Here is a 71,283-nt window from a genome sequence, read left to right as displayed (position 1 = left end):
GCATCGGTCCTTGGCCCCAGAAGCCTCCGGAACTCCTGGCTCCGTTAGGATTAGCGTATGATGTATGCTGGGTGTTTTCCCAGACATATCTCCCAAAATATCATGATACAATTATTTACTAGAAGAGAAAAAATTCTAGGGAAATTAAACTGCCTGGCTAGGAATGCTGATTGTTTTTCTTTCCTCTCATCTGTTTCTTAGGCAAAATAATCCATTCCTAAACCCCAAGCAGCTATGTTTCTAAATAAGCACATCCAGTACAATAAGCCTGATAAATGATAGTATTAACTCTGACTAGCTAGGGTCAGGCAAAGTGCCAGGCTCAAGCATCAGAGAATTTCTCTCAGGACCTCTTGAATCGAGACATCTGCTGTTACCTCTAGGGTAACTCAGCGCTTCGATCAGGCTCTAAACAATCAATCCCTTCCACGCCATGCTGGAGGCAGCTGGCAAAGTGTGGGCCAGGCACGGTATGATTTTTATTTCAGATGGAACGAACGTCTAATTGAATGCTTGCACAATTGCATTCCAGCCTGGAAAATCTACCTGCTGGTTTCACCACCAGCTGGGAGTTCTCAGAAGCAGGTGACACTCTCCACAAGAGCAGTGGCGATTTCATGAAGTTGAAAGTGAACACGAAGGTGGCTCCTGACTTGACTCCCGCTTCAGCATCACTTGCTCATAACGCCAGTGACGGAGGACAGACCGCTGTTGCCTTCCACACCACCTGCAGCTTAGTCACCCCAAGTGATGTACACACGCATAACCAGCCTCATCTCGAAATAAGGGAGGTAATCAGAAATGTAGTGAGGGGGTGTCTGCTTGCCGCTGCACCCCTTCTGCTTCCTTTTTCTTTCAGTCTATTGAGCTATTGTTAATCCTTTTCCTCCCACACAAAAATGATCACACTCATGTTCCTTTCATGGTTTCCAGTAGAAACCGTACTTATTTTCCAGAACATTTCTCCATTTTTTCTTTGCCCTAAAGCACGAGCATTAAGTCAGAAGTGGTTCCAGATTCATAAACAAAGGTTTGTGACTTTCATAAGACATCAATGACTAAGTTCTTCACTAAATCGGAATGAGATTCTGAGTCATAGTTTTAATTTTGCTTGTTGAACTATTGGTGTTACTGCTCTAAGAGTTTTTACATCAATTAAAACAAAAGTAACCAGAAAAGGATGTCCATATAGGGGAGAGGTTAAGTAAACTAGAGAATGATCCATACCAAACAGCCAAGAACACTGAATAGCTATGAAAAAGTGTAGCCATGAAAATTGTTAAATTTTTAAAAAATCAAATTACGTAACCTGATCTCACTTTTGTAGGAACAGAAGTACGTGTGTATGTGTAGGTGCTCAAAATGCACAGAAAGGAGCCTGGGGAACTGCACAGGGAGCACTTACTGTGGGCGGCACACCACTAGGGAGCGGGAGTGGGGAGTTAGGGGGAGCTATGTTTCCTGGGTTACTGCTATGTCACCGGATCTACAACAAGAAGAGTATATCACGTCTGTAATATATACGTGTACACGTATATACATACATGCATGAGTAAGTATGTATGTACATAAAAGAGAACAGTAACTTCAAACTTTATGTCACTTCCATAATGTTCATATAGTAGTATTACCACTCTTGGAGGCTGGAAATTGTTCCTCCTCTTTAGATGATGGACTTTGGGAGCCTTTGTCTCTCCTTTACTGCAATGACTCCCAACTCTGAATGCAGATTAGTATCACTCAGGAGCCCAGGCCACATTCTGGGCCAGTTAAGTCAGGATCTCTTCGAGTGAGACCGGCTCCAGCATTTTACAAAGCTCCCGGGGCAACTTCAGGGCGAGACCAAAGTTGAGAACCACTGCCTTACTCTGTAAACCCCTCAAGGGTAGGGTCTGTGTCTGGTTTGTCTTTTTGTCCTCAAAGCACCTAAGTTAGTGACTTACATTGATATAATGAAGAGATCTGGACCCTCCAATATTCTCAGAGGGAGAAAAAAATCATAACAACCAGGAACTGACTAACATGTTAGAACCGTCTAAAGCACACAGATTCACAGTAACCAACAAAGAGCATCACACTTCTACGGATGCCCTCAGGGTCAGCTGACGTCTTGGATATGCATCTTTTTGTGTATACATGCGCGCGTGTGCATACACACACACACACACACACACACACACACACACACACACACACACACACACACACACACACACACACACACACACACACACACACACACACACACACCTGTGCTGGGTTTCTAGCCCGTCCCTGAATTTGGTGCAGCGCTTCTTTGGCCAGGTCATAGCCCAGGAGGGGAAAGTGAAAGCTCTCAACCAGCTGTGCCCTCTGTCGATGTCAGCAAGAAGACTGTAAAATGAATTTCTAATCTCCGCTGAGCAGAAGCCCACCTTGGAAGGACCCTCGTCCTCCACATGACTGCGTCCCATTTTTCCTGAGACATTTCCTAATCGTGCCCGGCTTTTCCTGGGAACTCATTAACACATACTCATGAAAAGAGAACTTTGAAAATTTGAAGTTCTTCTGAAATATTTTGGGTTTTGTCTTGCATGTGGTGCCAAAGGCCTCTTCTTCCCCCAGCACAGCTGGTGTTGCTGGCTTTGGCAGCCACATCTAAAACTCTGTAGCTTTAAATGTTATTGATCCTTGGCCCACCAGGCCTGTTAAAAGGAGTTAACATGAGGGCAGAGGGTCCATTTTTATTGGGTAGCACACCTGGAATTACACCTGTACTTGATACAGTGCTCTGAGCAGCCACGTGGTTACATTAATGGTCTGTCAGTCTCCTGACGACAAGATTTCAGGGGCAGAATGTCTGGTGTACAAGTGGATTATAATTCCGTTATAAATATCCCTGCTAATATATTCATGAGGCACTTTTAAAAATAATTTATATAACACTCTGAAGTTACCTTGTGTCTTTATTTAATTGGTACTCGATGCTTGCTCCATTTTCAAATCTTCTTAGGGTTCCATTGCTTTTTTTTTTTAATAGTTATTTATTTATTTGGCTGCGCCGGGTCTTAGTCGTCACGTGCGGGATCTTTAGTTGCAGCATCTTTAGTTGCGGCATGCGGAATCCTTAGTTGTGGCATGAGGACTCTTAGTTGTGGCATGTGGGATGCAGTTCCCCAACCAGGGATCGAACCCGGGCCCCTGCACTGGGAGCTCGGAGTCTTAGCCACTGGACCACCAGGGAAGTCCCTTAGGGTGCTACTGCTTTTTTAAAAATCCCATCAGGCCACAGTATCACAACAGATTTTGTGAAATCATATCACTTGCTGAACCTCTAAAATGTATGAGCTTATGTGTTTTAAAATCAAGAAACTCCCTAATTATTTGGAACGGTATCTGCCTTTTACATCATTTAGGAGCACGTATATTTTTATGAGCTTACAATTCCAAACATAGGAAAAATAGTGGTCTTAAATCTCAGTATTCTGGAGGAAAACTACATTAAATCAGCCATGTGGAGTATTTCCTCTATAACAGCAGGAAAGCTGCAAACTTTTCCTCAAGATGGAAACTAAAATTGAGAGAAAACCACAGTTCCCTTGGCACATCTCCTCTTAGGATGACATTTTCTGAGCCACCTCCACCAGCTGGCGTCCCCTCACCCAGCCACACAAGCGTGTTTGTTCGTATCAACTCCTGCACATGATTTGCATCATTTAATACATATATTTCCTGCTTTTTTCATTCATTTGATACTTTATTCATGGTTGGAGTGGTTTCTTGCATAGTAACTGCTTATGGAAACTTGTGCTAAAACACAAGTCTTCCCTTTTCCTCCTGGTTCTCTCAGAGGCTCTGCCTTTCTAGAAGCCACTGTCCATCAGCATCCAGCCCACCCCTCCCTTCCCAACCTGCACTGGTTTCCGTTTCTGGCTTCAGATATCCTGGGAGAGGCTGGACGGGAATCAGCATCAGTGTCCCAGGAGAAATCCCCACACCCAAGGACGGGTCAGGACCATGGCAGCAACACACATGTGGTGGCACCCTTCTCTTCTTAGAATAAAGACATCACTCAACAAGCACCAGATAAGTAAAGGAAGGAAGAGTAAGCCAACAGCGAATCATGACTTTGCCTTTGTGGCCACAATTTTAAGTGTCTGAACAGCCCCACTTCTCTGTTGGTTCTGAAGCTCAGGCAGCTCCTCTTTTGTGGCCCTACTTCTCCTTCAAGGGAAACGAAAGGATCCAAGATGATCATTTGCTCACCTGGGCCAGACATTTCACTTATGGCACCTGCGTTCATTCTCAGCACTGCTCTACCTCCACAGGGAAGCAGTAAGGCAGAGAGAGGTCAAATGCTTTCCTACAGCCACCCAGCAAGTACGTGGCAGAGCCAGGATTCAGCCCAGATGCATTTGATTCCAAAGTCCACATCCCTCCCCTCTATCAGCTCAAGTCACTAAAGGGGGAAATGCAGTGAGTGTGCCAGCCTTAAACCTGCATGTTAAATGAAGGTTTAAATAACAGGCAGCCTAATAAGAGTTACCAGTACAATTCACAATGCTCTGCATTAAACCATCTTTAATGCTTGTATTACATAGGCAAAAATAAAATTAAATCAGAGTTTTAGTTGTTCAGTATTTTACTTTCAATTATGGTTTGTTTGTTTTCTTTCCTTTTTCAATGCTCAAATTTTCCCTAATTGTAACTAAGGGTAAAGGAATCAGAATTTACTCTGCCTTTTTAGGAGCTGAAGTTCCTCCCCAGTTCATGAAAGAAAGTTCTTCTTTACCAAAGAATACCAGATAACAAAAGTAGAAGAAATGATAGAATTAGGAAATCATCATTTTGCAACTCCCTATGAAATAACTCATTCAGGCAAGAACCATCAATGAATGCTACAACCATTGGGTAAAGTTGTGGGGAGATACGAATCTTTGGTCATGACCAAAGTACCACCCCATACCTGACCTGCCAATTTTTACTTGTACCTAGAAAAGCCCTTGTGCTCAACAGCTCAACCAAGGGAGCAAACTTGGCATCCCTAACAATGGTACACCTGGCACTGAGCCTCTTGATATGATGCAACAGGAAGTACTCCATATCACCTATGGAGTATATTCTCCACCTACAGAGTGTTTAACCTGCACTTAAAGAAGTCTTTAGTCCTAATTTCAATGCACAGAAAATTCAATAGCTAGGGCATCAAGGTAATGACATGACAAGGAGGCAATTAGGCACGTGGGACATTCTACAAGACAAGAAAATCCATATGATAGTGGAAAGCAGATCAATGGTTGCCTGGGACCAGGGGCAGAAGGGGAATGACTGCAGCGGGGCACAAAGGAGTTTTTCGGGATGATAGAAATCTGTATCTTGATTGGGGTGCTGATTGCACTGATGCATCTGTCAAAATGTATGAACAGTATACTTGAAATGACTGCAATTTACTAAATTTAAATTATACCTCAATACAGTTGATTTTAAAAACAAAAGCAAAATATCAGTGTCACACAAAAAAGTGAGACAACTGGTCCATATTTAAATAGACTAAAGAGCCATTTTAACTAGATACAATAAGAGAAACTTGGTAAATCTGGGCTTGAAAAAAAAGAAAAAGAAAAACCAAGGAAGACACTTTGGGAATAACTAGGGGAATTTAAACATGCACTGGCTACTAGATCATATTGAAGACTTTTGAAAATTTCTTATGGTTGTGTAGGACAATATTCTCATGATTAGAAGATGATTGTTGAAATACATAGAAGTGTCCTGCCTGTAACTTAATTTCTATACTCAAAGATATATGTGAATATGTAGAAAGATAAATCAAATATAGCAAAAAGTTATCAATGGTTGAATTTGGTAGTGGAGGTTCATTGATAGTCATTGTACTAGTCTTTCAACGATTCTGTACTTTTGAAATTTTTAATCACGAAAATGTGAGAAATGGCAAATGCCATTTGAGTGGTGATGGCCCCTGTGGTTTGCAGTCAGTCTTCAGAAATTCTGGCTGCTTGGTGAGATGTTTTTCATATCAAGAAGTCACCCCCTTTCCATTGCTTCTCCTGAAGGCTCCCCAGGGAGCCTTTTATGGAGGATTCTGTGACCTGGAAGGACTTGGGTCTCCTCCTACTGGGTCACATTATTGTTGGGAAAATATGGGTGAATGGTTATGTTATTATTTAAATAAATATTTCAATAAGACTAAAAAGAAAAGATAAATTCACTCTTGGAGTTTCTTCATGAGAGAGGAAAGGATAGAAAAACATAGGTTAAGGAGTTTTTAGTACTTATTTAAAGTTGAATGGGAATATATGTAATATGTAATTGAAGATGTGACTTCTTCTAAAACTTCAACTAAACTGATGTGATTACTAGGTTTCTACCTGTTTACGATGGTGATGTCTATGATGTTACTTTGGCTAAGGAAAGTGATCACTATCTAAATTCTCCTCCTCCCAGAAAGTCTAACTCAAATTGTTTCTCCTGCACGAAGTCTTTCTAAACTAACGCAACCTATGCCGATTGTTCCCTCTCCCAGATTTCCACCTGCTCTTGTCCTCTGTTTCACCCTGTGAATCCTTAGTCACCTACTAGATTATTTAAATAGCTTGCACTTTTGCATCCTCTTCCCCCAAAGCCAGATTGGGTTTGATTGGGATGCCCAGCCCTGATTCTCCCAGCATATCTGTTCCTACCTCACATATCCATCCATACTGTGAGTGCTTTGAGGGCAGAGGCCATGGCTAAGCACCTTAGTATTTCCAGTGCCCTGCATAGGGCCTGGTCCATAAATATTTGACAAGTGAGCAATCACTTTCTTCCCATCCCTACTATGGTCCAGCGCACAAGGCAAGGCATGGAAGAGTTTCCCCTTTAAAGTTTCCTTGTTGAATGGATCAAGTTACCTGGAATCAGGAGATTTGAGTGATAAAATCTCTCTCTCTGTCTCTGCCTCTTCTCATTTTCTCTTCACCCTTGGCACTGAGCCATCATATTGGCAAGAATCTCAGGCCACACAGAGAGGCCACAAGTACAGTCTCCGGCAGATGGCCGTAGCCAAAACGCCAGTCAACAGCCAGTATCAACCACCAGACGTGTGCATAAGTGAGCCTTCAGACGATCCAGCCTTTGTCTTTCGGCTGAGACCCCAGACATGCCCACTATTCCCTGTCCAAACTCCTGACCCACAGAATCTGTGAGCATAATAAATAGTTGTTTTATGGCACCACTTTCTGGGGAAATAGGATACACAGCCACACTAAATGGAACATTTTCTTTGCTTCTCATCCTTCTCTGCTTCTCTACTTCTCATCCTTCTCTACTTCATCTAAAAATAGGAGTACCTCAGGTAGGATTACCAGATAAGTTACAGGATGTCCAATAAAATCTGAATTTCAGATAAACAGCAAATGATTTTTTAAATTATAAGTATGTCCCAAATTTTTCATGGAACATACCCTAAAAAAAAGTATTTATTGTTTATCTGAAATTCAAATTTAACTGGGCATCTTCTATTTTATTTGCTAAATCTAGTAACCCTAACCTCAAGTCTCCACCTTAGATCCTTCTCTATCTACACCCACTACTTAAGTGAGTTTATCCAGTCCAGTCCACATCCTGACAACTCTCAAATTTATATTTCCTATTCACAACTCTGCACTAACCTCACACTGAGACATCTAGCTGCCTACTTGATAATTCCGCTTTCATAAGCTCATAGTCATCTCAACCTAAACAGAATTGTTGATTGCAACCTCTACCCGCCCGCCCAGTCTTCAGCCACTCTATCTTCCTCATCTCAGTGAAAGACACCGATACCAACCCAGGTGTTCAAGCCCTGAGCTGAGAGTCAGCCTTGATTCCTCCCTGTCGTGGACTCTGTACCCAATCAACCAACATATTTCCAACCTGCCCGTGTCTCCATATGTCCACTACATCCCCTCTGGATCAAGCCCCTCTGGATCCCCTCTGGATCAAGCCATACTCTTCTCTCTCTTGAATAACTTTCCTGGCTACTAAGTGACCTTCCTGCTCCCCTCTTGCTTCTCTGTAACTCTCCAGAATGCAATCTGTACACAGTAGCCAGAAAGATCTTTTAAAAGACAGATCATGTAACTCGCCTACTAGAAACTCTCCAATTGACCCTCACTGCACTAAAAATAAAATGCAAATATCCTCCAAGACCCTTCCTGATGTAGTTTGTATATCACTCTTTCAGCAGTTCACTGACCTTTCTGCTCCTCAAACATGCTAAGCTTCTTCCTCCCTTAAGACCCTTGGAATGTTCTGCCTAAAGGTCTGCACATGGCCACTCACCCTTGTTATTTGTACCTCAGATCTCACATCACTTCCTCATTAGGCCTCCTCCCCCGCCTCCCCTGACCCACTCCCCTCTGGTGGCCGTCTGCCTGGGGTATTTCCACCCCGATGCAACCCCTCCTATGCCCCCTTTCTGTTTTGCCTGAACATCCTTTACTGTCTTTTCACTTTTGACCTTTCTTCTTTGAAAATAGCACAGAGCCAGATTCTGTTAATTTCTCATTAGTATTAATTTGTTAATCTGCTCATTAGTATATAATTTAATATATGGTTTAACTGCCCGCATTTATTGCGATAGCTCATTACAGGGAGTTATTTCTACCAGATAAATCTTAGTTTTCTATCTATCATGCATTTTTCATGTTTCTTTTTGCTCATTTCCTACCTGCTGTATATTTTTTTATTCTCTTAGTTTCTTCTTTTAGTTTGAAAATTATACACTTTATTATCTTAGAGGTTACCATTAAAACTCTAAACTGTGCGTACTCAACAAAAACCTGGAGTTAATATATTACTCTTCCCAGAGAACAAAGCAAGACTCTCATAATCCTTGCATGCTATACACCACCAGTCATGCTAATAATGTGGTTTTTTTTTTTTTTTTTTTTTTGGCTGCATTAGGTCTTTGTTGCTGCGTGTGGGCTTTCTCTAGTTGCGGCGAGCGGGGGCTACTCTTCGTTGCAATGCGCGGGCTTCTCATTGCGGTGGCCTCTCTTGTTGCGGAGCACGGGCTCTAGGCGTGCGGGCTTCAGTAGTTGTGGCACGCAGGCTCCGTAGTTGTGGCTTGTGGGCTCTAGAACACAGGCTCAGCAGTTGTGGCACATGGGCTTAGTTGCTCCACGGCATGTGGGATCTTCCTGGACCAGGGCTCCAACCCATGTCCCCTGCATTGGCAGGCGGATTCGTAACCGCTGGGCCACCAGGGAAGCCCATGATGTGTATTATTTAATTCCAACTTATTAAAATCCTTTGAATTTGCTTTCTTGTGTTTTACAGCTAGTGCTACTTTGGATTTTCCAACATGCTGACTAGTTTCTTTGCCTGTCTTCACTTTTTGTCTCCAACTCATTCCTTCTGGTCCTGTTTTCTTCTGCTGAAAAATATCCTTCAGTGGCTCTTCCAGTGAGGTTTTGTGAGAGGTAAGCTCTCTTGGTCTCTATGACTAAAATGTTTTTATTGCACCTTAGATCTTGGGTATAATTTGTGGGTAAGGAATTCTTTTCCCTCAGCAGTTTGGAGGTGTCATTCAGGTAGCTGCTGTCATCTGTTACTGCCAAGTCCACTGTCAGTCAAAGTATCATTGCTTTTTAGGCACATGACTTTCTAGTGGTTTTGAAGATTTTCTGTAGGCTGCTGATGTTCTGTCGTTCTATTCTGCTGTGTCTGTGTGAGGACATATTTGTATCTATTCTGCTTAAGACTTGGTGTGTCCCTTCAATCTAAATGCTCATCTTTTGTTTTTCTTTTTATTACTGTGACTCTATCCTACATTCAAAGGAGTGCACGGACTGTACATGTACAGATGTAAGCGCAGTAAAATAAACACCTGTGAATCCACCAAGGAACTTAGGAGACAGAGCTTCACCAATGCCTCAGAAGTCCTTGTGTGCCCTCCCCTGACCACACTCCCTTCCTCCCTCCAAGAGGCGCCTGTACACCTAACTTTTATATCAATAATTCCCTTGTTTTTCTTGAAGGGTCTACCACAATTGTATGAGTTTCTACCCAACATGTTGTTTAATTTTGCCTATTATTCCACTCTATATTACTAGAATCATATATTCTCTGTACTTCTGTGACTTACTGTTGTCATTCAGCATTATGCTTTTTGAGATACAGTCTTGTTAATACATGCAGCTGTAGTTCACTTATTTTAAATTACTGTACAGTATTCCATTATATAAATATACCAGGAAATAAATATTTATGGAGTGAACAGATATGTGAATAAATAAATTTACCATTACACACAGCCCCATTCTGACGACTGAATTTTGCTCTGAACATCAATTTTTGAAGGAGGCAAAGATTTCTTAAACAAAATACAAAAACTTTGATAATAAAGGAAAAAAATGAGTTGAGCTGGAAAATAGTAAAATGAAGACACCTACTCATCAAAAGACATTATTAGCAGAGTAAAAATAGAACCTGCATATTGGAAGAAGCATTTGCAATACATGCTCAACAAAGGACTCACATTTTGAATAGGGAAAAAAAAAAAAAAAACTCCTTCAAATTGATAAGAAAAAGAATACTCAGTAGAAATAATGAACAAGAGACTTGAATGGAACTTGACAAAAGGGGGTATCCAAATGGCCAATAAACATCTGAAAAGTACTCAACTTCATTAGTCACCAGAGAAATGCAAACTAAAATGATAATGTGATGCCATAATACACCTACCAAAACAGCTAAAACGAAAAACACTAAATATTGCAAGGATATAGCGCAACTCAGACTCCCACATACTTCTGGTGGGGCTGTAAATTTGCAAAACCATTTTGGAAAACTGAACATAAACTGAATGAAAGCTTAACATATGTTTACTCTACAATCCAGCGATTCTACTACTAGGTAGAGACTCAACAAAAATGTAAACTTATTACTTTCAATGCAATCTTAATCAAAGTGCCAGAAGGTTATTTTGTGGTATCAACAAACCAATTCTAAAGTTTATATAGAGAGGCAAAAGACCTAGAATAGCCGACACGATGTTTAAGGAGAACAACAAAATTGGAGGATTGACACTATCCAGCTTTAAGACTTACTATAAAGCTACAGTAATCAAAATACTGTGCTATTGGTGAAAGCATAGACAAATAGATCAATGGAACAAAATGGAGAGCCCAGAGACCCAAACAACTATAGTCAACTGACCTTTGAAAAAGGAGCAAAGGCAATTCAATGGAGAAAAGACAGTCTTTTCAACAAATGGTGCTGGAACAACTGGACATCCACATGTAAAACAAACAAACAAACAAAGAATCTAAACCCAGACCTTATACCCTTCACAAAAATTATCTCAAAATGGATCATATACCTAAATGTAAAATGCAAAACTATGAAACTTCTAGAAGATAGCAAAGGAGAGAATCTAGATGACCTTGGGTTTGGCAGTGACTTATAATAGATACAACACCAAAGGCATAATCCATGAAAGAAAAGAAGCGGTAAATTGAACTTCATTAAAATTTAAAACTTCTGCTCTATGAAAGATGAGAGGATAAGCCATAAACTTGGAGGAAATAATTGCAAAACACATGTTTAATAAAGAACTGATATCCAAAGTATGCAAAGAACTCTTAAAACTAAATGATAAGAAAACAAAAGACCTGAATTTAAATTGAGCAAAAGGGAATTCCCTGGAGGTCCAGTGATTAGCACTTGGCACTTTTGCTGCCAGGGGCCCGGTTTTGATCCCTGGTGGGGGAACTATCCCACAAGCCACGCGGCTGGCCAAAAAAAAATTGAGCAAAAGATCTGCACTGACACCTCACCAAAGAAGATATATAGATGGCAAATAAACATACCAAAATACGATCAACATCACAGTCATTAGGGACTTGCAAATTAAAACAACAATGAAATATCACTGCATACTATTAGAATGCCTAAAACCTAAACCACTGACAACACCAAATGCTGGTGAGGATGTGGAGCAACAGGAACTCTCACTCATTGCCAATGAGAATGCAAAATGGTAACGGCAACTTTGGAAGACAGTTTGGCGATTTCCTATAAAACTAAACATACTCTACTACAAGATCCAGCGATTTCACTCTTTGGTATTTACTCAAAGGAGTTGAAAACTACGTCCACACAAAAACCTGCACACAGATGCTTATAGCAGCTTTATTCATAATTGCCAAAACTTGGAAGCAACCAAGATGCCCCTCAGTAGGTGAATGAATAAACTGTGGTCCATCCAGACATTTATTCAGCAATAAAAAGAAATGAGCTATCAGCCATGAAAAGATATGGAGGAACCTTAAATGCATATTGTTAAGTAAAAGAAGCCAATCCAAAAGGCTACATACTGTATGAGTCCAACTATGTGATACTCTGGAAAAGGCAAACTCTAGAGACAGTGTTGCCAGGGGTTAGGAGGGAGTGAGGGACAAACAAGCAGAGCATGGAGATTTTTAAAGCAGTGAAACTATTCTGTATGATGCTATAATGATGGATATGTGTCATTATACTTTCTTAAAATACCCATAGAATGTACAACACCAAGAGTGAACCCTAATGTAATGGGCTTTGGCTGATAACAGGGACATGTAACATCATCATCATCATAACAAATGCACCACTCAGTGCAAGACGTGATCCTGGGGAGGCTCTGTGCGCTGGGGGTGGAGGCAGGAAGCACATGGGAACTCTCTGTACTTTCTGCTCAACTTTGCTGTGAACCTATAACTGCTCTAAAAATAAACGTTACAGTATATGAGCCTGTAAAACTGTTCAAGTAGATGAGCCTGTAAAAACTGTTCAAGTATATGAGTCTGTAAAACTTCATTTGTTTAAACCATCCACGATGGTTTATCCTTATCCCAAGATTGACCTGGAAAATTGCCTTAAATTGGTGTTACCCTCTTGTAAACCTCCAAAAAGACACTATAAAAAAAAAACAAAACAAAACAAAAAGACACTATAGACTACAGCTTTTTGTGAGTGATAAATGGGAAAAGGCAGACCTTCCTGCCCAGCCTGTGTTTAAGATGAACAATGAATGATAAAAAATGATAACGTGGAGTGATAAAAAGGGAAATCATTTTGTTAAGGAAGATCTTGGGTGCAGTGGCAGATCTGACAGCTAGAACTATTGCTATGCAATTCAGTTCTCATTCGTTTCTAAATTTCTTTCCCTTCTTTTTTTCTCTCTCTCTCTCTGCAGGATGTTTAAAAGCATTCCAATAGCAACAAAAAAGGCTTTTAAATAATTCAAGCGTAATGCTACTTGTGCCTCTTTGAGAGTCATCCCATTGTCATCTGTGTCTGTCTTCGTTACCTCTGGAAAGACAAACATCATTCAGGGACCAGACCCAGGCTCAGTAAGCTCCAAAGAGGAACAGCCACATGCCTGAAGTTAGCAGAGAAAGAAAATGCAGAGAGGGGGCCTAACACTGGCCACCAGTGTATAGATTTGAGATTTGAATCTACTACTCACTTCCCTGGCATTTCCCCAAGCTGGCCCTTTGACTAAATGCTAACTAAGTCCAGATAAATGTCAGCTAACGTGTTACCCATGCCCGATGGCCACATGAGATTCAGTAAGCACTGTTAACCAGGAGACAAAAGAGAAGCATCCTTTCTATCCAAAATCACTTTTTAAAACAATTATAATCTTGTCATCAACCTGTCAAGCATTGATACTTTTGATATGTCTTTTAAAGTTATTTAGGATTTAGAGCTAATTGTAACGAAAATCTCACAAATACTTGGATAATAAATTCCAAAAATCATCTGTATTTTCTTTGCCTAAACCTGGTTTTCCCCTGATGAATGAATAGAACACATCTTTCTGACTCACCTACGACCCCGCAGGGGCCAAAGCTTGCCCCAGCTCTGGTTAATATCCTGACTCAGTGATCACACTGCAGCCAAAATGACTGGAAATGCACAAATGATCTAAAAAAACACTTTAGTGGCCTCCCATTTTGTGCTCTCACAGCAGCGCCCTTGTAAGCCCTGCAAGAAGGAGGTTGAAATGGGTGTTTGGTAGCCAACAACGGCATCTGCCCCATGAGGGATGCAACAGGACAGACGGCAGAGACTTCCTACAAGTCTCTTGGCTTAGTATTGCAGAAGCCCAGGCCCTTAAAGGCTTCTAGAGGATTCCATAGACAGACATAATGCCGTCGTCAGAAGCATGCATGTTGTATCTTTATAATGAGGAGAGGATTTGGGGTGTGCAAAAGATCTTTTGCAGAAGTTGGGAAGTGGTGAAAATCGGGCTTTCCTTTATTCCTAGGTCAGAGCTAGAGTCTCCAGGGCTGGAAGAGGGTAGAGGGGAGCCCGGGTGCAGACCCGGAGGGGAAAGGCCAGGCCATCTTCGGGAAGTGCGCTCTCCAGCCTGGCCAGACGCTCCAGAGGCCTGGCCGGCCAGGCTGTCCACAATGATGACCATCTCAGCAGTAACCAGCAAGGACGGGTCATTGGTGATCAGGTGACCCCAGCCCTCAACTCCCTTTTATCTTCCCGTCCCTGTCGGCAAACCCACACAATGCCTGACACACAGCTAATATTCAGAGATATGTTTTGAATGAATAAAGAAAAAGAAACACTCTGCCGCCACAGTGAGTTTTTATAATGGACACTTTTCTACCAAATTACCTTAAACTTCTTTGTCTCATCTGATACACAAACACAAATCTCTACTAATAAATACAAACTGGCCCACTTAGTAATTTCCTCTGTTCTCCTACAGTTTTCAGATCCAGCACTGTAGCTAAAACCATTTTCTAAGAGGCTCTGGCCCTATCCTGTTAAGTAATGTTATATTTAAGCAGATGTATTATATAATGGTTTTAAAACCAAGTGTTTTCTGCGCACACGAAGAGAAAAAGACATTCGACCTTAATTATCGGGGCTCCGGGTCCCAGGGTCTGGTCAGCAGAGGAGGATGGAGCAGAGAAAACCCCCCTCCACCCCCGCCCCACAACACGTGGCTGGAGTGTCAGCGGGTCCCCCGCGACCACCCCGGCTCCGACACTGGCAGCTCGCGGTGGGCAGTTACGGGGTTTTAGCCCCGTTAACAGGCTGGAGGAAAGATGCATCACGCCCGTCACAGGTCTGCTCTGACCCAGTGTCTCCACAGATGACTGCCCTGCTCTCTTCCCCGTCACAGCCTCGCCTGCCGCTCTGCCCTCCGGTGCTGCGCGGTCATTTAAGGCGATTAGCAGGGCATCTGACGCACCCGGAAGATCACAGCGAGTATTGTCAGCCAGAAGCCCCATCAGCGCTGCCAGCAGCTCCCGCTCTACTGGGAGGGCTTGTGATTCATTAGGGAGGATGCCCAGCCTGCCTTAAGGAACTGGGAGTTCGTGTGTTTGCTCCGCTTCCCGTTGCACAGAAAACAGGGGCCGTGGCCTGCTGCCCTAGCCCCCAGACCCCGCCTGGCACACAGGCAGGCCTTCCCTTCCCTAGAAGAGGAGGCCCAGTGCTTCACCACTGCACTCGTGTTACTACCCGAGTCATCGTTTGGTCCATCACGCTTCTCCCTCCAATATGAGAGCAGAAAAAGTGATGTCAGCCTGCAGCCCAGTGAGCCTTCCTCGGAAGGGGCAAGGGGTGGGCAGTGTTCCTTCCCAGCCCCTCCCAGTCAAGCAGTCCTCACACTCCTCCCCATCAGTCACAGAGTCCTTCTGGAATTCCTCCAGGCTGGGGCAAGACCCAGCAGTGTCCCCCAAGCAGGGTTGCTGAGAAACTACAGGGCTTCTTTAAAAGGCCAAACCCTAAGCTCCCAAGAGTGGCTGTGCCTTCCTGGGACTTCCTCGGCGGTCCAGTGGTTAGGACTCCATGCTTCCACTGCAGGGGGCATAGGTTCGATCCCTGGTTGGGGAACTAAGATCCCATGTGCTTCGAGGTGCAGGAAAAAAAAAAAAAAAGGTTGTGCCTTCCTGAGGTAGAGACAGCTAGCTGCCACCCAATACCCCTTCTATTTTTCCTTAGTGACAGAAGTACAGTATCACGAGGGGTGCCAAAGACACCCAGAGAAAAGACTACATTTCCCAGCTTCCCTTCTAGCTATGAGTGTCCATGTGACTAGTGAGATACAAATACAAGTACTGGGTAGGACTCTGGGAAGATTAATAAATGAAAGCTAGGTCATCTGGGATGCTGCTTCCTGCTGCCTGTAACTTAGATAGCTGGTGCTCCAGCAGTCATCCCGGACCACAAGGAGGACCCTGAGGATGAGAGCTACACACTAGCTAGAAGGGCAGAGAGATGACAGGTTCCTCGGTCTCAGACGGCCATGGAACTACCATTCCAGCCCAACGTAGCCTACCCTGGACTTTTTTTTTTAATTAACAGACTTTGTTTTTGAACAGTTGTACATTTACAGAAAAACTGAGAGGAAAGTTCAGAGAGCCACACCCCCAATGGTTTCTTTTACTGCTAACATCTTGCATTGGTGTGGTATATTTGTCGCCATCAATGAACTGATACTGATAACATTATTATTAACTAAAGTCCACAGTTTACATCAGGATTCATTCTTTATGTTGTATATAAGTTTTGACAAATGATAATGACAGGTATCCATCATTACAGCATCATACACAATGGTTTCACCACCCTAAAAATTCCCTGTGCTCTACCTATTTATCCCTCCCTCCCCCACCCCCTGGTATCCATGACAACCACTGATCTTTTTACTGTCTCCATAGTTTTGCCTTTTCCAGAATGCCATATGCTTAGTATCATACAGTATGGAGCCTTTTCAGACTGGCTTCTTTCACTTAGCAATATGTGTATGAGTTTCCTCTGTGCCTTTTTATGTGGTTTGAAAGCTCATTTCTTTTTATTGCTGAATAACATTCCATTGTCTGGATGTACCACAGTTTATTTATCCATTTACCTACTTGAAGATATTGGGTTGCTTCCAAGTTTGGGGATTTCTTTAATATGAGAGGAAACTTCTTTTTTATTTAAGCCACTGTCATTTTGGAGTTTCTATTACCTGTAGCCGAAAGTACTCCTAACTGACATGCTTCCCTTCAAGAAAGACTGTCAACAAGGCCAACTGAGCCTCTATCTACCGTCTCAGCTGGGTCCTCCCCCTGGTGTGCTGTGTCTTCTGCTGCCCCAGCTCTGCCTGGGGGAGGAGGGAGGAAATAGATAAACTCAGAATCCCAGGTCAATAGAAACTTATAGGGAGGGAGTTTTGTGGGGAGGGGACTTCGCAAAAATCCCGTGATGAAACAGCAGGTTCTGCTCACCTCTCCTGGGGCAAGGGCTTCACTAAATCACAACCAGGACAAAAAATGACTGATTTTCGGGCTTCCCTGGTGGCGCAGTGGTTAAGAACCTGCCTGCCAACGCAGGGGACACGGGTTCGAACCCTGGTCCAGGAAGATCCCACATGCCACGGAGCAGCTAAGCCCGTGCACCACAACTACTGAGCCCGCATGCCACAACTACTGAGCCCACATGCCACAACTACTGAGCCCACGTGCCACAACTACTGAAGCCCATGCGCCTAGAGTCTGTGCTCCGCAACAAGAGAAGCCACCGCAGTGAGAAGCCCGCGCACTGCAACGAAGAGTAGCCCCCGCTCGCCACAACTAGAGAAAGTCCGTGTGCAGCAACGAAGACCCAATGCAGCCAAAAATAAATAAATAAAATAAATAAATCTATAAAAAAAAAAAAAAGATGCTCTCTCTGTCTTTATCCTCTCTCAGGTCAGCCTGCATAGGTTCAGCTCATCAGCCTCCAGGGTGGGGTCTGTCCATACCCCTGCTGTCTGCAGTGGGAGACAGCGGCAGATGAGGTAGGAGAGCACACACGTGCGTGCGCACACACACACACACTCACACGCTTTGGAGTTCCTGCTTCTGTGCTGTGCTGATGCCTCGGTGTCCATCAGCTGCTTTTGCTGCCCTTCAACATGGTTTTCAACTCTGCTGCAATCCACAGCCTTCACTGGACCTCAGCGCCAATTACAATTCATTTTCAGCTATGTTCGTGGGTACATTTTGTGTAATACTTCCCTTTGTGTGACATGTTTTGCTGCTATTTTTCCCAGACACTTTTAGCACTGTTGAAATTCCTCCTTTGTGAAACTAAATAGCCAAAATTAAATTACTTGAGGTGCTCCTCCCACAGGCACTGATCTGGGGCTGAAGAAGATGTTTTGCCCGTGTATCACTGTGTGTCTTGTCAGTTTGCACTGGAACAGTGACACCCTGACCCAAACCAGCTGGGAGCCCGTACACAACATTTTGTTTCATGCACTTTACTGAATCCTAACATGGGCCACTAAATGCCCCTTGGCAATCCAATGGGAAGACTGTCTACTGGGTCAAAGTCCTCAAGGGACTGAGTCAAGAGGTATGACTATTCCTTGGGTGAATTTAGTTTGTTCAAAAGGCTGTTTGAACATTGCTAACACTTGAACATTTTGGAACTGCTTACCCAGCAGAGTAAAAAGAAGAACCCAATTCTATAACTGTACAAAAAATACTACCCACAGGGCTTACAATAAGATCTTTGGTTTGAATTCAAAGTCAAAATTTAGCCTCAATAGCTGTGTTTTTCTTGCTAAACTACTTGACATTGTCAAATGAATCCATACTCCAGGGGGAAAAGACTCAAATCAAGCTTGGTCTGAATGAAACATATTTGAAATAACTGGAAAGTAGTGCAAGGGGTTAGTTACCTTTGGGTGTAGAGGGGATGCAAACTAGGTGAAAAGGGACCGAACGAAGTGAAGATTTTCACTTTATGCCTTTTTATAGTTTAAAAAAAATTCTGAACCTTAGGAAAATATACCTATTCCAAAAAATAAAAACTGGAAAACTCTGCTACCTCAGGTATACTGGCTCTATCCATCCATGCAGAAAGTTCTGTAAAGGGTCCCAGTGAGGGAGGGAGAGTAAGACCCCAAAGCTGGCTTGTGGACCTGGGAAGAGGTGTCCCTGAGGTGCAAATGGCAGAAACCAGCACCTGCTGTGATGTGAGGTCAGCAAAACCATGCCCTGTGTTCTTAGATGGCAGTCATGCCTGTTAAAGTGTTCATGTGTTTCAACTTTGTTTAATGTTGAAACCTGCCATCATATAAAGGAGACTCTCCTGGAAAAGGAATCCGAATGAATGATGCTTGTGAACATTAGGAAGTGGCTCAGCTACTACCTCAGTCGTTCATTCGTTTTCACGTGTGTCCATCTTCTCATTCTGCAAAGGGACTACAAACTAGGGTGGTCCTCAAGAACATGAAGAGGAGCCTGGTGGCAGTTCCCAGTGGAGAAAGGAACATACTGCTTCAAACTACCAACCCTACTCTACATTGAAAATAATACAAAACTTGCAATATTTAAAAGAGTATGTGGAGAATGATACAAAAATCAAAAAAACTAGAATTTGGGTTTTTGTGTGTGTGTGTTCATGGGACTTGAACACAATTGCATCAGGGAGGTGAACTGGTGCATTTGTTGACAATTCTGCTTTTCAAAAAAAGTAACGGGAGATAATATCTCTGGAACGATACATAAGGAATGGGTAAAAGAGGGTTGGCTTCAGGGGAGTGGCTAGAGACTCAGAGCCAGGAGAGAGATTTACCTTTCACCTTGTATCCAAGGGAAACCTGATACAACTTGATTTCAAAAGAAACAGGGGGAGGAAGTAAGTCAGCTAGCAAAACAAAAACAACCGATGCTAAAGAAGAGCCGAACTGTGGCTGCCAGGTGCTGCTGTTGACACCCCGCCTGCCCTGGCACTCTAGCCGTCCTTGACTTCCAGGACAGTGCACTCCTCCGGCTCCCCCTAAGCCTCTGATGTTCCTCCTCGGCCCTGCCATGGGCTGCTCCTCTTCACCCACCCCTGGTTCCCCCAGCTCTGCCACCGACCCTGAAGCCATCCTCGGTTACCCTCCCTCTGGTCCTCCCAATGCACACCTCATTATGGACAAACGCATTCACTCCCAAATCTCTTCCCAAGCTTCAAAAGGTGCATCCAAGTGCCCCAGTATATCAGCTCATACACCCTGCAGGCCTCTCAGTTTCAACGTTCACACCTCCCAACGCATCTAAAAGCCAAGGGAAGACTCCGGGGGCCTCACGGAGGAAGCCCTCTGTGGGGGGCTGTGCTGGGTTGGATCAAGGCAGGAACCTGTGCCCTCTTCCATCCTGTACCTCCAGCAGCTTGTACCTGGTCACCATCCCCACAACCAGTGGTCCAGGAACGCTACTGCCCGGGGTCCACGGCTGGCGAGGACGCACAGCATGGAACGTGCCTGCTTAACTCTACATCCAAGCTGCTTTTCACACTGCAGGTCCCCAGCCACACGGAGACCTGTCCCCTCCGGTGAGGGCCAATCTGTGCGGAGGACATCAGAGAACCATCGGCACCTGTTCCCGCGAGCTTGACAAAACCTCTTCAACGCACCGACAGTGTCTGACACACAAAAAGAAGGAGCGGGCGGAACGTTAAGAGGCACTTGGCCTGTTCTGAACCTCGAGGAAATCGGCCTGAATCACCGTCCTCGTCAGCTGGGCCTTCCAGCAGCATCGGAAGAGTCTGTCCTCAGCCCAGGGCCAGACTTCCAGGGAGCCAGAGGAAGCTGGCAGCTCGGGCCACCGCGTCCACTGTGCTGGGGACGAGGGACCCAGGAGCCCGATGCCGGCGGGAAGGCCGGCAGCCCAGGAGCTCCGGCCAGCGCCCGAGTCCGGACACGGAGCCCTTGCTGCTTCCCCGGGGCCCCCGCGCTCTCCCCTCCCACAAGCGGGCAGGGCGGCAAGCAGCCGGCCTCCCAGCCTGCGTGCTCCCACCACAGACACGGCTCACGAGGGCCGGCGCGGCTTCGCGGCTAAGACAGTCCGGTCTGCAGCCCGACAGCCTAGGCCTGAACTCCGAGCCGGCCTCTTAGCAGCCAGGCAAACCGGGGCAAGCTACTGAACTAACCTGTGCCTCAGTCTTCTCATCTGTAAAGTGGGGGTGATGAGCACAGGATTTACCTCAGAAGGGTGTGAGGTGTTAATGTCACCGGCAAAGCCCGTTCACAATTCCGGAGAAATAGAGACAGAATCTGGGTAACAAAATAAAGTCTAACCTTTTTTCTTCTTTTCCTCTGTGCTGAGTCTAGCGTCACTGCCTCACAGGTGGGCCACGTGCAGAGGCCTCGCACCGGCCCTGCAGTCCAGAGTTCCCGATGCGTAATGGCTACACCGACGGCTCAGCTCCGGGCTGCGCGCAGACACCTCACGTGACACACAATCCAAGATGGCGGCGGCGGGCCGTGTGCAGAGAGGCTGCAAGGGCTCTGGAGCGGGAGCGGCACAGCTGCGCCTGCGCCCGAGAAGAACCCCGCCCCCTTCCCCGCTGCCAGACCCTATAAAGCAGCCCCGCCCATCGCCGTTAGGGGAGAGCGGGGAGAGCGGGGAGAGCGTGTGCTCTAGAGTGGGGCTCGCAACTCCCTGTTCTTTAATCAAAGAACAAAGTTTTCCTTTGCTTCTGCCCTAAAGTCAGTCTTGTTCTATTGGCACAAGTGACACCAAGCAGGGGGACCCTTGCCGGGACCTGACTTGAAAGGGTTGGTAACAGTGCACATAAAGCGTTACTGAAAACCGTGCCTAGTTCTATACAGCATATATATATACATATAAATATACTGCATATGCTATACTATTTTTTTTTAATTATTTATTTATTTTCATTTATTTATTTATGGCTGTGCTGGGTCTTCGTTTCTGTGCGAGGGCTTTCTCTAGTTGCGGCAAGTGGGGACCACTCTTCATCGCGGTGCGCGGGCCTCTCACTATCGCGGCCTCTCTTGTTGCGGAGCACAGGCTCCAGGCGCGCAGGCTCAGTAATTGTGGCTCACGGGCCCAGCTGCTCCACGGCATGTGGGATCCTCCCAGACCAGGGCTCGAACTCGTGTCCCCTGCATTGGCAGGCAGCCTCTCAACCACTGCGCCACCAGGGAAGCCCTATTGTCATCATATTATATCACCAGATAAGCCAACTGAATGCTGGTGACGGGACAGCTGATGGCACGAAGCTCTTAACGTTTGCACAAGCTAGCATGTGGAGGAGAGAGAGCGCAGGAGCAGTGAGTAAAACAAGGCTCCTGTCCCCGTGCTACCACATCCAAGTTATGTAGGCAAAGCACGTAGTCTCTCTGAGCCTCAGTTTCCTCCTAAAAGTGGAAGTAACAGCTTCACTGCCTAATTCACAGGGCTCCTTTGATGGCTGAATGAGATAGCATCCGTGAAAAATGTGCAAAGGCTCCAGAAAGCTACGCCAAAGCAAAGGGCAATTACCAATACAAAATTCCTTTGCTTCTAGGGATCTACCGTGTGGGCGGCGGGTCGATGACCCAGGAGCCCAGCCCCGTCAGTCTTGAGGCTCCTGCTCCCTTCATCTCCCGACCCGGGGTCAACATGGGAGGGATGGAACAAGCCAACCAAGACCTCAGCCAAGCCTCATCCGAGATCCATGGATGGCAGAGAACATTCAACCACCCGAGAAGTGTAGGGGGGGGAGGTGGAGGCAGGAGGTGGCCCGGCTCCTGTGACATGGACCACGCAGGGTAGGGTCTCACAGGATCTGAGAAGCTCGGTTTTGCCTCTGCCACAATCATGTGACACTTGGGCTCTCAACAGTCTTCGGGAAGAACGTAACAAACAACCTTCACCCTTAATGCTTCCATTTAAAGGACTATTTACAAACATCAGACTTCCGGTTCCCGAATAAACTCAGCATCAGCAAGATCGCATCCTCATCAGGACCAAGTGGTCTCGTGAAGCCATATCCATATACCTCCTCCCAGCACAAACAGAATAAGAACACGTAAAATTCAAATTAACTTAATCTGATCTCTGACAACCATCAGCTGTCCTGTGACCTGGATGTCCCCCCAGCCCACTTGTGCTGTAATATTCTGTGACTCTAAGCAGTGTCACTAAGAGCAACAGAGGCAATGAACAGTTCATTCTTTCCTTCATTTACTCACTCACTTAACAGTATCCATCAAGCACCTACTATGCGCTCGGCGCCCAGGGTGGAGGCGTGAAGATGTCAGAGGAGGCTCCATGGAGGAAGTGACATTTGCGTTTGCTCTTGCAGACAGGCTAAGAGCTTGATGGGCAGGAGTTCCAGGTGCAAGGAACACACGAATGCGGGCCAGGAAACAGGACAGACCGACCATGTTTAGGGTCGATGAGTAGATAAGGTCTTCTAGGAATCGAGAGAGGATCGTGTCCAGGAAACTCGGGCTGCCAGTCTAGATAGGTAGGTAAGACTCGACCATGCCTGACGGGGGAGGACCCCACCTCGCCACCTGCCCCTCACCTCCAACAGGCTTGAAGTCAGCCTGCAGAGATCAAGGAGGACGCAGAAGGACCGGAGGAAGGCATAGCATCCTTCCTTCCGGGAAAGGATGGAGGGAGGGAGGAAACAGTGACCCTGACAGGCTGCTTTGATGAGAGTTAGCACAAGTGTTCCTCCACTTGGAATGTTCTGTAGCCCTGGATCCTTACCGTCATTCTAGTGGGTGTTCAGATTTGCATGTCAGTGTGAGAAAAGTGATGTGACTGCTTATTTTTGAGCATCTAAATCTGTAACCACTTGAATGACTTTACTTGTAAACCATTCACCGGATGAGTATTATTACTCACACAGATACTTCTTCTCAAAGCTGGGATGGCTGGGAGCCAAGAGAAGCTGACCCTGGGGCCCGTGATGGGCCTCTGAGACCCAAGTGAGTGTCTATGGCAAAAGACCCCGCGTCCCACCCCCAAGTGCTCCTAAAACAGAATCACAAGTGAGCATGTTGGCTTCCTAAAGTGCACTGGGGATGGGGACGATGAAGAGAGGGGACTATGGCTGCGGAACTGTCGCCTCCATGGGGAGTTGTGAGGACCGATGGGGTTCTAACTGTCCTAAGTCCTAACCGTTCAATGCAGCTGGATCATTCAAGCGACCAGGGCCTTTCTGTCTAAAACTGTCAGTCAGGCGCCTCCTTCTTGCTTGTTCACGGGACTCAGTGTTTTCAGTGCACCCAAGAAACAGTAAAGGGAATCTTGTGAAGTGTTCATTTTTTTTTTACCTTCTGGAGCATGAAATTGAGAAAAAAGAGTGCTCTGCTTTGTGCCAAAGTAATGATGAGGCACCACCTCCTCAGAAAGATCCAGCGAAGCTGTTCAGGTAGGTTGTGTTGAGAATTTGAAATGCTACTTGAAGTATATTATTTTCTAAAAGTTCCTTTGCCAATAAATGCTGGGCTTTGGATGGAAGAATCTAAAAATATTAGAGCTGGATTAAAGGAGACGGACAAGACATGATAGTTGAATAACATTATGTGACTGGATCTTCTGCCAGAGGGAAAACATGCCATAAAGAACGTGACTGGACTCTACCCGGTGCTCTGTGGTGACCTAAATGGGAAGGAAATCCAAAAAAGAGGGGTTGTATGTATACGTATAGCTGATTCACTTTGCTGTACAGTAGAAACTAACACAGTTGTAAAGCAACTATACTCCAATAAAAATTAATGTAAAAAAATAATAAATAAAAAAACAGAAATGATAAAAATAAATAAATAAGGTTTCTGACTCTAAAAACTCCACTGTTATAACTTAGATAAATCTAATACTTCCTTTTCCTGAAGAAGACAGTAACTGGGTGAGAAAAGGGGAAATGAAACTCCGTAAACAGGTCTCGAATGCCATCCACCACACTCTGAGAAGGGCCTGGGATTGGGAATAGTGATCAAGAGGAACTTTAGTTATATCTGTACCGGTTGAAGTTTTGTAATGAGAACATCTTTTTGTATTACATGTATGAATAAAAATAAATTAAAAAAAAAAAGAACATGACTGGATACTAACTAGACCCTGGTCAAAATCATGATGAGATACCTCTGCACTGCTGGTTCACAAAACTCCTCGGAGCTTCCCAGGTGAAATCAGAAGAGGCAGACCACCGCAGATTGGCAGGTAGCAAGTTCAATAAGCAAGGGGACTGACTTACGTGGCTTGTCTTGGGCGGCTGCAAGATGAGTCGATCTCCACCCCGCCCTCTGGAATCTTAAAAGTTTATCCAGAGGCCTTAACTGGGCTCAGTCACATACACAGTCCAGATGGTCTCAACACCACGTCACTGTCTCAAGGCTGCATCCTGGGGCAGCTCCTGGGGGGCGGGGAGGGCAAGCTGAGGGCACATTCTGAGGACAGGGGACAGGGTGAAGGACCTCAAGCTGCCCGAGTCCAGCTGTCGGGGCAAACCAGAGGTCACATCTTCTTGGCGACCTCCTCCAACACTCTACCCCTGGTGACCGGCTCTCACAAGCTCACACGCCCCCCTCTTCCACAACATGATCTGTGTGGTCAGCTAGGGGTCTCACTAGCAGGCAGGTGGTCTCTTTGGAGGTGATCTGGTTGCACTGGAGGAGATGTCACAGCATCAGTACAGACACGTGCAAGAGAAAGCAGGGATTAAGACAGTCATTCCCCACGTCAGTGACAGCGCTTTCCACAGAGATCCTCGTGATCTGAGCCATTGATTTACTAAGTCTCCTCTGCCGGGGGGCGTGGGTCACTTGGGGCATCACTTGTGTGCTCGTGTGATTTAATAGAGATGCTACATTAGCGGGCTCAGGGGGTAGGAACACACAGCCTTCTCTTTGGACAACGGCACAGGTATCTCTTTGTGTCCAAGGCCATTCTATTTTTGAGGGCAGCTTTTCTCATCAGAGACATTCCATGTTCAGTAAGGATGGGCTTTGACAGCTGTCATTCAAGGCTTTCACGTCTGCTAAACCCATATCCTAATTCAAGAATTGAATACAAGCACTTCCCTGGTGGCGCTGTAGTTAAGAATCCACCTGCCATTGCAGGGGACATGAGTTCAAGCCCTGGTCCGGGAAGATCCCACATGCCGCGGAGCAACTAAGCCCATGCGCCACAACTACTGAACCTGTGCTCTAGAGCCTGCGAGCCACAACTACTGAGCCCATGTGCCACAACTACTGAAGCCCGCGTGCCTAGAGCTCGTGACTGGCAACAAGAGAAGCCGCCGCAATGAGAAGCCCACGCACCAGAATGAAGAGTCGCCCCCGCTCACTGCAACTGGAGAAAGCCCACACACAGCAACAAAGACCCAATGCAGCCAAAAATAAATAAATAAAATGAATAAATTTATATATAAAAAAAAAGAATGGAATACAGAGTCATAGTTCCTTCCGCTCTGCCGTGCCTGGGAGCAAGGTGTGTAGGGGGTAGGGCCCCAGCTCTGGGTGCAGAGACATTCAGCTTGAATGTGGGCTCAGCTATTTACTAACTCACTACAACCAGGGGGCTTACACAACAGAAGTGGATTGTCTCCCTGTCCCGGAGGGTAGACTGTGACATCAAGTTGATGGCCAGGCCAAACAGCCTCTGAAGATTCTAGGCAGGAATCTGTTCCAGTCCTCTCTCCAGCGTCTGGAGTTCCTTGGCTTGTGGGCCCATCACCCCAGCCTCTGCCTTCTTCTCGTGGCTTTCTCCTCTCTTCACATCGCCTTCCTGCTGTGCATGTCCGTCCGGGTCCAGATTTCCCCTTTCTGTAAGGACACAGTTCTATTGGATTAGGGCGTGCCCTAGTGACCTCATCTTAACTGGATTATCTCGGTAAAGACCCTGTTTCCAAATAAGGTCACATTCTGAGGTTCTGGGGCTCAGGAGTCCAATATATCTTTTTTCTTTTTCTTTTTTTTTTTTTGTTTGGCCATGCTGCGTGTCATGCGGGATCTTAGTTCCCTGACCAGGGATCGAACCCGCGCCCACTGCAGTGGAAGCGTGGAGTCTTAACCACTGGACCACCAGGGAAGTCCCTGACATTTTTTGAAGGAACACATTCAACCCATAACACTAACTCTCTTTACTAACAGAATTTGGGTGTTTACTGACTGTCTTAGAGCTCCGGTTTCCCCCATGTCAGATATGTACTGATTCTTAGGGTTTCGTATTTAAGGATCCCCAGGGTTTGCCGTGGCCTGCCTTTGCCACTGCTCGGTGTGAGAACCCCCTTCCCAAGTCTGGAGTGAGCCTTTGCCTTACAGGTCTGGGTAGGAGGCAGGGACCACCTACCACTGCAGATGCTGAAAATGCCAGCTGTTTACTTTCTTGGCCTCCCTTGTAGCTGTGCAGCCGCAGCTGGTGCTCTAGCTCACCCAGTGACTGAGTTAACTCAAAAGCCTTTTAATAAACCTCCCCCCCCTTTTTTTTTTAACTAAATCAGCCAGCCTTTTCTATTGCTTGTAAATGAAAGCCTGGATGGATACACCATGCAATATTCAAGGTCAGATGCTTCATTAGGAGAATGGTAGCAGCTTCCTGAGGGTGCACACAGTGGGATGATTGGCATGGGAAGCAAGACAGTACAGTGGTTTTCAAATCAGAAAGACTTGGACTTAACTCTCAACTGTGCCGCTTTACCCGCTGAGAGGCTATAAGAAAGTTAATGAACCTCTCTGAGCCTCATTATCCTTATCTGTCGAATGGTGATGATAATAATGAGCTACTTCATAGAATCATTGGGGGGATTAAACGAGCAAGTGCGCCTAAGACTTACTGTACGTTGTGGTTAAGTTTATGTGTCAACTTGACTGTGCCATGGGGTATCCAAACATTATTCTGGATGTGTCTGGGAGGGTGTTTCTACGTGAGATTAACATGTGATTCAGTAAACTGAGTAAAGTAGATTGCCCTCCCTAATGTGGGTGGGTCTCATCCAATCAGTCGAAGGCCTGAACAGACTAGAAAGGCTGACCCTTCCTTGAGTGAGAGGCCTCACTGCCTCGAGCTGGGACGTCCATCTTTTCCTGCCTCTTGGGCTCAAGCTGACATACTTGCTCTTGGATGTTGAGACTGCAGTTTTCAGATCAGACCCACACCATCGGCTCTCCCGGGTCTCCAATCTGCTGATGGCAGATCTTGGAACTTCTCAGCCTTCACTATCACGTGAGCCAATTCCTGGTAATAATAATAATAATCATTATTATTATCTTTACCTTGTTGGTTCTATTTTTCTAGAGAACGCTAAGGCACTGTAATACACGGAACAACAGCGCATATTCAGTAATTATAGTAGCTAATTGTTGTTGCTGTCAGTTTTATTACTATGTTGTTGTTGTCAGTTTTATTCTATGTTACAAAGATGTAACCAGCACACAGATCCCACCAACGGCCCCTCAAACACTGGGGCAGCAGCCTCCTATTTTCTCCATCTGGAGAAATTCATTGGCCTTTCTTTTTAAACCCTGAACCTGTTTCCTCTCTCTTCTCCCCCAGGCCCCCCTCCCCAGTGCTGAGTTGGGGTGGGGAGGCTCTTTTTGCCCCCAGGGTGCGCTGTGAATTTCTGCTCCTGGCATATTCCCGCTCTGCGGTAAGCCGTTCACTCCCACAGCCCCCTGGAAGGTGACCTTCACCACGGCCCCCTCCTCCCCTGCAAGGTGCTCACCTCCACCTCCAGGAGAAAAGAAAACACATGCATCACCGGGGCTGCCAGGAGGCGGCTCCTCCAAGTGCTATTCAGAGAACAGTGCGAGGAGAGAATGCATCCCTGGGGCCCACAGATGTTGATAAGGCCCATCACCCCATCCCCTGCCCACTGCCCCACCCCCACAACGGCCTTCAGAGTGGCGGCTCAAGGAGAGAGCCCTCGGAGAGAAGGACAGCCCCACCAGGTGGTACTGAGGAGACCTGGATGAAGCACCAGCCTCACCAGCTGCAGCACCAGGCCAACTGTGGCACCCCGCTCCCCTCCTTCCCCCATTCAGGTCTGACTTCCCTGGGTAAACAGGAAGCCTGGGGTGGAGTCCGGACTGGGACCTTGCTCAAAGCTTTGAAACAGGAGACAGCAGCCTCAGTGCCTCTCCAGGAGCTCCTCGTAAAGCAGACTTCTCCTCCAGGGCTCAAATACGTAGCAACAGAACCCCTGGGATCCCCCCATAGCTGTTAGTGGGCCTGAAGGCCTGGCCAGGGAGGCAGCCCTGAACAGAAGGGAATTCTTTCTTCTTCCTCGAGCCAGGCCTCCTAGTTTCCTGGCTTATGTGACCTTAGGCCATTGTGTGACCTCTCTGAGGCTCAGTTTCCTCATCTGAAAGATGGGTGTGATAATAATTGTACCCAAAGGGTTATGGAGAAAATTAAGGTGTCAGCACATGGTAAAGGATCAATAATTGTTATTGATTATTGGTATTATTACTGAAGGAATAACCGTTCTCTTGCAAACCTTCTTTTTCCCAGATGTGAAATGGGAAAAAAAATCACATCTTTTAAAGCAAGTACTATTCCTTTTAGCATATACAAGCAAGCTCAAGAAGCACGTTTTATTTTCCTGAAGCAGCTTCATAATGTGCTAGTGTACATTTATAAAAACAATGATAATAAGACAATTACAACTAACTGAGTACCTCGTATGTGTCAAGGTCTGCCAACAATTCTGCTTGATGGGTAGTATTACCTCCATTTTAAGATTAGGAAACTTACATTTCACTTTGCACAAGGTCACACGGAATCAACAACAAAGCGAAATGTGAATCTGATCCCACCCTGGAACCTATTTGTACCGCCGTCATAAAGCTGGTTAGTAACTGTTCATTGGCAGGAGCTCCTGAATCTTCTTTTCCAGAGTTACAAATCCAAATCCATGTGAGTGGACTTCCCTGGTGGCGCAGTGGTTAAGAATCCACCTGCCAATGCAGGGGACACGGGTTCGAGCCCTGGTCTGGGAAGATCCCACATGCCGCAGAGCAACTAAGCCCGTGTGCCACAACTACTGAGCCCACGTGCCACAACTACTGAAGGCCCCATGCCTAGAGCCCGTGCTCCACAACAAGAGAAGCCACCGCAATGAGAAGCCCGCGCAGCAACGAAGACCCAACGCAGCCAAAAATAAATAAATTAATTAATTAAAAACAAAAAAAAAAACCAATAAATCCATGTGAGTGTTTCCAGGCAAAATCTGTCAGGCAAAATCTGTTTATATAAGTAAGCCTTGCCATTAACAATGTTCTTCCTTTTTTTTTTTTTTGGCCACGCAGCCGGGCATGCAGGATCTTAGTTCCCCAACCAGGGATCGAACCCGTGCCCCCTGCCGTGGAAGTGCGGAGTCTTAAACACTGGACCGCCAGGGAAGTCCCTGTTCTTCTGATTGAAATGGAGAACGCTGGTAAGAAATGGCAGTAAGTGTTTTACAACTGTAACGCATTAGTCCTCACGAACATAAAACGATGCTCAGAGGAAATCATGCTTTACAACTTGCGAAGGAAGGCAGGCCATTTCCTCCCACGGCCTTTGGGGTATTTGCCTCCGCTCCTGCTCAGCTCTGTGATCTGCACTCCCCGCTAATTTTGTCAACACCGCCACATCTGGGTCAGCGTCTTATTTCACCTTTCAGCCCCCCAGAGTCCCACCCGCAAGGCGGCCCCCAGATCTTTTGCTGAATTGAGTTCCCAGAGAAGGAATGTCATCCAGACACCACACCCTTCAGCACAGGGCCTTGCCTGAAGCAGGTTCTCAATAACCTTTAGGTAGTTTGAAATCATGTGCGTCATCTCAGAGGTGCTCTGCACAAAGAGATGAGGGAAATCGAAAGTGATGATACTTGGGAGTTTGGGGATTAGCAGATGCAAACTATTATGTAGAGAATGGATAAACAACAAGGTCGTACTCTAGAGCACAGGGAACTATATTCAATATCCTGTGATAAACCATAATGGAAAAGAATATAAAAAAAGAATGTATATATATGTATAACTGAATCACTTTGCTGGACAGCAGAAATGAACACAACATTGTAAATCAACTAGACTTCAATAAAATAAATTTTTTTAAAAAGGGATGATACCTATTTTGTTCAAGTAGCCATGCTCTGGAGAACATTCTCTTTCCAATTCACCAAGAGGAAAAGAGCCACCTCTGACAGTTTGATAGAGGGCGCCCAGAATATCTTTTTGGGGGTGCTGTCATGTATGGGAGAGTCTCACAGGTCCTATGGAGCTGAATTGGAGGAGGACACGTCTGGCCCTAACAAAGTTAATTTTCTACTGGGACGAAGGTACCCGAGGGCATCCAAACATGAGGGATGACAATATTTCATCCGGGTTCAGCACATTTCTGCTCTATGCCGGAATGTCCGCTATCACAACCCAATCATCACTTACATCAGTTCACTCTTCCTTGAGCTCTGGCTAACTTAATGGTGTTTGGAAGACAATTGTTTGGGGATTTTTTCCCCCTATATCACATCTTTCTTATTGAGTGTCAAAGTAGCTTGAGACGAATTTTAACAAAGTCTTTCAAAATATTCCTCTTTTTGGAGACAGATCAAATGGTAAGAATAAATTATTAATCACACAAAATATCTTCCCACTGTAAATTTGAATTGGTAACTTTGCGTAATGAGAAGTTAAAGTTGCAACACATACAAGGGAAAAAAGCTACTCGAGTCCCACATTCATGACTAAACAGTCATCTGGTCTTTCCTATTTGCTCTTTTGTTCACTGCCACCTTCCACGCTATTTATTTTAATCCATTTCTTTAAATGGATATTAACAAACTTCTGAACTTCCCTTCACCTCAACACGAGCAAAACAAATTTATTTCCTTCTGTTCTAATTGATTTATTTTTCCATCATTCAAGTTTGCTTTTCATAGGTCGCATGTGAAGTACAGCATGACTGTAGGATGTACAGTTGAGCCATTTGGATCCCGTCCATTCTTCTAGAACCTCACTGATAGGCACATGAATTAAATCATTCTGCAGTCGGAGGGCAGAATTAAAGCCGAGCCCTGACCAGTAGGAGAATGGGTGGTGCCAATGGAGAGAGATTCAGGAATTTCAAGACAGAGTGAGGATGGCCGGGGGGGCGGGAGGGGGGGCGGTGAAGAGAGACCAAGGGTGCTGTAGTTCCTCCCTTGTGAGGATGGAGGCGACCCTCACCCTGATGATGACACCTCGGCGGTAAGGCAAACCTACCAAATGAAAATGCATAGACTGTCCTGTCCACAGCCACCTAAGTTTTCAATGATCTGCCTAATGTTTCAGGAGTTCTGCCCCTGTCAGCAATATAATGACACCCAGGGCTCTGAAGGCTCTGTCCTCCCGGTTCCGGAGGGAAGAACCTGGCTCAGGGCCCAGCTTCCTCTCTAAGGGCTTCCTCGGGGCCCAGTCAAGCCCAAATCCTCAGATCCACTTCCCGACGCAGAAATCTGACAACGTTCCCCCCATAACCGTCTCCTGATAGCTCCAGTCTCCCCTCTTCTATGTCCAGTGCTGCTATCTCAGGAGCCTTACAGGCATTCTCCAAGCACCTGACCCTCAAGAGACCCCGCTGCCATCAGGAGAGACACTGAGGTCCCCACGAGACCCAGAGGCCAGGGGCTGTGCAGGGCCAGATCTGGGGACCAGAGAAGAGAGGAAGCTCTGTGGCCCTGGAAGTCAATTTTCTGTGATGCTGAGGACAGGAGAACCACTTTCTGCCCGAGCCCCTGAGGCTGCTCCTCCCTCTGGAACTGCCCCATGACTCATCTTTTGACCCCACTGGTCCACACTGTGCTGGATCCTGGCAAGCGCAAGGGCTCTTCCTGTCCCCAAGCTCGCTCACGTGGAACAGGACCCTGGCTGCCTTGGGACGTCTCCTGTGCTGTTCTTTAGCTTTTACATTATGATTGACCTTTTCCTCATGGGATGTTTGATCTCAGCTCCTTGAGGGCAGAAGAGCCCCGGCACCGGTGCCACCTGGGCACGCTATGGGCATGGCAGCAGTTAGGAGGGCCCGTTGCTCTCATGTCCACGCCTCAGTGTTAAGATGGGTGGTAGGAAGCAGGAATGGCTGATGATCGGAAGAACTCCTTTTGTGCTGAGAGTATGCAAAGAACAAGGAGAATTAGGCACGTTTTAAAACATAATGGAATCCAAAGCAATCCCCCCGAAACAACAAAAAAAGATAATGGAATCCAAAATATACTTTTTTTCTTATTTGGATACACTTTTAGATGTGAATTATCTAATATTATTAATCCTTTATGGCATTTTGCCTAGACACCCCCCAACTATAGGGAAGGGTGGTGTTAACATCACAGGTCTGGACACAGTCAAGGGTAATGGTCTGCAGTGGCCAGAAGCTGCACGTGTCACTTCCTGTCACTGCTAATAAAGAACCTTGAACTACTGAGAACACCTCCTGCCCTCGTTCTGCAGAAGTGGCAAGTTGTTTCATTGTAATCTGCCATGGTTGTCCTTGGCACCAAAAACAATGTAGTCACTCATTTATTCATCAAGTATTTACTGAAAACCTACCAGTCTATGTGCAAGCACTGGGCTAGAAGCTTGGAATACAAAGTCATAAAATGCAACGACTGCCCTCAAGCAGTGCTCCTTCCAATGGGCGTGACAAATAGCCTCATGAAAAGGTTGGGTTATAACACAAATGCTACAGGAATAGAGGAAGACTCAGAGAAGGCACCCCAGGAGTTGAATGTAGCATGTGACTTGGGACTTGAAAGATCTTTTAGGTGGAGAATAGGACAAAATATTCAAGGGAGTAGTTTGTGCCAAGGCAGGGAGGCATGAAAGTACCTGGTAAAGAGTGAGAAAGTCAGAGCGTTCTGTTGGAATGGATTGTCAGCTGTGTGTGTTTGTATATGTGTGTGTGCATGCACGCGCATGTGTTTTGGAAGGAGGGGATGATGAGTGTGGAGAGGTGACAAATAATCTTGATTCCATGCCTCATTTATATTTTATCCAGCAGATAAGGGGAAACTAGCTGAGTTTTTTCAGTCATGGAAATAAGATGATCAGGGTTGGTTTTAGTAAGGTTGTCCTGGTGTGACGAAAGATTTAGAGCCAAGAAACCAGAGCCTCGTCCACACGCTTGCTTGCCCATCCAGGCAAGCGCTGTAAAAGCCTGGATTAAGGCAAAGTGATGTTTTAGAGAAAAATAGGAGAGAGAATTGACAGACCGGGTGCGCCATTGGTTAGGGTAAAGGAGACAGAGAGGGATGGAGAATTTTCGGGCAACTCCAGGGAGGGTGCACTTACTGACGATGGGAATGCTGGAAGGGGGGTTGTTTTTTTAAATACTGGTGGAGAGGATAAACTCCCATTTGCACCAATAAATAATAATGTTATTCATGTCATAATTTTTTAGCATCTGTGCACAATGAACCCCTTCCGCTGAAAATCACATGGTGTCAGTTTCATGCCTGGGACAAAGTGCCCTAATTAAAGACATCCTGCAGTTACTCAAATCCCTTTCCTCCTCTGCAGACTGTCCTTTCTCCCACACCAGATTCCCTCTGCATCAACCCCTCCCTGCAGAAGCCACCAATCAGAGTTCAGACTGGGGGTAAGCTTGGAGCAGTTCTGGGCTCTGGTGCAAGTATGATTTCTATAAAAAGACATTTAAAAACAAGGAGCAATGTTGCCATTTGCCTTTAATGGAAAAGTGGCTAGGAGTTACAGTTTTTAAAAAATCTTTTATTAAAAAAAAACAACTCTATCCAACTTCTAGGCAATCACCGTTTGAATTTTCAGAAATACACATACACTTGAAAACCAACAGTTTGTACAAAAATAAACTCTGAATGTGTGATTAAAAAGGGTGACCCCCCAGTCTTCTCAGCTGCATGAATGAGTGATAAAAAGGGGAAGAGTCCGTCCAGTGGAGATGGGTCTACCCCAGGGCGGAGGGGGCCTTGGCCTTGGAGGAGAGAGCCTGCTTGAAGCGCCTCTTCAGGTCCTGCATGTTGGGAGAACGCGGCCGGGGGATGATGGAGGCTCTTCTCCTCTCCCCACCGAGGCTGTGCAGCTTGCTCACTTCTTTGCAGAGATGCTGAAACACATCACAGACATCTTCGTAGTTTTCACTGGTGGAAATTTCCAGGAACAGGCTGCCCAGCTCGTTGGCCAGTTGGATGCCGTCACGGGTCTGCACCTGTCGGGCGTGCAGAAGGTCCCCCTTGTTGCCCACGATGATGACGGGGGCTTTAGAGTCGGGGTGGACCTTCCGGATGTGCTGGTACAGGGGGCGGATGGACAGGTAGCTGTCATAGTCCGTGATGGAATAGACCAGCAGGAAGCCCTCTGCCCACTGCACACACTTGGACAGGGAGTCGACCGCCTGGCTGAGGCTGTCTTGGACCTGAAAAGAGCAAAGTGAGCCCGGATCAAGGACGCCCTCGGTGGGAGAAACTGGAAAGAACATCAAAGCCACCCTTGAAAAAAACGTTTGAAAAAGAAATCACTAAATATAGTTTCAGAGTCTACCCAGCTTCTGCAGAAGGAGGCTTTTGATATGGAAAGAGCCAAATCTCAGGCAAGCTCCCTGCCTGGGCTATTTTATTAGCTGTTACCGACACATTACTTTTAACCCCCTTGCTTGGCAGGTAGCCTGTGATTGAACCAGTCTGTGATGACTTCAATGAGAACTTCAACTCAGGATGGCGCAATTTTTAGGGAACTAACTCAGAATAAACAGAACTTTGAAAATAAGCCAAGATAAATATCTATTCCCCAACCCATAAGTATATTTTTAGCATGTCCTTCTTGAGAATGTTACAGAAACAAATTCCTTCTTTCTGTTCTTCCACAAGACCTTTCCTCCCTAGAAGGGAGAGCAATTAGTAACTTGTTAATCAAGTTACATTCCTGACTGCTTGCCATGGGGTTATCTGATTGGAATTACTGCGAGGAACAGCGAGAAACAGGAGCACTTCGGCGGTCCTCGCTAGGGGAGAAGACCCTCCCCAGAATCCCACCCCCACAGTTTTGTTCCGGGTTCCAAGGCTGAGCTGCTTCTGACAGAAGTGGTGAGACCCGTGTAACCAGCGATGCCCCGGCCAGGGCTGCGAAGAGAAGTTAAGCATCTCTTCCCCTTTCCGAGGTGGCAGACGGGGGAAGGCGGCCTCTATAACCACCCACCCTCCCCGCCCCCCATCGTGGACGGTTTCTAACACCCCGACGACTGGCCCCACCCGGGGACGGCACATCCCTCCGTCTGAACGCGTAACAGGCGCGCTGAGACACCGGGCTCGGGCCTCTGGGAGCGGAGGAGCCGCCTGCTCTTGCAGTCCTTACCTGGAGGCCCCCGGGAGTGTCCTGGATCTGCAGGGAGAGCTGGTCTCCCTCCACGCACACGAGCCGCGAGTACAACTTGCCTGGAGAAAGAAGGAGAGTTGAGTTTTAAATTCTCACACTCTCCTCAGGAAAAAGAAAATCAGAGCACGCAGCCTCAACAGAACGAAACGAACCTAACCTGTGTTCGGCTCATAATCGCCAATGAACCTCTTGGTCAGGAAGCGCACAATCATTGCTGAAAAGGAAAGAGGCAAATCAGCCGAAGGGCTAGGACGAGACGGTCAAACCGGGACCGTCTCGGGGAAATGGGGGCGTGACGGGCCGCAGTACCGCGGATGCTGCCTTCATCCTCAGGCCCCGCAGCGCCAAGCGTGCGGCCGCGGCCTCCGCGGGTTTTGGGGCGGGTGCGGCCCGGGGTGCGCTACGCGCCGCACCGGCACCCATTCTCCAACAGGTGCCCGCCGGCGAGGGCCCAGGAGTGCAAGGTCCGGGGAAGCGGCGGGAAAGCAGGCTGGCGGGGGGAGGCCGGCAGCGGCCTGGAAGCGTCCGGGCCCCCCTGCGCCCTCCCCTCCGCCGGGAGCCCCCGTTTTCCCCGGGGCGCTCACCGCTCTTGCCCACGCGGCCGGCGCCCAGCACGGCCAGTTTGATGTCCCTGGGCAGGAGGTAGTCGGAGGAGGACTCGGGGATGGGCGCGAGCAGAAAGTGTCCGGACATGGTGGGCGCCCGCATGGAGCGCGCGGTCGAGCGCGGGGACACCGGTGCGCGGGGACCTCAGCCGCCGGCGCGGCGGGCCGGGCCGGCGGCTTTTAAAGGGCTGGGCGCGCTGGGGGCCCCGCGGCCGCCTCCGGCTCCTCCTCTTCCCGCCCCTTCCCGCAGCGGCGCGGAGGGGGCGGAGCCGGAGAGCCCAGGGCACCGTCACCGCGGCGCGCGCGCCCGCTTTGTGACGGGGGCCTACGCTGCTCCGGCCTCCGGGCCCTGGAGATCTGGCCTCCGCTGTGCCTGCGTAGCCCTGGCGGCCCCCTCCATCCTGCAGAAGCGAGACCGGGTCACTAGACCAGAGATCAGAATTATCAGCTGGGGGACGAAAGAAAGGAAAAATGCAATCGGTCGGATGTTTCTGCAACAATGGGAAGGATAAATTCCTGTCGAATGTTGCCCTTTTTATTTTTGAAAGGTGCTGAGGGGTGACATTATTAGGAAAAAGAGCCCTGACTTAGTATCAGTATAAGGGAGTTGCAGACACTGTGACCTCGCTCCAGATTTGTGAAGGCCCCTTGGGGACAGTCATTGTCTACAGCTCAGCCTCCGAACCCAGCCCCGGGCTGCTGGTGCTGGCTGAGCTGACTCATTAGCGAACACTCAATAAACTAATTGAGAGCTCGGCTCCGGACTAATTCTCCATCAAACACCGTCCTATGACTTGAGTCACACCTTTGCTTCATCATTCAAGTACTTATTTCTAGGTGTAAAGCGGAGTTTAGGGTGGGAGTGGAAGTGGGAGGAAGAGGACACAAAAGCAAAATCCGGCCAGTCTTGGGTTTCGGGAGCCCACAGTGGCAAGGCAAAAAAGGCTTGCGATTCTGTCCTTGCAGGTTAGACCTTCAGGCCTCTGCCTCCTGTGCTCCAGCCTCACGGGTCCAATTGCCTCTTAGACAGCCCCACCCTCACTCACCCCTTTCTCCATCTTGGTTGAATCAGTTAGCTTTTGCTGCCTGACAAACTGCACGAAACTTACTGCCTTGAAACCGCAATCCCTCACGGTTGCTCACCAGTCTATAGGTCAGTGCAGTGGTTATCCTAATCCCGGCCCGGCTCAGCTGACGTTGGCCGCAGGCTTTCATTCTTCCACGCATCCGTAGAGGCCTGGCGGCAGCGGGCTAGGGGCGATGGGGGCGGGGGTGGGGGTGGCTGGTGGCTCCAGATTGGTGTCCTCAGGCAGCTGGCCGGCCGCCCGCTGCGGTGGTGGGAGGGGCAGTGGCTGCGCCACAGGTTTCTCCTCACCCAGAAGGCGGGCCAGGATCATGGTGGCTGGGCGGAGTTCCAAGAGCGTGAGTGGAGGTGTAACAGGCCTCCTGAGACCTAGGCTCCTGGGGGCAACCCATCACCCCTGCTGCCTTCTGTTGGCCAAAGCAAGTCGTGGTGCCAGCCCACATTCCAGGGGCGGGAAGTGCACTCCACTCCTTGGTGAAGAGAGCTGCAAAGCCACATTTGAAAGGGCTGGGATGCAGAGAGGGGTAGGAAAAGCGGTCCGTTTTGGCAGTCGACCACACTGGTGAGTGTGCGAATGTGCCTCCATCCGCCCAGAAGCCCAAGCCAGCGACCTGCGTGCCGGATCCCTGAACACTCGTACCCAGCCCTCGGTTCTGGCCCCCGAGAGGCCTCGACTCTAACCCCTCTCGCTTCCACATGGATTAATCACCAAGTTCCATCATTTCTTCTGCCTCCATTTCTTGGTATCTCGTCCTCTCCATCCCTCCTGCTGTCCCTGGTTCTCACTTGAAGAACCCTGAAGCAGACTGGGAAGAGAGGGTGACTGGTTTCCTTGCCCCTCGCTCGGGGGAGCCTCCTCTGGTCACTGCTGCCATCCCCACCCCTGTATCCCAGTTACTCTCAGGGCACCCTTAAGGCAGCACTGATCCCAACTGTTATTACTTTTTGGTGGAATATTTATTTCATGTCTCTCTCCCAGAAGGCAGGGCCTCTAGCTTGTGTCTTTAGTGCCCAGCACATAGTGGCAGCTGGGGCTCGTGAGGTCTTTAATAAATGTTAGTACACTGACAGACTTTCTGAATGAATGGTGTCTTCACTGTGTGAACTGGAGAAGACGGAAGTCACATGTGTAACCATTATCCCAATACCTAGGTTTTGAGAGCAATCGGCTCTCAGGAGAAAGTGTTCCAGGGAATGTCCTGAGCTGAACTCCCTTACTACAGCTGTACTGTCCTTTGGTTCGGCACAAGGCAGTCCCCTTCTGTTCAACTTCAGTTTGACTGGAAAGACTTGAAGCCCGGAATCGCCTTTCCTGACTGGGGAAAAGTCACCATAAAGACAGTTACTATTTACAGAACAACCTTGAAACGATTAGGTTCCAGGGGTCCTTGAGCAGTTCAGTGACAGGGGCCTGGGTTGTTGCCTTTCAGATTCTCTTGGCCTCTCCTTCTTGAACACAAAATGGCTCCTACTTCACTAAACATCAAGTACTCATCCAAACAGGAAGGGAGGGAGGGACCCTCTTCGTCTCTTTTTATTATGAAATAAAATAATTCTCAGAAGAACCCAGCAGACTCTCTTACATCTCAGTGGCCAGAACTGAGAAGCTGGGAACGAGTGAATTCATGTACCTAGCGGAGAATACCAGGGTTGCCAGGACCAGCTTGAATCAGTTCCTCCCTGAAGGCCACACACATTGCTACCCTGTTAGAAATCCAGCAACAGAAGAGGCAGCAGTCAATGGGATCTGTCCAAACACCCTTCACTTTCCTGAAGTTAAAATGCAGAACTTAACAAGGGAAAAGGGAGCCCTTTCTTGGCTGAATCATGGGCTTATCTCCTCACCTCCTTCCCTTACATTCCCTGTCAGGTATAAGATCATTTTAGGTTAAGGTCGCCCCATAAGTAAGATTCCTAAGACTGTTCTCTGCCTGGTGACAGCTATGTTCCATTTTGCACATACAGTGCACCTTTGCTCAGAACTCAAAATGTTATTCATTCTCCTTGGAAGCTCTTTGCATTTGCAAATACCCAAGATCATCCGTGGCCTTTTATGCGGTACTATGTTACTGACTGTAGAATTATAAACAGCCGTGCCTAAATTGTTGCTGCCTGTCCTCTATTTCATTTGGGATTCCTTTGTATCCAGTTATGTAAAATTGTGGTGCAAGCAGTATGACACAGGCATGCTGAAGTGGTTTTAAAAAGATAATAGAAAAAAAAATAATATAAAAAGATAATAGAAATGTGTAGGCAGATATGAATACACAAATCCGTGGGTGTTTAGAATGACTGTGAAGGGTAGAATTTAGTAATATGCAAATAATATCAGGCTTGGAAAGCTATTAACCCTTCACCAGCCAAAGAAGCTTGATTTCTAGCCCTCCGGCAAAACTTTGCCAGGGGTCCTCCCCTACTTCAAGAATGTCTCTCCTACCACCATCCATCACCCAGTATCAACTACCTTTCCTGTCTATTCTAAATCCTTGAATATTGAGGCTGGAGACTCAGACTTCACCTTCAAGTACTTTCCCCAGTATAAAAATTACGCCTGTCTCCTCTACCAGCTCCCTACTTTAATTCAGCAGCCAAATGATTGAAAATCTACTCTCTGCGAGGCTGTTAAGCGCTGGTACAGAACATAAACAACAGCTTTCTATTATCATTTACTGAGAGGACAACAACGTATAAGATTTGCCTGACTTCACAGACATCCCCATAGTGAAGTTAATTAAAATAATTATCGTTTATCTATCACAGTTGAGTTACCAAAAAAATTCTCAATTAACTCTTCCTTAATCTTAATCCTGTGAAATGGGTAAAATATCTCCTAAACTGAGGTTTGGACAAGTTTAGTCACTTATTCAAAGTCATAGAGCCATTCAATAGTGGGCATCTCAACCCCCCTGATTTCAAATCTTGGCACTGTGGAGAGTAGGATGGAGAACACTGGTCATGTAAGTGCAATGACAAAGCAGACGGGCTCAGAACTCCAATACAGCCGCAACAGAGAATTTAATCTGAATGGGTTTATTGGGTTCTCAACTCGGTTCCACTGATCTCTGTGTCTGTTTTTATACCAATACTATATTGTTTTGATAATTATAGCTTTGTAGTATACTTTGACATCAGGGAGCATGATACCTCCAGCTTTGTCTTTCTCAAGATTGCTTTGCAATTTAGGATCTTTTGTGGTTCCGTATATATTTTAGAACTATTTGTTCTAATTCTGTGAAAATTGCCACTGGAATTTCGATAGGGATTGCACTGAATCTGTAGATTGCTTTGGGTAGTATGGACATTTTAACAATATTAATTCTTTCAATTCATGAGTATGGAATATCTTTCCATTTATTTGCATCTTCTTCAAGTTCGTTGATCAACGTCTTACAGCTTTCAGTGTACAGGTCTTTCACCTCCTTGGTTGAATTAAAGTTTTGTTTTTTTTAAACGTGATTGTAAATGGGATTTTCTTAAATTTTCTTTATGATAGCTTGTTACTAGTGTAAAAACACCACAGATTTCTGTATATTGATTTTGCATCCTGAAACTTTACTGAATTCATTTATTAGTTCTAACAGTTTTTAATGGAGTCTTTAAGGTTTTCTATGTATAGTACCATGTCACCTGCACACAGTGACAGTTTTACTTCTTACTTTCCAATTTGAATGTCTTTTCTTCTTCCTACACATATATGGACAATTAATTTACGACAAAGGAGCCAATAACATACAATGGAGAAAGGACAGTTTCGTCAATAAATGGTGTTGGGATAACTGGACAGCCACAACATGCAAAAGAAGGAAACTAGACCACTATCTTACACCATAGACAAAAACTGACTCAAAATGGATTAGTGACTTGAATGTAAGACCTGAAACCATAAGAATCCTAGAAGAAAACATAGGCAATAACCTTGACATCAATGTTTTTGTGGATCTGACTGCAAAGGCAAGGGAGACAAAAGCAAAAATAAACAAATGGGACTATATCAAACTACAAAGCTTCTGCACAGCAAAAGACACCAAAACAGAAAGGCAGAGATACAAACTACTATGTATATGAAGACATATTGTACAGCACAGGTAATTATAGCTATTATTTTGTAATAACTTTTCTCTTGGCTGTGCCACGCAGCATGTGGGATCTTCTTAGTTCCCTGACCAGGGATCGAACCTGAGCCCCCTGCAGTGGGAGCGTGGAGTCTTAACCACTGTACCACCAGGGAAGTCCCTGTAATAACGTTTAATGGAGTATAATCTATAAAAATATTGAATCACTATGCTGTACACTTATTATAAATCAGCTATACTTAAAAACACACACACACACAAAAAGGCAACCCACTGAATGGGAGGAGATATTTGTTAATCATATATCCAGTACGGGGCTAATATCCAAATGTATAAAGAACTAATACAACAACAAAAAATCCGATTATAAAATGGGCAGGGGATCTGAATAAACACTTTTCCAAAGACATTCAGATGGCCAACAGGCACATGAAAAGATGTTCAACATCAGTAATCATCAGGGAAATGCAAACCAATCACAATGCGATATCACCTCACACCTGTTAGAATGGCTATTATCAAAAAGATAAGAAATAAATGTTGGTAAGGTGTGGAGAAAAAGGAACTCCTGTGCACTGGTGGGAATGTAAATTGATGCAGCCACTATGGAAACAGTATGGAGGTTCCTCAAAAAACAGAAGAACTACCATTATGACCCAGCTACTCAGCTTCTGGGTATTTACCTAAAGAATACAAAAACACTAATTTGAAAAGACATATGCACCCTTATATTCATTGTAGCATTATTTACAATAGCCAAGATATGGAAGTGTCCACAGATGGATGAATGAAGATGTGACATATATGAGAGACTACTACTCAGCTGTAAAAAAATTGAAATCTTGCCATTTGTGACATGGATGGACCTCAAGGGCATAATGCCAAGTGAAATAAGTCAGACAGAAAAAGACAAATTCCAAATAATTTCACTCATATGTGGAATCTTATAAAACAAAACAAAAGCAAACTCATGGATACAGAGAACAAGACTGGTAGTTATCAGAGGGGAAGAAGGTTGGGAAGTAGGTGAAAAGGGTGAACGGAGTCAAATGTACGCTGACGGATGGTAACTGTACCTTTCTTTGGTGATCGCTTTGTAGTGTACACAAGATGTTGATTTATAATGCTGTACACCTGAAACTTGTTAGAAATCTGAAGTGGGGGGTGGGTAATCAGGAAAAGCTACAGGGAGAAACGACTGGTCCCTGAGCATACTTGACAGATGGAAACACAAGGGTAGAGAGATGTCTTATGTAGTTGAGGGAACAGCACGAGCAAAAGCAGGAAGGCAGGAAATATACAGCAAGCAGTCTCAAAGATTAGTAATATACTAGATGACCCAAAGGTTGGGGAGCAGACTGTGTGGATGGCAATGAATGCCTCAGTAAGGAATCACCTGGAGGCTATGGGACGCCACTGAACTGTTCTTGAGGCAGCCCCTAGTATATGCAAGTGCCAGAGCTAGAAGCATCCGAAGGACAGGAGATGGTCTCTGCTCTCAAGGATCTTCAGACTGTTCACGTACTCATCTGCCATGAGCAATTAATCTGAACTCTGTTCTTTCTTAGGAGCAAAAATCCAATCACATCTTCACTTGCGCTAAGCCATCATCTCATTCTGCAGACAGCAGAGTACCCCGTGGCATTTCTTTTCTGATCCAAATGATTTCCACAAATTGCACTCTTGCTAGGAAAGTTTTGAGAGGATTCTCTGTGCCTTTCCCATCAGGGGCTTTGAGAGATGGCCCATCAGTTGCTCCTCACCACTCACCTTTGCTATTGGAAAAGAATCACAATACAGAACCTTGGCCTGCTTATTCACGCCTCTACACACTTTCTCCACCTCTGCAGCAACAGCTGCAGATGCTGCCTCACTGTTATTATTTATAACCAAGCAATTTGTCTAAGATTCTATGAAGGTTTCTTGCTTGAACAATACCAATTTTTTCCTTTAAGTGGGGCTTGGATGAATATGCTATGAACACTCGTATCTCAAATCAAATTCAGCTTAAAATTCTCTTGTGCTCAAAAAATAAGATAAACCTAACTTCTTATATTTTAGCGACGCTTACTGCTTAATGTTAGCCAGTGTTTATATTTACAATTTTTCCCATCCTAGTGCAGAGAAAAATGCAAATCTACCCTGACGGGAGTACAGAAGATACAGGAAACTGGGGGGCTTTTTGGCCACAACGTTCAGAAGAAAATTTCAGTGTGATATAGTTTATTCAGCCCTTCGGATCGGGTTCAACTGAACATGAACAGGCCTTAAGAGATACCTGGCTAGATCAGAAGAGAAAGTTCAAGAAGCCACGCAGCCTCATTCCCAACCATGGCTCTTATTAACTTACGAACAGGGTGAAAAGTTTTATAGTTAGAATATTTTTCTTCATTCTCATTGGTTAAGTGTGAGAAAAGGGAATTGTACAGTAGGGATTAATTTATAAATTCACTTTGTGATGGTTACTCATTAAAGGACCTGCATTTCAAGGCAGGCACGTAATTTTATCAGCAAACACACATTAGTCAAATCTCAAGGGTTTCAATTTAATTCATCTCTCCGCTAATAAAACCTTCCAAGCTCATCTGTGTAATAGTTGCACCAAATGGAGGTGCCCAAGAGGGAGGTGGAAATACACATCTAGAGCTTCAGAGAAAGTGAGCTCTGAAATTGAGTCTCAAGTGTATTAGAGATGGCTAGACATAAATTTAGTGGTTTGCAAATTGGAGCATGCATCTCCATCACCCAGAGAGCTTGTTGTAAGTGCTGCCCACGCCCCCTCCCCGGAATTTCTGATTCAGTAGGTCTGCATTTTTAACAAGTTCCCAGATGCTGATGCTGCGAGCTGGGAAACTACACCTGAAGAACCACTGGCTTAGATCACCCAGAAAGAACTTAGGAGTGACAGATGTAGAACATCAAGGAAAATCCACAATAAGGGGGACAAAGGAGTCAGACAGGCAGAGGAACCTGGCTAACGTGTGATGGCAGAAGCCTCAGAAAGAGAAAGAAGGTGTTGGCTCTGACAAATACCAGGGAGATAAAGCCAAACTGGAAAACGTCTCTACATTTAATTAGCAGGTGTTGGGTAACCTTTAGGAGTAGTTTCATCAGAGTGGCGCAGGCAGAAGCCGTATTTGCAGTGGGAGACTGGGATTTACGCTACACAAGAATGAGGAAGACAAACGAAAAGCTGCTTAATTTGCTGCCTTTCACTAGTCTGTAAGCTGAAGCCAAGGAAGCAGTATGTGGAAAGGGTCAAGCAAACAAGAGAAACCACGAAAAATCAGTGAAAACAAGGGCCCTGTAAACATCAACTTTCCCCTTTACTGTCCTTTTACACTCCCTGAAGCCTTATTTTGCCTTGATTTAAATAGGATTTCCGATTGTACTGCTCCTCCTAGATTGTAACTTCCTTAATGGGGTTTGACCTCCAAATATCTCGTAACTTACTGAATCTGACTTTGGGGCTGGAAGTGGTAGATTAGGTCAGAAACGTAGGTAGAGGGCAGATGATATAGGGCTTTGAACGTGCAAATAAAGGCACTTCATTTTCACTCACTCACGGAGGGCTAACTGGTAAAACCTTTTAGGAAAGCAATCAAAATAAACCAAGAATTTGGAAAGCACATTTTAAACTCAGTATTGTGCATGTGAGAAAACCCATCTTTAAAAATCCAAAAAAGCTTTATGCATATTCACATAATATTGCCACTGATAGTATTTTAGAAAACCGCTGCACCATACACCAGATGAAGAGTTCACATTTTCTGACTACCTGCCCTAAGAATAACTCCCCTTAGCCAGTCTTGTTTGCAGCCCTTCCTTTTCCCAATGTCCAGCCTCACCAGCCCTCCTGAACTGAGATATCTTACACCACCATTTCCTTTTTGACAAGTCACAATTATACTTCCTTTCACTTAGTCATAGTTAAACATGGAATCAGACTCAAAGCACGCAAGGGACCTCTAGGAATCATTCAGTCCAATCCCTACTTGCAGATGATACCCTCATTTTACAGAAGCAGCAACAGAAAGCAAGGTTAACGTGACTGTCTGGAGAATGAACAAAGAAATGTTTGAGGTCTCTTGATTTTTCCACAGGAAGGATTTAATAATCCCAATTACTCCTGAGCAAAATGGTTGGTTAGCCCTCAAAATTCAGAAACACTATAGTTTTATAAAGTACGTAAGAAAATAAAACTGAACATAAAGTAAGAAATGTCTTAAAAAAAAAAAAAAAGCAGTGCTTTTCTCATTAAAGAGCATTTACTGAGTGTGTATTATGTGCCAGGCACTATAAGTGCAAAATATAAGGCACAGTCCCTAACCTCAGGTCTAGTGAGGAAAGCAGAAGTTTTTAAAAACTATAAACACTGTGAGAAGCAAACACACAAAAATATGGGGGATTTTATTCCACCAACCCAAACCAGAAGTAATCTCTGATTCCAAGCACTTTCATTCCTCTCCTTAAAATGCTTTAATCAGGGATGGTTCACCTATGACTCAAGGTGAGTGAACGACAAGCAAGAATTCCATCAAAGTGTAGGTATTTCGGGCAAAGGCAAGTGCGTGTGCAAAACTGGGGCAACAAAGAGCAGTTCCATAACACAATTTTCCTAATAGTTAAAGCCATCACGTAGGAAAACAGAAATAAAGAGAAAAACAATTTAGTAGGAACCAGACTAGTTACACATACCTTGAAAATTAAACCATGAGTTACAGAGACACACAGATTAAGCAATATGCAATATAGTAGGAGGCTCAATAAACATGATGCCTTGAAGCTGCTTAATAGTTTAAAGGAGAAATCAAAATGTGCCTAAAGGGGCAGGAATGAAGAAATGGCTATGAAAGATATTCATGAAATAGAATTTTAAAATATGCAAAGTGACTTCAACCTGGTGCATAAGTGGTACCATCAACTTAAGATGGAAAAACACAGAACAGGAATGCCAACTGACGCAATTTATAAGGTTTTCCTTCTTTTCTGTGGTGGTGCTGGTAAACAATTTCTTTTGACCAACACAGTCATGTTTAAACATAACCCTCTACCACTAGATGTGAATCTTTAAGAGCAATTAATAACCACCATTTACTGAGTTAGGTTAGGAATCCAAGATTCAAAGCCAAGGTTTGCTGGATTCCAAAGCAGCCCTATTACCATCACACAACACTAGATGAAACTGAAGGCCACTAACACTAGGTTTTTACCTATTCACAGTGTTTACTAAAATTATAAATAGGTTCTTGTCCTCAAGTCTAATAGTGGGGAGAGAATACCAAGTGAGTAGTCAAGGCTTTCATTTTAAATAAGCTTGCTACAGGTATAATCACAGAATACTGAAGGCAGGGGGATGAGATGTGATCAATTCCCTACTGGATGTTTACCACATCCAATTAAAAATATCCAGGAAGTAACAAAACCTAAAATGTGTTCCAACTAGACAAAGTAGCTTTAAAATATTCCTATTAATATGAAGCAATATAGAACTGATGACTAAAATCCGATTATGCAGCCAGATTGCCTGGGTTTGAATCTTTGCCCAACACTATGCACCTGTAACCTCGGGCAAGTTATTTGTGCCTCAGCTTCCTTTCATGTAAAATGGGCAAAACAAAACTTATTCCAAGTTTTTTATGAGTACATTATGTAAAGTGCTTAGAATGCCACATATTAGATGCTATACAAATACTTACCCAGTTTAAATAAAAAAGGTATTCTAGTTTTTAACATTTTTCTGAGCCCTGCTGCACGAAAGGTCTAAACAACTCAGAACTAACATGTAACTCACAAAGGACCAGGAAGGGGCTTTAAACCATGTATTTTTAAATAGGAGGCTTCAAAGTTAAGTTCCCGATCCTCAAAACACAGCTACTTAATTTATGATGCAATTATGAGTATCAACTTTTCCTAAGCTTAACTATAATGCAACAGATAACTTTCATTCATTTTAAATCCTTTGTTCATAAGAATTTAGAGACTATTTTCAAACTAGTACAAGTATTTTATAATATCTAGCAGTTTATTAACCAGTGGAGTATACTGTACAACAAACTACCTCACATCTTTCAGGAAGAAAAATCACTAAATTTGAAAAGTAAAAAGATGTCACCCACTGAATTCGGACACAATTAAAATGTGCTTTAAATGTTTGTTTGGGGAAGGGGGTCATACACTTCTACCCAATTAAGAGAAACATTTACACAGTCCAGGTCTTTTATTTTCTTTACACCCATCATGCCATGAATTCATAGGGAATGGGCTCCAACAGTTCAGGCTCCTTTCCATTGGTTCTCACGAAGTGTGCTTCTCTGGGTGGAGCAGGCTATTAAAAAAAGGCGAGGGAACAATTATGAAAAGTACTGTAACTCAATTTCAAAGTGCTCCCAGAACTGAAAACGTACGCAATACCAAGAAACCCTGCCAAGCACTCACCTGGCGCTTCAGCTGAACCCAAGTACCTTTCTCTTTGGCTTCCTTCTTTTTCTGATCATTTTCCTTCACCCGCTTCAGGAAGCTATCTCGGCTCTTAGAGTGCTTAATGTGCTCGATACGCACATTAATTCTCTTGGCAAGAATCTTGCCCCTGGAGAGAGAAGACACTCTTAAGTGCATCAAAAACACAGCTAAAATTCAGAAAATTCTTTCAACAGTTTCATTTATTAATTAAACCATGAACATTTTTTTACCCACAGATAGGATAAATCAACAAGGTGATGGCAAATTTATAATCATTTATTAAATCTTACTGAATGGGGCCTTGAGGCAAACATCCCCACTTTTAAGCTCTCTTCTGGTGAGGTGACAGACTCTGAAATACCAAATAATTTAAGCAAAACCAGACCGCTAATAAAATTTACAACTTATTAAACTTTTTACACTGTGAAAACCAGAACGGCTTAGCTAACAAACCCCACAAGACTTTCCAGTAAGTTTATTACAATTTGTTTCCTCTGACAGGTTACAAGACAAACACCCAGTTTGCTTGAGTTTTAAAAAGGTATTTCCTTTGCCCCACTTGAATGACCAATGAAGACATTAAGTCCAACTGGCAAAGTGAAAGGGGGGTGTGAGGGAATACTAAGTAGGCACAAAGAACTATGACATTACTTACTTAACTTGTTTGTTTACAATGATGCCAACAGCATGCTGGGTAACATTGTAGACTCTCCCAGTTTTGCCATGGTAACATTTGTGGGGCATTCCTTTTTGAACAGTGCCCATTCCCTGTTAAGAAAGGAGATAAATGTTATGCCAGCAATTTCCCCCTCCTTTTAAATCCAAAGTAACTGAGATATTCCAAGATTTTTTTTTCTTTAGATGGCAACTCAAGAGCTTTCAGAGCCGGTGAAATGTCATTTTCACGTTGCTTTAAGCAATCAAAAAGACAATCATCATTAAGCTCTAGAGTGCCAGGACACATTTAAATACAAATTCACATGATTTCCCCCCCCTTAATTTTTCCACTAGCTGTTAAAAACAAGTAATGAGAAAATTCTTAGACTCAAGAATAGCACTTTAAAAACTCGTTTATGAGAGTAAAATTAAAATAGCCATTCTAGGGACTTCCCTGGTGGCGCAGTGGTTACGAATCTGCCTGCCAATGCAGGGGACACAGGTTCGAGCCCTTGTCCGGGAAGATCCCACATGCCGCAGAGCAACTAAGCCCGTGCGCCACAACTACTGAGCCTATGCTCTAGAGCCCGTGAGCCACAACTACTGAAGACCACGCGCCTAGAGCCCAAGCTCTTCAACAAGAGAAGCCACCACAATAAGAAGGCTGCGCACTGCAACGAAGACTTGACAACAAAGACCCAATGCAGCCAAAAATAAATAAATAAATAAATTTATTACAAAAATAAAAATATAACATAAAATAGCTATTCTATACTCTCATGAGCTCTTTTTCAGGAAATGGATTTTCCCTCGATTAGGAAGATAAAAAGATGCAATACACCCTATTCAGATTTTAATATTAAACACAACTTTTCTAACTTCTAATGTTACTCTGTAGTTATTTCCCAATTTTATAATTTACCTTGATATCTACAATATCACCTTTCTTGTAGATTCGCATGTATGTGGCCAAAGGAACAACTCCTGCAAAAAAACAAAAAACCCCAATACAGTCAATATCAAGATTAAAAAGTCAAGAGTAAGAGAAATATATAACCTTACTAGCTTTCAACACACACTACTTTTCGGCAGTTACGTGTACTTTAAAATCTTGCTAGTCGACAGTTTAAGAACCACTATATAAAATTCATGCTTTTTATTTATTACAAATAAGTTAGGTAGGTGCTAATTAATTAATGCCATTTATTAAGAACACATTATATGAACCACAACACATAGGTAATAAAACACAAATGTATGCCACGCTTGCTCCCAAGGAGGGTGGATCTACTCACCATGTTTTCTAAAAGGCCTAGAGAACATGTAGCGGGTGCCCCTCCTCTTTCCCTTTGTGTTGGTCATTTTGGCGAATTACTGAAACCAGAAAGTATCAAACAGTCAAATACAACTGCAAAATTGACATTTGCCCCTTTAGCCAAAAAATGTGTAATTACAAATGCACTAAGTTCAGTAGCAACACCAGAATCAGGCAACTATCTAAAAAGCTGGCTCACGAATCAATAGCTCTTATAAACGGTAAGAAAGAGTAATTTTACCAAGATTTCTGCCAAAACTGCCTACAACTCCTAAGAAGCAGAAGTGAATTTTAGAATCCAAACCAGTATTTTCCCTATTAGAATGTAACAACACAACAGGACTTGCGCCACACTACATCTGTAGAATCCAGCTTAGACTGCCAAGAACACTGGAATTACGAACTAGAAGGCAGTTTATTGTTGCAAAGCACGACAAAACTCAGTTTTGCATTTTTACATAATGGATTAAACCCCTTTTCTTATCAACCTATGGATTTCTCTAATACGGCACCTATTAACTGTCAAAAATGTCTCACTCACTTCATATATCTAATTACTCAGTTGTTTACCAGAAAATGTGAGGTAGAAGGCTTTATAATCACTGACCTGATTTTGACATAGGTTTTGCCACTTACCTGCTGGGAGACCAACATTTAAATCCTGATCCTCATATGTAAACTGGTCTTAATACTTTTATAACCAACTAAGGTAATGTCTACAAAACATTGAGCAATTCCTAGCACATGCAAAGCGCTCACTAGTAAACAGTACTTTATCACCGCCTAAGAGTTCACATATAGGCTACTGAGTTGAACCTTTCACTTTGTTTCCCAAAAGGTCAAAATAATGGTTTTAATTGCCTCAGATCATCCAAGGGCACAACTACCATTGCTGACTACTCCTACCACAAGGCAAAATACACCAAAGACCAGCTTAGGTTGTCGACGGTGTTCTAATGTAAGTCAACCTCTCAATTTATTACCACATCTTAACCTTAAAGAAAAGTGACTCCTAAGTACCTTTTTCACGTAACTTGTGTGGCAAGGAGACCGAAGAATGTTTCAGCTAACCCATCAAAGCCAAACCACTGTTACAACGAATGCACACTTCACTTTAAATGGTGAGAAAAATCTATCAAGTACAAGTACTGCTTTAATTCTCAAGTCTACATTTGCATTAAGTTCATATAAACTCCCGTTAAGTTCATAAACAAGGAGACATGCTCTGCAGGTTAACTCACTTTATGGAGAGACAAAGTGACAGAATCAGTAATTTAAGTTTTTTTTTTTTTTTAATAAATTTATTTTTAAAATTTTTGGCCGCGTTGGGTCTTCGTTGCGGTGCGCAGGCTTCTCATTGCGGTGGCTTCTCTTGCGGAGCACGGGCTCCAGGTGCACGGGCTTCAGTAGTTGCGGCTCGTGGGCTCTAGAGCGCAGGCTCAGTAGTTGTCGCACGCGGGCTCAGTAGTTGTGGCGCACAGGCTTAGTTGCTCCGCGGCATGTGGGATCTTCCTGGACCAGGGCTCCAACCCGCGTCCCCTGCATTGGCAGGCAGATTCTCAACCACTGTGCCACCAGGGAAGCCCTGAAAGTCCTTTCTGACTCCAGAGCCCACGCTCCTTCCACTAGACCCATTTTTCCGAGTTCGAAATCCATCAGGACCCAATACACATATTATCGAGTGAGTTTTTAAAAACAATACTTAACGTCCCAAGCAATGACGATTTAGAGTCTATAATACTACCAAAAATGGGACCCATTACGGGGGCGCAACCCGCAGTTTCCTCAACTCTGGCAGCTGGCTGCTACAAACTAGACACAAAGATGCAAAACTAAGACTAAGGGGTTATTCAGTTAACTTTCCCCCTAAACGCCTAAATCAGACACAGCTATTCAGGAATCCCTTTGCTCAACACTTGCTGCCCTGGCATGAACAAAACAATACCCATGGCAAACAAAGTATTTTCCCTTTCTCCAATTGCGGTCCCGGGCCAGAATTAAGACAACCGGAAATCTCCCACGTCAACGACGAATGGGCTGGGCTTCTTCATCCAAGGCGACTCAGGGGCACCTCTGCAGTTCTCCGACCACGACCCCCGACTTCCTCACACACACACCCAGGTCTCAAGGGAGATTAAACCCGGCGCCTGGTTCTCAACCCGTTCCTACTGTCCCGAAGCTCCTACCCTAGAGCATTACAGTTTAGCTCCTACAATAGGGGTTAAGATGCCACACTGAAGGCGTTGGAAAAGCAAGCGGCCACGCGGCGCCAGAGCCAATCCAAGAAAGCCCAGGAGAGCCGGGCTAAAGCTGCGGGGGCTATGGAAGGACGAATTCCTTTCCCGATGGACCAGAATCGCCTCACCCCGGTGCCTCGGCTTCGTTTTTCCAGAGCCTGTCCCCCCGCAGACCCACGGCATCGCAGCCTGGTCCCCGGCCCCGCGCCCGCTGCGCCGAGTCTGGACGGACACAGCTCCACCGCCCGGGCCAGCGGACCCCAGGCTGGCTAAATAATCTCCCTAGGGCTCCAATGCACGGCCTCAGCAGCCACAGGGTTGGGACTCACGCCTGAGAAACAGGGGGAGGGACAGGAGGCTCCAGGAGCCACGCGCGTGCAGTACCTGGAAGATGGCGGTTCCGGCCGAAAAGAAGGAGGCGGCGCCGCGCGCGCGCCTTAGAAGGGCCTGCGGGCTGCCCGCAGCGCTGCCTGAGAGAAAGCCGGCCTACAGCCACTCTTTCCTGGGTAAGGGTGTCGTCCCTGAGAACCAGAAGAACCTGTGAGGATATTTTCCTTTCTTGCGAAAAAGAGGTAACCGACCGACACAAGCTGACACTGGGATCTTGCCAGACAGCCCGGAAAGGGGCCTTCAAGGGCGTCAAACAGGCGCAGACGTCGCGAGCGTGCTGACGTCAGCCCTTGCGTCCGACGCCACGCGGGAAGTGGGCGTGTGTCTGCGTCCTCGGGCATCGGAGCGGTCTGGTCCAATGTTGTCTGGGCTCTTTTCTGTGCTCCGAACTGTAGTTTGTGGGGATGGTTACGTGGGCACAAAAGCAGAATTATGGTGAAGAAAGCATGTTGTACAGTTTATATGTCTATCAAACGTTTTTCCCCTCAATGCGTCAAAACACTACGCACCTGCTGGTAGGTACGTACCCCTGTTACAACCACTTTGCGAAGCAATTTGGCAAAATCTAGTGAAACCGAAAATATGCAAATACCGAATTCCAGCATTCCGCTTCTAACTGCTTATCTTATGGGAACTTTGCTGTGTAGACAAGGATATCCACAACAGCACTAGGAATAGAAGCAAAAAGTTGGAGACGTCCACCAATAAGAGCATAAACCCATTATGGGGTATTCATACGGTGGAATATTACATGCCAGTAAGTCAAGAGTGAGCCAGCAAATGTGATGAAGCAAAAAGAGGGAGATGTGGAACAAACATAATAGGACAATTTATACACGTACAATTTTAAAACATGCAAAACAATACGATATATTGCTTAGGCATATATGCATATGTAGTGAAAGTAGTCAAGAAATACAAGGGAATGAAAATCAAATTTAGAAACGTGGTCTTGTCTGGTAGGGAGGGAACTGTAAAGAAAGGGTATACAGGAGGTTTTATTTTGACTAATTTTAAGCTGGTTATTGAGTACATGGGAGGTGATTGTTTATTCATCACTATACTTTTAATAAATATTTTCTAAATTTATTTTTAATTAATATTAATAAATATTAATATTAATAAGTATTAATAGTTTTTAAAGGGTAGTTTTAGATTTAGCAAAAAAAATTTTTTAGAAAAATGGTACAGAGAATTCCCGTATACTTGGCACCAGTTTACCCTATTGTGAACATCTTAACATTAGTATGCTACAGTTGTTTCAATTAGTGAAACAATATGGTACATTTTAAAAAATTAATTTATTTTTGGCTGTGTTGAGTCTTCGTTGCTGCACACGGGTTTTCTGTAGTTGCGGCGAGTGGGGACTACTCTTCGTTGTGGTGCTCGGGCTTTTCATTGTGGCAGCTTCTCTTGTTGCAGAGCACAGGCTCTAGGCATGCGGGCTTCAGTAGTTGCAGCACACGGGCTCAGTAGTTGTGGCTCATGGGCTCTAGAGTGCAGGCTCAGTAGTTAGAGCGCATGGGCTTAGTTGCTCCGTGGCACGTGGGATCTTCCTGGACCAGGCTCGAACCAGTATCCCCTGCATTGGCAGGAGGATTCTTAACCACTGTGCCACCAGGGAAATCCCATTTGGGTGATTTTTGACTAATGTAAACATATAGCCTTGCAACCAATATCCCCAATCAAGATCTAGAATATTGCCGTTCCCATTAACAATTCCCTGTGCTTTGTCCCAGCTAATCCCCTCCCCAACTAGAACAATCCAACATTCTGATTTCTATAACCATAGATTAGTTTTGCCTATTCTTAAATTTCATATAAATGGTACTGTACAGTATGTACACTTTTTGTCTGGCTCTTTTTTTTCAGCTTGGTGTTTTTAAGATTCAGTCATGTTGTTGCTTGTACCAATAGTTTATTTTATTTTTTATTGCTAAGTAGTATTCTACTATATGAATATACCACAATTTATTTATACATTCTCCTCTTGATGGAAATTTGGTTTTTTTCCCCTCAGTTTTATGCTACTATGAAAAAAGCTGCCATAAATATTTTTGTGAATATGTTTTCTGTTCTTCTGGGTGATACCTAGAGCATTGCTTGATCATAAGGTATCTCTAACTTCATAGAAAATTGCCAAATGGTTTTCCAGAGTGAACCTCTATTTTTATTTATTTACCATTTTCCTCTGAAGAGAGTAAGGCATTTATTTTTACTACAGGCTTTTAAAGTAGGTTTGTGTCATTAGTTCCATCATACAGATCTGAAAACCAAAGTGGTTTCCTAAGCGTCTAAAGGTCAATTTACCTCCAGTTTGAGATCATTAATGTAAAAAAGAATAAGAAAAGGGTTGAAACTTAAGGAAATGTGAAGTAAATTAAATGTAGAAAGTAGGAAAACTCAAAATTCATTCAATATTTATAAGCATCTAGATTAAATAAGGTACTGAAGTGCATGATGAGACTATAAAAATGAATAAAACATGATCCTTGCCCTCAAGGACTCCACAGAGAGCTTGGTGGAAGCGGAAGATGCTAGACTACTCTAAGTGGAAAAGCAGACGACATGGAGTTGAGCAGTGTGGGTGTTCTGTGGGTGATCCACTGCGCCTAGATTAGAGGAAGGCATGGGAGAGAAGAATCCCTGGATGAAAAACGAAGCTTCACAGAGGAGGTGGAACTTGATGAAGGAGTCACACTTTGACCAGAGAACAAGTAGTAAGGGTATTTTAGGCAGAAAGTATTTTTGCATATGTAAAGGCATACAGATGGATAACAACTTTAAAAACTCAGAGAAATGAAAGCTATCCAATAGCCTTAGAAAATAAGGTCAACAAATGAACAGGAATGTGACATTAAAATGAAGCCAATTTTTTGATTTTGCACCAGGCTTGAGTAAACTACTAAGAGAAACCCATAACTTTCGGTCATTAAAGTAAGTTCACATCTCTGTTTCCATTTTTGTATTTTTCCCTGTAGAAGCAGATTAACAAAGTATACGTTTTGTTTTATTTTGGTTTTCAGAAAACATTGGCAGTTTAACTCCAGCAGGGCAAATTTTCTAAGCTAGGAGGAAACATGGATCTGTCCTCTTATGTGTGAGGCTCTCGTTGGAAACTCTGAGTATCAATCAACTCCATCGGATTCGCCCTTTGTCTTGGTGAATTGGCAGGAGGACAATTTCAAATAAGAACCAATTAGGATTTTCTAGTGTAGAAAATACATAATGAAAACAAGACGAAAAGACAACCCTCAGAATGGGAGAAAATATTTGCAAATGAAGCAACTGACAAGGGATTAATCTCCAAAATTTACAAGCAGCTTATGCAGCTCAATAGCAAAAAAACAACCCAATCCAAAAATGGGCAGAAGACCTAAAGAGACATTTCTCCAAAGAAGATATACAGATTGCCAACAAACACATGAAAGAATGCTCAACATCACTAATCATTAGAGAAATGAAAATCAAAACTACAATGAGGTATCACCTCATACCAGTCAGAATGGCCATCATCAAAATATCTACAAACAATAAATGCTGGAGAGGGTGTGGAGAAAAGGGAACCCTCTTGCACTGTTTGTGGGAATGTAAATTGATACAGCCACTATGGAGAACAGTATGGAGGTTCCTTAAAAAGCTAAAAATAGAACTACCATACGACCCAGCAATCCCACTCCTGGGCATATACCCTGAGAAAACCATAATTCAGAAATAGTCATGTACCACAATGTTCACTGCAGCTCTATTTACAATAACTAGGACATGGAAGCAACCTAAATGTCCATCGACAGATGAATGGATAAAGATATGGCACATATATACAATGGAATATTACTCAGCCATAAAAAGAAACAAAATTGAGTTATTTGTAGTGAGGTGGATGGACCTAGAATCTGTCATACAGAGTGAAGTAAATCAGAAAGAGAAAAACAAATACCGTATGTTAACACATATATACGGAATCTAAAAAAAAAAAAAAAAGGGTATGAAGAACCTAGGGGCAGGACAGGAATAAAGACACAGACGTAGAGAATGGATTTGAGGACACGGGGAGTGGGAAGGGTAAGCTGGGACGAAGTGAGAGAGTGGCATGGACATATATACACTACCAAATGTAAAATAAATAGCTAGTGGGAAGCAGACGCATAGCACAGGGAGATCAGCTCGGTGCTCTGTGACCACCTAGAGGGGTGGGATAAGGAGGGCGGGAGGGAGGCACAAGAGGGAGTAGATATGGGGATATATGTAAATGTATAGCTGATTCACTACGTTATTAAAGCAGGAACTAACACACCATTGTAAAGCAATTATACTCCAATAAAGATGTTAAAAAAAAGAAAAAAAGAGAAAAAAATACATTAGACCCTTGGCATGTAGACTCAATCCTAAGCAAAAATAGCTGAAGTTTGGGTGAGTTCAGAAATTAAATTGTTATAGGAAGAAAAAAAAAAAGTATATAATGAGAATTTTGTCTCCAGGAAAATGTCACTGTAATGATAGCCAAAGTAATGAGGCAGAAATACTATGAATAATTGAAAAACATACGGTGAAGAATAATTACACAAAATAATTTTTTTCCATGAAAATTTTAATTTGAGATCTTGAGAAGCAGAAAAAAATGAAGGTAAACTTTTTCTTAAATCAAGTAAGATAAAGATTATACCCTTCCAGAACTTGATTCTCTACATGAAAACAGGCATAAACAAGCTTGTGACCATGTGATTAGACATTCAAACTGAATCTCATCCCCATAACTCAGATCCTCATTATCTGCATCCAGATTTTTCTGTTCCCAAATCCTGTTTCTTGCTCCAGCTTCTAAAATATCTTCAACTGCCCTAGACTTTAAGGCCAGAGCAACATGAGGAAGAACCTAATCAAATATCAGGAGTATTCAGAGAGAAAAAGTATTGAAGTGAGCGTTGGGAAAGACATTGCAGTGATTTATGGAGACCTAGTTATGTTTAGACAGTAAGGCACAACTTGGAAATGTGTGACAGACAAATTTCACGTCTGTTGTTAGCCCTGTTTGATTGATTATGGCTACCTGGACCTGAGTTGAGAAATTTCTTTTTTTTTTTTTAATGACCTTATTCAGTGCTCAAACAATAAACAGAATATCAAGTTTGCATTTCACTTAAAATTTCAAGAATCTAGGTTGAAAATCAACTGATTGTCTATCTTTCAAGGTCCAAGCGTCATTCATATGGAAAATTAGAACTCACTGGTTCAAAGACAAAAGAGTTGTCTTAAAAAGGCTCAAAAGATTTCTTGGATAATAAATGGGTCTTACAAAATACATTTTATTTTTAAATTTTTTTTAACATCTTTATTGGAGTATAGTTGCTTTACAATGGTGCATTAGTTTCTGCTTTATAACAAAGTGAATCAGCTATACATACACATATATCCCCATATCCCCTCCCTCTTTCATCTCCCTCCCACCCTCCCTATCCCACCACTCTAGGTGGACACAAAGCACCGAGCTGATCTCCCTGTGCTATGAGGCTGCTTCCCACTAGCTATCTATTTTACAACAAAATACATTTTGATGAGCTAAGTGTAAATGAATCAGACACAGTGGATTAAGTTATCCTTAAATTTGTTTTATTTATTTATTTAAAAAAATTTTACACTTTGACTCCCTTCACCCATTTCTCCCACCTTTCACCCCTCCCCCCACTTCTAGCAACCACCAGTCTGTTCTCTATATCTAAGACCTTGTCTTTTTTTTTTTTTTTTAGATTCCATGTATAAGAGAGATCAGACAGTATTTGTCTTTCTCTGTCTGACTTGTTTCACTTAGCTTAATGCCCTCAAGTTCCATCCATGTTGTCACAAATGGTAAGATCTCTTTCTTTTTTATGGCTGAGTAATATTCCACTACATATGTATATTTATATATATATGTGTGTGTGTGTGCATCTGTGTGTGTGTGTGTACAAAAAACCCTAAAGATCCATCAAAAAAACTGTTGGAACTAATAAATGAGTTCAGTAAAGTTGCAGGATACAAAATCAGTATGTAAAAATCTGTTACATTTCTATACACTAACAACTATCAGAAAAAGAAATTAAGGAATCAATCCCATTTTTAATTGCATCAAAAAGAATAAATTTAAACATGGAAGTGAAAACCTGTATACTGAAAACTGTAAGACATTAAGGAAAGAAATTGAAGAAGACACAAATAAGTGGAAAGATATTCTGTGCTCATGGATTGGAATGAAATTAATACTGATAAAATGTCCATACTATTCAAAGCAATCTATAGATTCAATGCAGTTCTTATCAAAATTGCAATGGCAACTACTGAATTGCCTTGAACTGAAGTTCTTGGATTTTTTAAAAAAATATTTATTTATTTATTTTTTGGCTGTGTTGGGTCTTTGTTGCTGCGCATGGGCTTTCTCTAGTGGTGGCAAGCGGGGCCTACTCTTCATTGGGGTGTGCGGGCTTCTCATTGCAGTGGCTTCTCTTGTTGCAGAACATGGGCTCTAGGCGTGCTGGCTTCAGTAGTTGTGGTGCGTGGGCTCAATAGTTGTGGCTCACGGGCTCTAGAGCGCAGGCTCAGTAGTTGTGGCGCATGGGCTCTAGAGCGCAGGCTCAATAGTTGTGGCTCACGGGCTCTAGAGCGCAGGCTCAGTAGTTGTGGCGCACGGGCTTGGTTGCTCTGCAGCACGTGGAATCTTCCCGGACCAGGGATCAACCCCGTGTCCCCTGCATTGGCAGGTGGATTCTTAACCACTGCGCCACCAGGGAAGTTCAAGTTCTTGGATTTTTAATTTATCCTGTAATTAGGCTAATTTTGCTTCACTGTTATTCTCTCACGTCCTTATATTTCCAGTGAAACTGCTCGTTAGGTCAGATTTGTGGGAAAATCAGATAGGTAAGGAACTCGCACTTGATTATGCTTGTTAAAATTTCTCTTGGAGACACTTTGAAAAGAAATCTACAGATGTTTTCTCAAAACAGTCTTTCTGGCTGTCAAATGAAATAGGTGAGCAATTAGGCCTCTGTCCTCTGATTAGATTCAGAATTTTCTGCTGACTGGCACAGTGTCCTGTCTCTACCTTCTGCTGTCATTCAGGTACTTGGCTGTACTCTGATGGAATAAAGAAGAATCTGTGGTTGAAATATTTTGACTACAGTACTTGCTGACAAAAGACTAAAACCTTTTTAGCCATTAGAAAAATTGCTCTGGCTAAAGTTTCATATATGCCGGGAATTCTTGAAATAGACTTTTTTGGAAAAATGACAATAACTTTAACCATTATAATGAACCACAATGACATCAATATACTTCTGCAAAATAACTGATACAAAATGCTTTTTAAAAGTTTTAGCACTGGGACTTGTAGCTGAAGCAAAAAGTGTTATGTGAATAATCTTTGTCAGACATTATTTTAATGCTGCTAATTTTCACAAAGCTTTCACATTTTGTAAATGCAATTCCATTGCCAATTATTTTCTTCAAACTAGTTTTCACGAATCTGTGATACTTAAAAGTTGGTTTCTGTAGTATTTGAAAGCTGATTTACATGCATGAAATTGGTAAGGTTCAATTTAAATAATTTGCTAGAATTCTATTTAATTTTAGTTGATCTAGGAGAAGATATTTGAAACTGGAGGGTAAACTGGATAGGGAACTTCTGGGGTTAGTGGTCTGATTTCTTTGGCACAATGGATTTCAGAAAATTTAAATGTAAGCGTCATAAAGGTAAGGACTTAGTCACTACAGGCATACTACTTTGTATCCAGTGCTTAGCAAGTAGTAAATGCTCAAAAAATATTTGGAAATAGAGATGGAAAAGATGGAAATGGATGGAAGCAACAAGATGGCCCAATTGGATTTTAATAGTATTAATGGAGTTTTAAGAAAACTCGTTCACAGTTGCAGAGTTTTATAGTAACAGAATGAATTGGGGTTTAGGGTCCACTTGAGATTGGTAATGAATCCAACTTTGTCTGCTGCCCAGCTGACTGGTTTCCTCAGCAGTACTCAGGGCATTCATTCATTCACGGAGCATGCATTCACTGAGCACCTATTATGTGACAGGCACTGATCTAACGCTGGAGATACAGAGGAATAAAACATACAAAAATCCCTGTGCTCTTGAAGTTTACATTCTAGTGATGAAAGGCAGATCATAAATAATATACCATTTACATGATTATGTTATGATATACACATTATGACAGATGGAGACAAGTGCTGTGGAGAAAAAAAAAATCAAGCAGGAAAGGGGAATGATGAGACATTACTATTTAAAATAGGGTGATCAGAGAAGACCTCACTGAGAAGGAGCAAAGATCTGAAGAAAGTGAGGAAGGAAGCCATGCAGATGCCTGAGAGAAGAGCCTTTCAAGCAAAGAGAGCAGCAAGTGTAAAGATCCTGTGGACAAAGAGTGTCTGTGGATGTCAGTGTCTGACATGCTTTAGCAATGCTGGGGGTGGGGTGTTGGCAATGGGCTGGACCAAAGAGGAGGGGAGATGGCATGGAACGTGGTGAGAGGTAGTGGGGGACCTCTAGGCGTTGTATGTACTTTGGTTTGAACTCTGAGTGAGGTAGGTGGGAAGGCATTAGAGAATTTTGAAGAGGAGTGACATCTGACTTACTTTTGTAAAAGATTACTCTGAGGTTAGTGTTAAGATTAAACAGAAGGTCACGAAGGCAGAAATATAAAATTCAGAACTAAAAGGTAGAGACTTCAATACCCCATCTCAATAATGGATAGCACAATCAGACAGAAAATTAGCAAGACTATATCAGCCAGCTAGACCTGACTGACATCTATAGAATATTCAAACAGCAATAGCAGAATAGACATCTCAAGTGCACATGGAACATTCTCCAGGATAGACCATATAGTAGGCCATAAAACAACTCTCAAAAAATTCAAAATAACTGAAATCATACAAAATATGTTCTCAAACCACAATGGAAACATAAGGGAAAAATTTGGAAATCACAAATGTGTGGAAATTAAATGATACACTATAAGTTACCAATGGATCAAAGAAGAAATCATAATAGAAATTAGAAAATACTTTGAGGGACTTCTCTGGTGGTCCAGTGGTTAAGACTCCACGCTCCCAATGCAGGGGGCTGGGGTTCGATCCCTGGTCAGGGAACTAGATCCCGCATGCTGCAACTAAAAGATCCCGCATGCTGCAACAAAGATCCCACATGCTGCAACTAAGACCTGGTGCAGCCAAATAAGTAAATAAATAAATATGTTTTTTTTAAAAAAGAAAATACTTTGAGATGAATGAAAATGAAATACACCAAAATTTAAGGGATGCAATGAGAGCAGTACTTACAGGAAAAAAGTTGCTCCACTTCATTAGTAATTAAGGAAATGCAAAAAGAGACTATAATGACATGCCACATAAACCCCATTGAATTGGCTAAAACTAAGTCTTATAATCACAAGTCTCAAAGATCAGTAGAAACTCTTACACACTGCTGGTGGGATGATAAATATACACAACCGCTTGGACACAATTTGATAATACCTTGCTAGTTGAATGTTCACATTCCCTGTAACTCAGCAATTCTACTAGTATGTACCCTACAACCGCTTCTGCACATGCACACAAGGAGCCATCCATAAGGACATTCATAGCAAGATAGAAACAGTATTTCTACCTTCTTTCCTGCATGCATTGAATAGATGCAAAGTCTACCTCTCTGGATGAAGTCACCTAGAATTTTAGTTATATGCATAACTCCTTAGGGAAGTGCTTAAAAATTAACAAAGAAGATTTTTGTAGAACTACTCACTCTTTTTTTATTCTGGATAATTTTAACCTATCATCAGATTGGCAAGTCACCTCTAATAAAATATAAACTGAAGATAGATTTTTTTTCTTCATTGTCTAAGCTATTTAATTTTGTTCTCCTTTGCTATTGTCTAGTTCCAAAAGGAGCAGCTTAGTGTGAAATTTGTGGGAAGGATGCTACTCAGAGTTTAATGTCATTATGTAGTAACCCAATGAAAATCCAGCAGAAAGAATGTAGGTGTTTCTAGAAAATGCTAAAAATTATTTGAAAAATGAAGTCATAGACATAATTTCTCTAAAATGGAACATTCAATCATAGAGTTGGAGGTTGAATAAATGAATGGATGATTGAATGAAAGGTTGTTTCAAAATGCATCATTAATGAATTGGAAATAACCAACTGTGTCACTTGGTCCTAAAAACATTCCTCTAAGGAACTATTAGCATTATATGGCAGACTTTAAAAAAAAAAAAAAAATGATACCGAAGCCCCAGGTGAATTGAATCAGAATCTCTAGGAGAGGGGATTAGACATTAATATTTCTTAAAAGCCCCTGGGTGAGTCTAAACTGTAACAGGTTGTGAACCACAGAGCTACAGCCTTGTATGACTTCAAAGTGAGATCCAAGGACAACGTCACCTGGACCGTTGTTATCATTCAGAATCTTTAACCCCACCCAGACCTGCTGAATCACTCTGCAGTTTAATAAAGTCGCCAGATGACATGCAACAGTATTAAAGTTTGAGAAGATCTGGGGAGTCGGAATTGCCTTCCATCCTGCATGCTATTCTGCTACATGTTGCATCAGGAGGTTGGGGACAGGTCTTTAAGATTCTGTTCCCACTTTAACCTGAAAATGAGTGTGGGGGTGGGTGAAATAGGTGAAGGTGGTCAAAAGGTGCAAACTTCCAGGTCTAAAATAGATAAATCCTGGGACTTACCTGGTGGTTCAGTGGTTAAGACTCCACTCTTCCACTGCAGGGGGCACGGGTTCGATCCCTGTTTGGGGAACTAAGATCCTGCATGCCGCACGGTGCGGCCACAATCAATCAATCAATCCTGGGATGTACTGTACATCACAGTGACTATAGTTAATAACACTGTATGTATATTTGAAAGTTGCTAAGAGAGTAGATCTTAAAAGTTCTCATGCATGAGGAGCCCCAAATAGCTGAGGGTCAGACTCTGTTTCAACTTCCAATTGAATGGAACTATGTGTTCCCTGCAGAAATATCCTTCCTAGGCCACAGGCCCAAGGTCAGACAGGAAGCAGGTCTTCTCACTATGACATAGGGAGAAGGGCCACTAGTCATAGTGAGAAGGGCCACTCCTATCCCCCGACCTTGGTTCCCAGACCACTGCAGTCCGGTTATGGGGGCAGTGGCACCAAATGCTGGCTGCTGGTTTGGGGAACTGACTGCATCCACTAGGCAGGTGCCCACCTTGCAGGGTCTTGCCTTCCAGCTGTCACCATATCTGTCTTCAGCAGGCCCCTCTATTAAGCAATCTCTTTCTAGGGAATGAAGCATGTGATAAAGCCAGTGAATTCCATGGTCAAGCTCCCACTGGCAAATGACAGCCTCTGCAAATGCATCTTCTTTGGGGAGGAGATGCTGAGTTGCAACACTGTGGTGATAGATAAGACATTCACTAAGTTCAGGAATGTTGGTGCTGGCAGAAGTCCTGGGGGCAGGGGAGGAAAATCCATGATGGGAGCAAAGATCTGTCTCTTTGAGGCTGGTTCTGGCCCCTCCGTGATGGAGGGGGTCTCTGGCTGGTCCCCTTGGGGAGCGGTGCCATTTTAGGCTCTCAGCGTTGATCAGCTGCTGGCAGATTGGACATTCAGCCTCGTCAGGAGCCCGACCAGCGCTGGTGAGAGAGAGTACGCTACTGGCCTGTGCACAGCTTCCACCCCCGCCTCGTGTGTCCTTTGCTCACGGGCTCATGGAGCAGGCACGTGGGTGGCGAGGAAGAGACTTACACACATCCACAGGGGGGACCATCTTGACCACCTGATTATCGCTCTGGGCTGCGTTGTATCCCCTAAATCCACGTGTTGAAACCCTAACCCCCGTGTGTCTGTATTTGGAGACGGGGCCTTAAGGAGATAATTAAAGTTAAAGGAGGTCATACGGGTGGAGTACCAATCCAATAGGACTGTTGCCCTTAGAAGAAGAGGACGATTGTATGTTCATTATAGCTTAGTAAAGCAGGAAAAAAATTTTAATAAATAAAAATGAGGAACAAAGGGAAAAAAGACCAAGAGACATCAAAAAGCCCTCCATGCATGTTCAGAGGAGAGGCCAGGTGAGGACAGAGAGAAGGCCACCTTCTATAAACCAGGAAGAGAGGCCTCACCAGAAACCAGTCCTGATGGCACCTTGATCTTGGACTTTGAGCCTCCACAACTGTGGGAAGATAAACGGTTGTTGTTTAAGCCTCCCAGTCTGTGGAATTGTATTCTGGCAGCCTGTGTACGTTCTGTGCACATTCCAAAAAGTCCAGCCACACGTCTCTCCCCAAGCTCTCCTGTCACTAAACAGACAATTTATTTTTTCCAAGTCCCCAATCAACGTGGTGAACATGTTACCACTGGCCATGAATTGGATGGATGGCATTCCTCAGACCTCCTTCCCTTCCATAAAGAATAAACCAGAAGGAATGCCTGGAGTTCCGCCCACTGGGGGGGACCGCCTCCCCCTCCCTACTTTCAGGCCATCCCTGCGCAGGGCTGAAGCTCAGCGGCTCATCCCCGCTGTCTGGTTCCACCCTACCGTGTGCATCCATTAATAAATCCAGCCCCGCTTTTCCTCCTCTGTATGTGGCTGCAGGGAACTCGCCATCAGGCCATCGGCGTGTGTTGAGAGGCAGTCAAGCAGCAGGAAGAGGTACCATGGAGCCTGGACTGACTGATTTGTGGTTTCCAGACCTGCAGAGCTTGGTCTCAAGGTATCATTCACACTTTACAACGATGCTGCTGGGCATGTCCCAGGCGTGATGGGCAGTTTAAATCACATAGTCCTTTGTGACCCGGGGTCAAATGTTCAGTCCCTATGGGCCTCTCCAACAGTCCAGGAGCTGCTTTTCAACTGAAAAACTAGTTATCAGCGGTTGACTTAACACGGGTCCTATTGGGCTTGCCAGGAGCCCCGGATAGCATCTCCGTCTGCCTTAGATCCTTCCACGCCACTGGGTCTGCTGCTCAGACTGCTTGTAACGCAGCCTGGATTTGTGTCTGAACCTTTCATACCCTGTGCCCACTCAAAACCAGTAGCCTTGTGAGATACCCAGTAATTAGGTCAGAGCTGCACACAGAAAAATATGGTTTAGTTTGCCTCTAAACTCACTACATGTTGTGTCTCCTATGTGGTACATGGGGCGAGATGCAGCAGCTGTCCCTCCCTTGTAGCAGGAGACACCCCCACATGCCCCAGACCACTGGGCCCCTGGAACATCAGTGATGTCGCAGCCCTGGACTTCCCAGGGGGTTATCTCCCAACTTCCTGAAGTCCATGTGTTACCAACGCACCTAAGGCGCTTGCCACCTCCTGCTCCCCAAATCAAATTAGCATAATGCCATCAGTATAATGGACCAGCATGATGTCCTATAGAATATCAAGACAAACAAGCTCCCTCCAGATTATATTACGATAGCAGGATTTGATTTAGCTCTAAGGCAGGACAGTTAAGATATAGTGCTATCCTTGACACATGAAGGCAAACTACTTTTAATTTTTTTTTTTTTTTGCTGATAGAGAAAGGGCATAGTGAAAGCATTTTCCAGATAATTAGGTGCATACTAGGTGTCCGAAAGTGTTGCCTTTCAAGCAGCCAACCCACAGCAACCCTGCTGAGAGAAAGCCAGGGTAATAAATATGCCAACCGGTCTCCAATCTCCTGCTGGTGCCTCCAATTACCCAAGTCCAACTGAAAGCCAATCCTACAGGTCAGCCCGTGGGACACAAGGCAGAGTGGAGAAGGTGGAGATTGGGTCAGAGATGCAAATGGAAACCAGCCACCATACCGGAACATGACATAGCACACACCAGATAAACGAATGAATAATTGGATCCTGCTCCAATGTTAAGGGAGGGGTTCTTTCTCAAGAATAGAATTTAGGGGTCACGTCACTGGGCAGGAAGCTTTCTGTATCGAACCGATTAAAGTTAGACTGCCAGGACAGGATGCACTTTCTGACTATTTAATATACAATGGAGTCAGAGATCTTACATGCTAGCGAGTGCAGGATTTGAGATTTTGAAAATTCTAGTGTCCTCTGCTGATACACCACTGTTTCAACAGTCTCCTTAATGAGGTTGAGTTTTATCACAACCTAATTCCTCCCACTTACCACTCAAGTTGGGGCACATTCTTCCTTCTGGAGATTATCAGGAGGTACAGGGTATTAAGATATTGGCACCTATGAACCTTGAGGACATTATGCTAAGTGAAATAAACCAGTCACAAAAAGACAAATACTGCATGATTCCAATGAGATGAGGTACCTAGGGTAGTCAAACTCACAGAGACAGAAAGTAGAATGGCGGTTGCCATGGGTTAGGGGGAGAGGAAAAGGGGAGTTATTATTTAATGGGTACAGAGTTTCAGTTTTGCAAGATGAAAAGAGTTCTGGAGAAGGATGGAGGAAACAGTTGCACAAGAATATGAATGTACTTAATGCCACTGACCTGTACACTTAAAAATGGTTAAGATGTTAAATTGTATGTCATGTGTATTTTGCTACAGTTTTAAAAATTGGGGGAAAAAAGACATTGGTCTGTTTTGAAACAAAACACAGGAAAGGAACCATCTTAGGACAGGCGGGCAGCTCTCAGAGGCATCTTGTTTGGGCCCATCCTGTCCCATGAGACATAAGGACACGTGTAGATAGATCCCTTAGGTGCTGGCCACCCTTGCCTACAGGGATTACACATTTTCACACGCTGTTCCTTCAGGCTAGAGTGCGGTTCCTCCTTCCTTTCTGTTCTGGCCACACCCCTCCTCTTGTACCAACAGAGATCCTTCAGATCTCAGCTTAAACACCCTTTTCCTTTGCAGGCCTTTTCTCACCTGGTCAGGGAATCCCTCCTGTAACACTGTGCTAATGCCATGAGTTGTCTGTTCAGCTACTCAAGATCATAAACCCCACGAGAAAAGGGACCGTGTCTGTCTTCTCCCCACTTGTAAGCCCAGAGCCGAGTAGATCCCAGGGAAATGGGAAAGGATGTAGGAAAACAGTGGAAAGACATGGGGCCCTTGAGAAGAAGAAAGCACCATCCTCGTACAAGACATTTTAGAAGATTTATAGCAGATAGAAAGTGGATAGAAAGTGGATCATAGCAGAACAAAATGATAACTCCAGACCACCATGGAAGTAGTGGCTGTTTTTCCTGGCAGAGCCCTGGAGAAATTCCAGGACTTGGAGTCAGCAAGTTGGGAGAGAAGGAGTGATGACTTGAAGGGCCATCTGTAGACTGGCTCAGACAGTTAGTCCCTCCCCTCCATGAAATATTTGGAGCAGCACCATTTGCTGGGGCCGCAGCCCTGGGAGTCCTGACTCCGACAGTGTAAAGGCTGTGTCTGCGGAGATCCCACTTGAAGGGATGGAGGCAGCAGACTGAGGCGGAGCAGGGCTAAGACTCGGGACCCCCATACGGAGCCCCAGGTAAAGGTCTCCACGATCAGAGGGGATTCCTGTTGGTTCTCACAATTCCGAGCCTGCCCGTGAAGGGGATGGACCTGTTTACACAGACTTCTTAGCCAACCCCCCCCCCCCCCGCCCCCGCCCGTTCTGGTGGGGATGGAGGGTGGGAGCGGGGTGGGTGGGGGAAAGGCCTGTCAGGTAAATGGGTCTATACCTATTTGCGAAGGAAACGCATTTAAGTTGTCTGTAAAAATCAATGTATCCCATCATTCCTAAGCCAAGCCATGTCAATCAAAGGTCGTAAGACGTTTAAAAGCAACTAATGCCGTGAAAGACCAATTTGAACAAGTAGAACACATCGTTTCAGAGAGTGGGAGACAAGAAACAAAACTTTAAAGAAGAACTTTCTAATCTAAACTCCAAAAGATAGACTATTTATCCATTGAAAATAAGAATAGGAACAGATGGCCATGAAAAAAGAACCCTGAGAAAATTCAAAATTCTCAAAAATTAAAAACATGATTGCTAAAATGAAAACTCAAAAGTAGAAGGTCTGAATGAAGTAAAAGATCAAACAGTGATCCAGAAGATACGGACAGAGAGATATTCCAAAATATGGAGCAAAAATGAGGGAAAGTTAAGAAACACAGAGGATTCGATATCTATCTAATAGGAGTTTTGGAAGGAGAGAACAGTGAATGAAAAGAAAGTGTTTAAAGAAATAACTAAAGATAATTTCCCTGAACTGAAAAAAACTCAAGTGTTCAGATGGAAAAAGTTGACTAGTACCAAAGACAAGGAATTAAATACACACACACACACACACACACACAGACATATTTTGATTAAGATTCAGAATGCCAAGTTTAAAAAGAAAAACGCTAAATTTTGCAGTGAGGAAAGAAAAGAAGTCTCTCATAGGAAATAAGGAGTCAATTAGAATCAGAAATATCTAAAGTGACATCGTTTGCTAAAACATAGGGGAGCAATGACCCCCAAACTTAAAACTACATCCAATCAAACAAGCAAATGTGAGGATAAAATTAAAATGTTAAGCACTCACAAAGTTTATCTCTACATATTCCCTTTCTGGAAAAATTAATCAAGGATGTGCCCCTCCCAAAGGGAGAAGGAATCCAAGAAAGAGGGAGGTGTGAATCCCAGAAGCCCAGGAACCAGCCTAGGAAATCATTGAAAAGAACCACAGGGGGTCATGTGTGTAACAGGCCTGGAAAGCTGTCAGTTCAGATTAAAACAGGAAGTAAAAGGCCTCCAAGAAGATGTCTTTAGGAAGAAAATAGATTTCATTACACACATTGAATATTTAAGAACCTGGAAATACTTAATGACAAAGTGAAGATATTTCAATAACTACATATAAACACGCACACACACATACACACAAAAGGAAACTAGAAACTGGGGAAAACATAACAAATGCTGTACAAGATAGTCATGATCTGAACAGGAAGCTAACTAAAACGTGATTTTGAGCTATACAGAGAATTTAGAAAAGTCTTTAGTCATGACGCAGGTGTCATGACACAGTATACTTTTCCTTTTCTGTGGGTTCAGTCACATCACTTGTTTTTGCACTGAACCTCTATACAGAGCACAAAAGACTTAATTATAGTTGTAGGGCAGAATGAAGATGTAAGAGCAATGGCGAACTTGAACAGAAATAGGGAATGGGAGAGAAGCAGAAAGACCTGCAGATCCATGGTGACCTCACCTCACAGAGTGGCCTCCTCTTACAGAGCTTAGGAGAGCTCGGAGGGAAACCCCTTCCCCCTACGGAGTGGGATCTAGAGAAGGGAAAGGGAAAGGGGGGAAGGGGCTTTTGTATCCCAGCGCCTGGCTTCAGCAGTGACCATGGCTTTGGTCTTTAGCCTCAGGTGGGACTTTCTGTCCTCGTCACCATAGGAGCCAGATTCTCAGCCACCACTGCTTGTTTTGAGACCCACAGCCCAGGTCCCACTCGGCTCTTACCGTTTCTTTTCTCTTTCTTGGCCTCATGAGTAATTGTCTTATTTCTGAGCCATGTTCTATCTTTTTTAAAAAAAATTTTCTCTGTGTACATTTCGTTTGGCATTGCTTACTGTTTTCACAGAGGATGAAATGCACCTTGCTGTACCATCTTGACTGGAAAGCCATTGTATTACTACTATAATTCTTAAAATGATATCTTAAAACATGGAAAATCCATTCCTCTCTCCTTGTAGGATCTAATCTGCAAGATACTGACATTGTGTAGTTATTGGTTTTTATACACATGCAAAACGAGAGCTTATCTTTCAGATCAACACAGTATCCCTTTTCTGGACTCCGAAACAGAGTTATTGCATGAGGGAAACCGAGGCACGGGAGAGGGTACCGTTGATGTTCAAGTGGTTCACCCGCCCTCAACCTGTGCCCCGCCCCTCCTGCCCCCAACCCCGCCTTCGGGGAGGAGCATATGCCAATATCTCAGAGTTTGAAGAGGTCCGTGTATAATCTCCACCTGCGGTGTGTTAACAGCCGCCCGCCCGGTCAGCACATTTCTCCTTACAGGTCACCCTAAGTCACTTCTGCTTCTTTCCTTCTCTCCAGTCTCAGCGGAGATGAACAACTGGCCCTCCTCTGTCTCCTCCTCCTCTCCCCTCTCCTCTGGGGCAGAGTCCTTTGGGTAGCAGGAGATCATTATTTAGTCACCCTCTAGCCGTTTCTTTCCCTGGCTGGCTCACGCCTCTTCCTTAAAGGTCTGTCCTAGGTCTTATTCTGAGAGGTTAGTCATCTGGTGGCTTTTCTTCGAAATCCTTCCTAGGCGCTTTTCCTCGCTAAGCGCCGAGGTCGGAATGGATTGGATACTCTTCTGGTAAGCATTTCCAGGAGGGCTGAGACCGTAATCCTTTTCATAATTCTTAGGATTAAAACATAAAAC

The 71,283-nt window shown here is 44.3% G+C and overlaps 2 protein-coding genes, 1 long non-coding RNA gene and 2 other non-coding genes across 8 annotated transcripts; all 5 read right to left on the bottom strand.

The window, feature by feature from the left end:
* Positions 1-26,268: 26,268 nt before the first annotated feature.
* Positions 26,269-32,806, bottom strand: LOC118884452. The gene is made up of 3 exons (XR_005017292.1): positions 32,613-32,806; positions 27,851-27,974; positions 26,269-26,563 (listed from the first exon to the last, which is right to left on the bottom strand). It is a non-coding gene; the product is annotated as an uncharacterized LOC118884452 (long non-coding RNA).
* Positions 32,807-34,425: 1,619 nt separating this feature from the next.
* RASL11A (RAS like family 11 member A) lies at positions 34,426-36,896 on the bottom strand. The gene is made up of 4 exons (XM_036831635.1): positions 36,691-36,896; positions 36,264-36,320; positions 36,086-36,165; positions 34,426-35,150 (listed from the first exon to the last, which is right to left on the bottom strand). Exons 1-4 carry the CDS (start codon positions 36,812-36,814, stop codon positions 34,683-34,685), a joined length of 729 nt encoding a protein of 242 aa, XP_036687530.1. The 5' UTR covers positions 36,815-36,896; the 3' UTR covers positions 34,426-34,682.
* Positions 36,897-46,328: 9,432 nt separating this feature from the next.
* RPL21 (ribosomal protein L21) lies at positions 46,329-53,036 on the bottom strand. 4 transcript variants are annotated; one of them, XM_036831714.1, is made up of 6 exons: positions 52,869-52,889; positions 50,283-50,361; positions 49,910-49,971; positions 48,986-49,098; positions 48,307-48,457; positions 46,329-48,196 (listed from the first exon to the last, which is right to left on the bottom strand). In XM_036831714.1, exons 2-6 carry the CDS (start codon positions 50,347-50,349, stop codon positions 48,107-48,109), a joined length of 483 nt encoding a protein of 160 aa, XP_036687609.1. In that variant the 5' UTR covers positions 50,350-50,361; positions 52,869-52,889; the 3' UTR covers positions 46,329-48,106. The 4 variants fall into 4 exon arrangements, with proteins under 4 accessions (XP_036687609.1, XP_036687608.1, XP_036687610.1 ...); XM_036831713.1 differs by lacking the exon at positions 52,869-52,889 and adding an exon at positions 51,544-51,596; XM_036831715.1 differs by lacking the exon at positions 52,869-52,889 and adding an exon at positions 51,323-51,341.
* On the bottom strand, positions 48,814-48,941 carry LOC118884488. Its single transcript, XR_005017320.1, has one exon. It is a non-coding gene; the product is annotated as a small nucleolar RNA SNORA27 (small nucleolar RNA).
* Positions 49,205-49,275, bottom strand: LOC118884482. Its single transcript, XR_005017314.1, has one exon. It is a non-coding gene; the product is annotated as a small nucleolar RNA SNORD102 (small nucleolar RNA).
* Positions 53,037-71,283: the final 18,247 nt, after the last annotated feature.

The sequence above is a fragment of the Balaenoptera musculus genome, chromosome 18 (assembly GCF_009873245.2).
Source record: "Balaenoptera musculus isolate JJ_BM4_2016_0621 chromosome 18, mBalMus1.pri.v3, whole genome shotgun sequence".
Classification (NCBI taxonomy): Eukaryota; Metazoa; Chordata; class Mammalia; order Artiodactyla; family Balaenopteridae; genus Balaenoptera; species Balaenoptera musculus.
The sequence above is the reverse complement of the archived record's forward strand: the minus strand, read 5'-3'. Positions and strand labels throughout refer to the sequence as shown.

Bases quoted from the DNA above. Each gene is read 5' to 3' on its own strand.
- RASL11A (XM_036831635.1), bottom strand. From the start codon at position 36,814: ATGCGGGCGCCCACCATGTCCGGACACTTTCTGCTCGCGCCCATCCCC. The intron at 36,166-36,263 runs GTTAGGTTCGTT...TTCTTTCTCCAG, and splicing joins CGATTATGAGCCGAACACAG to GCAAGTTGTACTCGCGGCTC. The intron at 35,151-36,085 runs GTAAGGACTGCA...TGCTCTTTTCAG, and splicing joins ACACTCCCGGGGGCCTCCAG to GTCCAAGACAGCCTCAGCCA.
- RPL21 (XM_036831712.1), bottom strand. From the start codon at position 50,349: ATGACCAACACAAAGGGAAAGAGGAGGGGCACCCGCTACATGTTCTCT. The intron at 49,972-50,282 runs GTGAGTAGATCC...GTTTTTTTGCAG, and splicing joins TAGGCCTTTTAGAAAACATG to GAGTTGTTCCTTTGGCCACA. The intron at 48,458-48,985 runs GTAAGTAATGTC...TTCTCTCTCCAG, and splicing joins ATTGTAAACAAACAAGTTAA to GGGCAAGATTCTTGCCAAGA.